Source organism: Drosophila takahashii, chromosome X, assembly GCF_030179915.1.
Source record: "Drosophila takahashii strain IR98-3 E-12201 chromosome X, DtakHiC1v2, whole genome shotgun sequence".
Classification (NCBI taxonomy): domain Eukaryota; kingdom Metazoa; phylum Arthropoda; class Insecta; order Diptera; family Drosophilidae; genus Drosophila; species Drosophila takahashii.
In genome coordinates, this window is record NC_091683.1 from 16593011 (window position 1) to 16653958 (window position 60948).

The 60948-nt window shown below is 37.7% G+C and overlaps 2 protein-coding genes and 1 long non-coding RNA gene across 20 annotated transcripts; 1 reads left to right on the top strand and 2 right to left on the bottom strand.

Annotated features, from left to right (window-relative positions):
• Window positions 1-9992: 9992 nt before the first annotated feature.
• On the bottom strand, window positions 9993-38428 carry LOC108059197 (uncharacterized). 11 transcript variants are annotated; one of them, XR_006412339.2, is made up of 5 exons: window positions 37728-37897; window positions 35526-35677; window positions 11560-11800; window positions 11311-11500; window positions 9993-10343 (listed from the first exon to the last, which is right to left on the bottom strand). It is a non-coding gene; the product is annotated as an uncharacterized lncRNA (long non-coding RNA). The 11 variants fall into 11 exon arrangements; XR_006412340.2 differs by having other exon boundaries at window positions 11311-11497; window positions 37728-37896; XR_011419665.1 differs by lacking the exon at window positions 37728-37897 and adding an exon at window positions 38309-38428 and having other exon boundaries at window positions 11311-11800.
• On the top strand, window positions 22245-44990 carry ovo (transcriptional regulator ovo). 4 transcript variants are annotated; one of them, XM_070218664.1, is made up of 5 exons: window positions 22245-23414; window positions 38594-41364; window positions 41419-41835; window positions 42817-43512; window positions 43573-44990. In XM_070218664.1, the coding sequence occupies exons 1-5, from the start codon at window positions 23015-23017 to the stop codon at window positions 43756-43758; spliced, it is 4470 nt and encodes a 1489-aa protein (XP_070074765.1). In that variant the 5' UTR covers window positions 22245-23014; the 3' UTR covers window positions 43759-44990. The 4 variants fall into 4 exon arrangements, with proteins under 4 accessions (XP_070074765.1, XP_016999817.2, XP_016999816.2 ...); XM_017144328.3 differs by having other exon boundaries at window positions 38594-40099; window positions 40259-41835; XM_017144327.3 differs by having other exon boundaries at window positions 38594-41835.
• A 1301-nt stretch (window positions 44991-46291) lies between these two features.
• On the bottom strand, window positions 46292-60012 carry LOC108059217 (uncharacterized). Of its 5 annotated transcripts, none has more exons than XM_070218667.1 (6): window positions 59844-60012; window positions 56875-57535; window positions 56241-56310; window positions 54226-56175; window positions 52751-53706; window positions 46292-52289 (listed from the first exon to the last, which is right to left on the bottom strand). In XM_070218667.1, the coding sequence occupies exons 4-6, from the start codon at window positions 56124-56126 to the stop codon at window positions 51412-51414; spliced, it is 3735 nt and encodes a 1244-aa protein (XP_070074768.1). In that variant the 5' UTR covers window positions 56127-56175; window positions 56241-56310; window positions 56875-57535; window positions 59844-60012; the 3' UTR covers window positions 46292-51411. The 5 variants fall into 5 exon arrangements, with proteins under 5 accessions (XP_070074768.1, XP_070074771.1, XP_070074770.1 ...); XM_070218670.1 differs by having other exon boundaries at window positions 59967-60000; XM_070218669.1 differs by lacking the exon at window positions 59844-60012 and adding an exon at window positions 58129-58266.
• Between the last annotated feature and the right edge of the window lie 936 nt (window positions 60013-60948).

The window sequence follows — 60948 nt, forward strand, 5'->3', positions numbered from 1 at the left end:
CGAGGAATGTACCACTCGTTACCCGAACACCACAAGAACACCAGACTTTCAGAGTGGATCAGAGTCGAGTGCTCGACATTTATATGCGCATCACTTAGTCGAACTTCTTTTACCATGAGCGGAATTCATAAAAGGCAAATTCTCCTCACTATATGGCTATATATATATAAATATACGTATATACTGATGGGAAAAAGTCGCTGAATTAGTTGGAATATTCTCTGAGTAACTCTCGTGTCTATTACATAGGAAAATGCTTCGAAAATGCCTCTTAAATGCAACATTTTCATGCGGTAATTGCAAAGAACTACGCCAACAAAAACCAAAAAAACAACAACAAAAGAAAAACAAAACAAAAAACAACAAAAAAAAGAAGCAAAACAAAAGCGGAAGCTTTGGCAATGATCATGCAAACTGCTCATTCATAGGATAATTATTCCATGAGTTCATTGCGGTGGCGTCGGTGGGTGAGCAATTGTTTTTTGTGGTGGTTGGGCTGCTGACGGTGGTGTGGCACCTTCTTAGTGGGGTATATTCTCTCCCCATATACATAGTATATATATATATATATATTTTGCCAAGCCAATGTCGTGGGAGCTGACTCGACAGCCGACTCGGCTGTGATGCATTTTTAATGTTTTCATCGCATTAAGCGCATATCTAATTTAAGGCACTCGCTTTATAGGCTAGGCTGTTATACATCAGTCTCGTAAGTTCAATTTTCCAGCATTGTAATCACTCAGGAATTTACAGATGAATGTCGCCAGATAACCCAGCAAATTGTTTGGTTTCGAAGAAAATTTGAATGGAAGAGTTTTAAATTAAATTATTTAATTCTCTTAAATAAATTCCTATTATATTCGTTTAAAAACTGAAATTCCTCTAACGACCTTGTCCTGCTGCTCACCAAAATCGGCTCCAGAAATATATAGCACACCCACGTTTTGATGGGCATGTCTGACCAGTTTTTGCTATATACGCATTAAGATCTGTATAACTGAGCTGCTTGTATATATCCCCAAAAAATCAAAAATTCTTCGAGAATGACAATGACTGAACTGAGCTGAAGCTACACTGGACTGTCGACTGTTCCACTTGTATACATTAGCACTCACATATAATACATCACTTTTACACTGAAAAAAAAAGTTAAATACATTTTTTAAGTATTTAGAACTTAATTAACTTCTTACAAAATATTGAATAAAAGGTATTTTACAGATAACTTATGTTTCTAAGTTTACATCGCCATAATAGAGAATAGAGAATAAAGCTTTAGCCAAAAATACCCTTTTTTTCTTGATCCTGATCAAGAACACATGAATATATGTATTATAGGATACGAAACACCCTTTTCTACGTGTTACATTTTTTTCAATTACTAAGCGAGTAATTAAAATTGAATTTAAAATGTTCTTCTTCATAAACATTTTTTCAGTGTCGCAAACTTCGTGTTTTGCTTTAAAGACTTTTTTTTGTTTTTTTGGCGTTTACTTAACAAATTTGAACGCATCTTATATACACACGTATATTTGCCATCTTCTCCTTTCGCTTAAAACGGTAAAAAAGTAAATTTGATTCATACTCGTACGCAACAACAAAAAAAGCTTTTGCTTGTTGACTCGTTTTATTTTTATGATCCCTGTTTTCGTTGCTTTTTTTTGGGTTTTTTTTTTCGTTTCGCTCGTTGGAATTCTGCGAATTTTTATTGACAAATTTCATTAGAACTTGTACTTGGTCAGAAACCTGGCAAAGGGGCGAACTTGACTTGGCTAACTGTAGTCGAACGAAATGAAATGAACTGAAGTGAACCGAATTGTTTGTGTGCTGTTGGCTCGGTTTTTGTTTTTGGCTTTTTCAGGGAAACGAAAGACTTAGGCAACGAACTTGGAAATATTTACTACTTAAAAGAGAGTTAAAAACAATAATTAGTCAAGTCTACGAGTAACAAATATGAAATATATTATTTTACCTAATCCAACAAGTGTGAAAGTGAGTGTTGTTTTTATGTGAATTAGTAATTTTGGAAAACTTACAAATGGATAAAAGAGGTGTGTGAGATAAAGTAGCACGTTTTATTGAGAAACGCACAAAAGAATTTAAATACCAAATTACACATCAACTGACCAGAACAAACTCAGATTCATTGTGGGTTTGTGTACTTAGCACAAATTCTATGATTGCGAATTCTAACAAACACCAAATGCCACGCCTCCATCCCCTTTTCCCCTGGTTTTGTGCAGAGCAGCGTGACAAGAACAAACAATGAACAACAGCAAAAGTAGCAGCTAAAAAAACCAAAAAAATTGCTACAAAAAACATAAAAACAAAATACAACATTTTCGTTTCTTATTGAAATGGAAATAGATTTTTGCAACTAACATTGCTCAGCTTGTTGTAGTTGTCATGTCTATTGTGTGATTTGCAACAAAAAAAAACCGAATAAATGTTCAACAACTCGATCTATTTGTACCCTTAAATTTTTCAAGTTGAATTTATAAATAAATATTGAAAAAAAAAGTTGATTTACTGTAAATAATATAAATAATATGATAAGTAATATAAATATTATGTACAAATAATAATAAAGGCATTTACATATTTTTTTCGATACGAAATTAAATTAAATACAAATAATAAACTTAACCTAAAAAAAAATTATGATAATATAATAATTATCTTAATTAAGTTTCCTGCAGATGGTAATAAAAAGTGCATCTATTAAAATACATTTTGATAGGGTATCAGAACAAAGACAAACACTTTGCCTGCCATGATTGTTGTTGCTGCCTCAAGTGTTGAAGTTCGTGTGAATCGCTGTGTTGTTGTTCTTTTTGCAGTAACCAGCCAACAACATCATTATCATGCCACAAAGTCAGGGGCAACAAAAGCAACAACATCGAGAATCAGAATCTTTGCCCATTGTTTCGCTTTTTTTCTCCTTTTTTGTTATTACAATGAAAGCTCATTGTGGCAGCGAGAGGCATCTAAATCTGAATCTGAGTCCGAATCAGAGGAACCACAAGTTGGCAACAAGTGCTTTTCATTGGCAAACAACAACTGCAGTCCATTTTTGGCCGCAAAATGCTGCTCCATTAAAATGTTACAACGCTTAACTTTTTTTAGTAGCTGTTTGCATCGTTACCAGAACGAAACAAGCAGGGGAAGAACAGCTCTTTAATTTAGCCCATTAAAGGATCATAAGGATTTTGCAGAATAAGTATTTGTGGCTTTGGCAAATCATTAAGGGGTTTTAATATTATATTTATATTTATATTAACAATTTGGATAAAATTTAGAAAAAAGGGCTGCAGTTTGGTAATTTTAATTTAACGCCTAATGATTGCATCATAATATTATTTTTCTTTTTCTCTTTTAAAGAAGAGAGGTGGACGAGCTGCCAGTTAATTTCCAGCACGCTCAAATGCACTTGGAATCAATGAGGAAGTAATTAGATTAACTCTTCTTTTCTTCATTTAGTTTACAGTTCTAGATATTCCCCCTTTTTGCCGCCTTTATCCAATTTGCTCTCGGTTTATAAATCAAGTGTAAGTGACATTGAAATTTATTGGCCAGAATTTCTGCTTCTCTCCGCTCTTTCAACTCGTTTATTATTTGTCTATTTCCCTCTTCTTTTTTTTAGCGTCTTGCTCTGTTGCGTGAGAATTTCGCATGTTGTGCGGTAGTTTATATAACACACAGTACATATGGAGAGACCTATATGTATGCTTATTCTTAAACCATCTAATTAAAGCGCCGACCATCTGGCAAAGTTTTCTGTTTCAACTGTTTCAACTCGCACAAATCATAATCTTTCCTTGCGGTTTCTTTGGCTTCGGGTAGATCACACAGATCATAGAACTGATCTCTGAAAAGGAAGGGAAGTGGATTTTGATTATGCTAATTAATGTTTATTTTCTATGCGCCAGTGTTTCCGATCAATACTCGATCAAATTCCCAGCTCCTCTTCCATTTTCTCTCAGTAACTATTTCTTTCCAACAACTTCATCATTTCTGGATGACAAATCAGCAATTGCCAACATCTTTGTCCATTGCCCCCGCATCTTTATTTGTGGAATTTCGTAAGTTTTGTCAATCGAATTGTTTTAATTGCCTTGACATTGCCGTTTCGAGCCGTTAGGTGACTTAACTATACCGTTTTCATTTGGCATTTGCTCTTGTTTAAATACAAATAGAATCATCAAGTTAAATCAGCTTAAAGTATCTCGGCAAAAAACAGTTTGAAGACCAATTGAATAGGAAAAAGCGAACGAAGAACAACAAGTTACCGTTAGATAAGTATCTTGGCCCCCGAAATTATTTCCTTTGAAATTTTGTCATCGACATTTCGATTGGTTCGATTATTGGTTATTTTCTCGTTCATTAATTAAACATTTCACGTGTGAATTTCCTGCAGCAACAGGTACATCCGGGAAAAATATTTTGGTAGCCCACAAATCTGTATTCATATATGCACAAGGGGGTCTGCCTCTTTATATATTTATTTTGTTCGCTTGAATGTTTTGGGCATTGTTTAATTTCGAGATCTACGCTTTTCAGTGGGGGGCAATTAAAAAACTCTTTACGCAATTTGCAGAGATGTGTTTCTTTTTTGTATGTGTGGCATTTTTTGTTGAAAACGTTTCGCTTAATTTTAGTTTATGGCTGCCAATAACCGGCGTCAAGGCCAAGGCCAAAAAGGCCGGCGGACAGACAATCGTTCGCTTCGTTATTTTCTAAGCCGCTCCAACTACCAAATAAAAAAAAAATTCAACACACAAAAAACGAGGAAAATAAATGTAGTTGAGCCTACAATTTGTCTTGAAGTTGCCGTTTTGTGCGTGCCTCGCGTCCCGCACGAAACCGAAACTGAACCGAAACTGAAATTAAAATTGAATATCATCTAACGAGATCAGCGCGGAGCAATCTTTTGGATGCTAATTGCCGCTCGAGATACTAAAGAGTTCAGCGGTATTTAAATTGCCATCGGAAATGGCCACAGGAAGGTTTCATTCTCAATTAGGGCTACCGCAAATCAAAGTTGATTAGAAACCATAGGTTCCGGATTTGAGGTCTGTACAAAAAAATAAATACATTTTATACATCGATGGAATGATTGGGAATTTTATTGATCTTGAATTTGCTGTGTCACTAAACATTTAAATTTTATTGTAATCCCTATAAAACCTTTACCAATTGGAACATTAACTTACATTCTATTTTGGTATTTCTACTCGAACATTTTGTAACAATACGCTTACTTATACTTCTTAGATTTAATTACTTTAAATATTAAATATTTGTATTATTATTACTTTATTACTTTTTTCAAAAGGTTTTATAATTTTACAGCACGTATTAATATTCATCTTAAACAAAATCAGCTTTTAGATTCTAATGTTTAATTACTATTAACCCCTCCTGTCATATATTTTCCCAGCTATGTTATCCAATTAATGCTGAAACTAATCACCATCAATCAAATCAACGAGAACCGCCAGCATCTGTCTAGGAAATCGCAAATATTTAATTTACAAACGATTTAAGTTGCAATCAAATTATTTGCATACTTTGGCTAGTTAACTGTTTAACGCTTGCCATAAAATATGCTTCACATTTCGATTTACGGCCATAATTGATGCGGAATTTCGCAATCAAAGTGGAATTAAAATAAATGTTTGCTTTAAATTGATACGCAAACATACATACATACATACAAGCATATGACGAATGTAGTTTATTTTTTAATCAGTGAGTTAAACAATTTCTGGCCACATTTAAATCATTAGTCATTATGACTTTCGACTTGTTGCGTGTGAGCCAAGCCAAGCATCTCGGAAATCGCGCTAATTTATCTCTTATAAGTAAAGTTTTTCGTCTTGTCTCTTTTTCCTGTATTTTATTTGGATTTTTTGCTCTGCTGGGCCACATTTCTTTCTTCTCGCTGCCGATGCGCCGCAGAAACAACAACGCGAAAAATAATAATAATAATAACAACAATGGCGACTCATTCACTTAGTCAGCAGACACTGGCGACTTGGATTTTGACTCAGTCCAATGAACTGCAAAAATCTGCAGGCCGGCCAAAGGAAATAAGATAATAAATAAAAATAATCTGTGCAAAAAGCTTCGGTTAGAGGGACTGAAAAAGTGAGCTATCATGTTAAAATTAATTTTTAGAGCATTTTAATATAAATTCTATTTATTAAATATTTTATTTTAGTTTACTATGAGTTGTACTGGGGCTCACTGAAATACTTCAATCTATACACTATCTTTGATTTGATCTGTTTTCTATATTTCTTCAAAACTTTATAAATAAATTTCTTGGAGCCAGAATAAATTTCCGAAATGCAAAGTAAAACTAAATAAACATAGATTGCCGTCATAAACATAATGAACTGGATACGAACGATACAATTTTTGATTCGATTTTTAAATATTCCTGATGTTATTCGTTAGGCATTTCTAAAACGTGTTTCACAGACAACTCGCGATGTCATAAAACAAAATCAAATAAAAGTCCAAATCATTTACACACAAGTCGAACGATTCTCGGGATATAAAAATGCTAAATGCACCAAAATATTTTGATGGCTGCGTTTATATCGCGATTTCCAGATCAGCCGACCAAAATGTTTGGTTTGTAGCTCATCAATATAATTTAAACAGCCAGCTCGGGGCGATCCCCATTTAAGCTGCTTAAAATCGAACCGAAAACAACCGCCAAAAAATCTTCCAACTTAATCATTTGTTGCGTGGCTCCTAAGCGATTTTTGTGAATGAATGCAGACATCAAAATAACAATAATTTGCGCGAAAAATAAAATGTTGGAAATTATATGGGTATATTTATAAAAAACGTACACAAATCTTTGCCCCTAATCACAGTTCTCTCTCCCTCTCAATCTCCCTCTCCATTTACTCCATTTCTCGCCAAAAAGAGCAGCGCTATAAATAGAGCAGTCGAATGTGCTGAAGTGTTCGTCTATAAATAAATCAAGAAAGTAAATCATCCGCTCAAATGGAATAATACCGTCTAGAAAGAAGGAAAACAAAAGGGTGAAGACGTGTTAAAAATAACACACTCTCTCTCTGGTGGTCTTAAGTTAAAACTTGGTAATCACCTGGTATGGTTTTAAAAATACGCATTTTGTTCCTTTTTGATGCAAAAATAATCTGTTTATCATGATTAATTAATCGTTTGCGGTTGGGGTTTTCCCTTTTTCATTTGATTTGAATGCCTATAACTATAAACATAAAAATAGAGTTAAAAATTATTTATTGTTGGTTGATTAAAAATGAAATGCCTAAATATTTTACAGGTTTATATTGTTATTGTTATATCAATTTAGCAGCACCAAACAACTTTTAGAATTTTTTGTACTTTATGAAAATGAAATGATATCCTATTAATCGGAACTAATCTCACGGACCCATCGCTAACTCTTTATGGAGAGAGTGGGAGGAGGCGGGCCGAACATAACGAACTAATTGCTGTCGAGGCCAAAAACGATCTTTGGACTAATTGTTGTAGAAATTGCAAACGATCCAAACCATCACCCTCCCACCGCTTCAACTCCACATCTCCACTACATCTAGCACTCAATAGCCATCTCTTTTTGACCCAATGTGCGGTGTGTGGACTGTCAGTCAATTAGAGCAAAAGCGCTAGAGAGATCATTAGAGACAACAAAAAGGATAGAAAGCATTTTGAGTGGCAGTGATAGATTGTTGAATTGTTAAAGAATTGCTAGATTGGCCGGCCAGAATAGTTGGCCAGAATAGAGTAGAGAAGAACTGTATTGGCATTCGGCCATATGCCATTTCTGGCCATACTTATATCAAACAGGAGCAGCAGCCGCATCAGTTGGAGCGGTTAAGTGACTAATTTATGGCCTTTTATGTAAGCCAAAGCAATAATACTGATTCCACACTCGCGTTTCAGTTTGAGTCTAAGTCTGAGTCTGAGTATGAGTATGACTCTGAGTTTGACCACTTTCTGCAATGGTAGCAATTCATCTAATTGCCGGTGACGGTGCCGTTTGATGGACAGGCCGCTGGACTGTATAAAGAGAATTATACAACAATCAGAACAGCAATAAGCCAACCATACCGGGCAACGAACAGAACAGAATAGAACAGAGTTAGCGATGCATTGGCCATCCAGAGGTCTTATCAACAAACCAAGCACACCTGTTGGTCGGGGAAAACCCTAGGGATCTTCCAACCACCACCCCCATTCAAGATAGGAATCACCCACAAAAAAAAGCGAATACAGTACACAATACCGTTTGCCATAACCTCGAAACAGAATCATCGAGACTTTTTGAGTCTAGTTTTTAAAAATGAAAAAGATTTTAACACTCTAATTTTTCTCCCAGTGCACTCCTTCATCTTCTGTTCTGTTCAAAAATGCAGCCTGTTCATTAGATAAGCTTCATTTCTCCGGGACATTTATTGCCTTTCATCAGCCAGCTCTTTTAATGACTACTACAACTAATCTTGGTTTGTTTATCAAACTGAGAACCGTGAAGTCTTGCCCATTCTTCTTACCCACACTCCTACTTCATCAGCTTTGACTCGAAAAGATAGCATATAATAGCCTATTTATTAATATATTCCTCAACTTGTTGATTAATCAAAGAACTTTAAAATTGAGCTTATCATGAAAAAAGGAATTAAATATTTATAGAGAGAAATTGTGAATGAAATAATAAAGTACATTTAGATCTCTAACAAGTTTAACCGAGTTAACCTAAGCTTCTTAAACAAGTTCAGAAAAGCATTCAAGACTTTAAACCTTTTCTTTTCCTAGGATAACAATCTCAAGACCTTTTTTTTATTTTCTCACACATGTTTTCCATATTGTCATCAATTGACGGAAATCAATCAAATAAGCTTTAACCATTCACTCGGATTCCCTGCCCGCGGAAGTGAAAACTTTTGAATGAAAACCATCAACGATCGAAACGTCTTTAAGTCGCTCCATTATTATATTTCAGTTTTATAGTTTAAAGTGCTGAGTGGAGCTTAAATCACAGTCTAATGAGACGCGACGACAGCTTGGGAAGCCCAGGGGAAAACTTAAAGCCCGAAACCAAAACTTTTCACACACATCCGAAAGCCGAATCTACATAAATCAATAAAAGATATAACTAAAAAAAAAAGGAAGATTTTTAAAGAACCAATCAAAGTGACATTAGGAACCCGCTAGTGTCATAAAAACAAACAAAAACCCGAAAGCTGAGAAAGGAAATTTTCTTTCCTGCTTGTAGTTGCTTGGAAAATCATTCTAGGGTCTTATCTTCGCTCCAAAGCCAAAAAAAGGTGTTAGAACAGGTGCATCATCATCGAAAGATGATGGGAATGCATAGCCAAAAGCATATATCTATTTTATATACAACGAAATCGGTTTATATTTATTTTTATTGCGCATACGCAGTGTGTCTCTTCTGGTCTCTTTAGTTTATGATGAGAGCGTAGCCAGCCACAACGGAAGTCATTTGTCCGAGTCTCCGAGTCAACAAAACATACACATAAGCACAGAAAAAAAACAGAAACCGAGCTTAGAATCGGTTTTGTAGAAAAAGAACAAGTAGTAGTCGAATAAGAAACTTAACAAAAAAAATACAAGAGCCCCACAGAGCTCAGTACTCGGTACAGTACTTTAGGATTACGTCACTGTCACAGTGCAAGGCAAAAATGAGTAGAGAAAACGTTGAGCACAGGCAAATATCCTATAATATTTTGCATATTATATGAAAAACATTATTTTTACCAGAAATCTTTATAGGTATGAATCGCTTAGCGCTTTATATTTACCCCATTCAACGCAAAGCGATTTCTGTCGCACCACTCTCTAATATAGTTTTCAAGGTCTAAGTAACGCATTTATAATTGGAATTATCTTGGTTGCTCATTGATACATTTTTAGAGATACCAAACGATATTATAGTATACAACTAAGAGGTTTAGGAATACCAAACGAAGTAGGGGACTGTCATATTCCGTTTCTTTTTCGCTAAACTCTCAATGAAAATCTGGGAATCACATACCCTGGCCAATTATCGTTAGGGTAATGGATGCTGTCTGTCACATTTTGCCGGCAATGCCGCGGATGATGAGGAAGATGATGAAGAGCGGCCAGTAGTTCCCATGGTCGAATCGTTATATATAAAGTACAGCTAGTCCGATCTGCTGAGCCATGCCAGCTGACCAGAGTGCAAGAAGAAGAACAACTCAATCAAGCGAGTGCGAAACTTCAAGTTCATCGTGATGTGGATGGGAACCGAGCGTGTCCATTACACTTGTCCCTCTGCCCAAGTCAATGCACCGGGAGAACTGAAATAAATAAATTAAATAAATCAATTTAGGCTTCATAAATAAATTTAATAAATTTAATAAATTATTTTAAGGCGCATAAATACATTCTTTTCTATTTTTAAATCAATAAATAAACTTTCTATAGCTCGATAATAATAAAATTGAAGTCTATTGTGACATTTCTGATACAGACTTTGAACATATTACATTTTGACAATTAAATAAAATTATTTTATGATATGATAAATAGATAAATATGCAGAATAGCAGCTTAAGCTCTAACATAATTTTAAAATATTTCCCCAGCTTTTTCTCGGTGTATTTCTACGAATGCCTGTGAGATTCTGCGGCCATGACAAGCGCGGGCCCAATGCTAATGCCGATGTTAATGCTATTATTATTGTTGCTATTTGCGCTACTGTTGCCCGAAGGCGTTAAGAACTACAAAATAGCGACAAAGTGTAAGCTTAACCGAAGAGGAAGCCGGTGAAAAACAAAATCCGAACAACAATCGCACCAGGCTGAAAAGTTACATTGGGAAATCCGATTACCTGACCGTTCCGCGGAACCTCAAGATCGCTTTTTGGAGTCAATGGTTTGTGGAATTGGATAATGCAGGGATTACATTATCGTTGGATCTTAACTCTTTTGGTTGGGGTGAGAACTCACAGCATTTTAGTGTAATTTTGTTAGGGTTTTTTTCTTTTAAATAAGATATAAAAGGAAATATTAAATGTTTATAAAGAAAATATTACTTTAAAATACAAAAAATATTAAAAATATTTCCTTCCCCTTCCAAAGCTTTAATTTCAGTTCAGCTTGTCCAGAATTTCATTTCCTTCGCTGACAAATAAAACAAATACTTATCAAAGCAGGTGAAATGCACAAATCCCTTCCCACCGACATCCAATTTTATGACCCCCTGGCATTTTCGGAAGTTCTTTCTTTCATTCCCAATACACTTTTTAGTGCGCTTTGTTCGTACTCATTTCCATTTCCATTTTCGGGTATCGGCATCGGTTCGCCTTTGTTGGGCATTTGCCTTCTTTTATTTTTAATAAGAGTGACATTCGCTTATCAGAGTGGGGCTTCGTGTAATATTTATGTGGCATTTTGTCACCGCGACACCATTCGTGGTGACCTTTCTCTCGATCGGTCGGTCGGTCGGTCAACTACTTGAAAGAAAATTTAAATTTTAGCATAAATTTATGGGATGGCAGGCAGTCGGACAGACATTCTTAGCGACATCATCATCATTGCTTTTATTATCATCAAGGCGGTATTTGTTTTGTGAGTGCATCTATACATTTTCGATGCGATATTTGGTAGTTTATGTATCAACGATGACGGCTTCTGCTTCGACTTGAGAACGGTACTTTTTCCAGCACCCTACAACTTCCATCGAATTTTTATGAGCTCTTTCGAATTTTCACAGATGAATTTTCCTTTATATTTTCATATTTTAATGGTATTTTCTGCAAAGATTTTTAATAAAAAAAAATAAAATATTAATTTATAAAAATAAATATTAATTTATTAAATATAAAAAGCAAATAAATTCACTTTAAACATTAAAAAAAAAAAAAAAAATTTAATGTGTAAAAAAGAAACCCAAAATAATAAAATGTAGCTACTTATTTATTCGACCAATTCCAACAGAAGAACGTCCAACGTCTGACAAACCAGAATTAAAACCCATCCACATTTGATTGTCCACCTCCCACCAAACTAAAGAAAAAGGGGCGTTTGGACATTTCTATTTATTCCTTTTGGCCAGCAGCCCATTCATTGATTTTGTTGAACCCTTCTTTCACTCAACGAGTGAGTGGAGCTTGTCCAGTAAATTAGCATTAACATTCATTTGGTTTTCAGACCGATTCGTTTGTTTGTTTGTATTGCGTGAGCTTAGTGGCCAAAAGGTTTTTTTAAGCCAAGAGCTCAAGAGCTGATTTCAATGCAATGCTAAAGACGAACGCATTTATCATCGATAGCCGGGCATTGATATGCTAAACTGCAGTTGACTTTTCCTGGTATTCCAATAGTCACTGTGCCAACTTAAATACGAGCCTGTATGTATATACGTATATATCGTAGATCAGTTTACCTATCCCCATTTCTTTGGGGCTTTGGTTTTCGGTTTTAGGTTTGGGTTTGCTTTTTTATCAATCAAGTTCCCTGCGGTGCGGCGTGTTGACGTCTCTCTTATTACAACAGCATGATTATGGCGTATTAGCCCTATTAAATGTCGCATGACATCGATGTTGACTCAAGGTGTTAGGGCGTGTCATAATACTGGATGAAGCGGGTTGCGAGAAGCTGGGAAATTGGGGTTTTTGTGATGGGCTTAGCTAAACTCTGCTCTTCGTAAAGTCCCACAAATTGTGAATTCCTTTTAAAGCTGCACACTAATAGCCAGGAATTTCTTTGATGATTTCTAAAAACAAGAAACAAATATTTCTGTAATGAAAAATTTAGTCAAAGCTTTAGAAATAAAACAAAGTAAGCAAAGGAATTAAAATCGGATTTTTAAATGATTTTTAAATGATCTTGAGAATCTTGTATTTTCAAAAGTTAGTATTCAAAAAAATAAACAATATAAGAAAAAACAAAAAATATTTGTAAAGTTTCCTACATAACTATTTTCAAATTGTTTTTTTTTTTAATAATTATGAATCTACATATTTTCTAATAATTTATTATATAATTTAAAAAAATGGTATACCATTTTTAAATATTAAAGTAAAAAATCTGTTATTATAATAAAATGGGTATTTTATATTTTCAAGGTAAAAAACGCCGTAAATGAGTAACTTCATGTCGAAACCTCTTACAATTCTGCTACCCATTTACCACAAAGCAACAGGAAGCTGGCAGGAAATTTGCGATTAGTCAAATTAACGGTCGCATGGCACAATTAAGCTTAGCCAAATCAAACACAACAAGATAATGGAAGCCAGATTCAATTATCCAAATTGCTATCGTTTCACATGGATTTCGATAGGTATCAACAAAAGGAACCGAATCTCGCTCTTGTAATGCTCTCAAAGTCAAACTTAATTTCGGATCACCTTGGGGGCCACACAAAAAAAAAACAAGAAAAAGGGTGGTACCCCATGGTAAATATTCTGGAAGTGCTACCTGATCATTGCATAATTGCTGCCAATGAACAACAGTCGACGAAAATTACATAAGAAAGAAATAAAAGGTTAAGAAAGAGAGTGGGAAATGTCTGTAGAAGTATGATGTAAAGCGGCGAGAAACAACAACTCCATCATCAGACAATGTTCCAAAGAAAAAGGAAAAGAAAAAGAAAAACAGACAAGCTACGGTAATGACAACAACAACTGAGCGCAAAAAATGTTCAACTGCGGTAAATAGCCAAAAAAAAAACCAACCAAAAAAATAGATAAAAAAATATTATAAAGGTAAAAATAAACAACGCTGGCAAGTCAAGTTGCCTCTTGTTGTACGTGTTTTTGCACTGGTGTCTGCGTCTAAGTCTAAGCTCCGCTGTCTGTGTGCGTGCGTATCGGTGTGAGTACGTGCAGACACCCAAAAACCCGCCCCATCCGACTCGACAAAGGCGGAAAAATCAAAAGGTGCACCAAAGCTCAGCCACAACAACCTGTCCAATGTCCTAACTGAAAATCCCAATAGAATAATCATAAAAAATAAAATTATCAGTAAATTAATAATAATAATAAATATTATAATTAATAAACAATAAAAAAATAAATAATAAAAATATCGAATAAGTAAATAAGTAATGCAGATAAATAATAATAATAAATAATAATAATAAATAATAATCTAATGAATAAAGAAATAAATAATAATAATAAATAATTTAAAAAAATATTTTCATAATATTCAGAATGCATAAAAATAACAATCAATTTTTAAAATCGTGCGCTAATAAAGAAAAATAAATAGGATGACATTTTAAAATCTCTATAAACCCTGCACAACTATTTATTTTCGTTGCAATGCAAATATATTAATTTTTTGGTTGCTAGATTACAATAAAATATGTTTAAAAGGATAACAAAAGTTGTAGTTATTTTTATCTGAGTTTTTATGATTGAAGCTCAGCTCAGCCAATAAATATGAAACTAAATTTTTGCCTTAGGTTCTTGTGAAAACCAAAATACCGAAGCAATGTACCGCACACCTTGGTTATGACCAAAAGCCAAAAAAAAAATCAAGCCACTTATTACCACAAGGTACCAAGCAAAGCAGACAGCCAGCTTGTTCTCGCTGCTGCTGCTGTTTGCTGTTGTTGTACTTGTCGTGTTCGACTGCGAAACACAAAAAAAAAAAAGCGCCAACAAAAAGTACAGACATCGGAGAAGAAAAAACCAAAAAAAAAAAACGAACTGACAGCCAAACGAGGGAGTCAAAAGACCGAAAACCAACAAAAAAAAAATGCCAGACTCCAGCCAACAAAACTTCGGCTTCGGCTCTTTGCACGTGATACATTCATCATGAACTTGAATTTGAATTTTAAGTTTAATGGTTAATCCATTGTTGTTGTTGTTGTGCAGGCAACAATTTGCGAGCACTTGTTACCATTATTGTTTTTGTTTTTGCTGCCGCTGCGCTGCTTTTGTTATTTCTCGTTTTTGTGTCTGGGTCTCTTTATTTTTTCTCCGATTTTTGGTTTTGGGCAGAGGTAAAAAAAAAAGCCGACAATTGCAGTCGTTACTTTTGTTGTTGTCACTTGCACTTGTTGCGTTTTTGTCTTGTTATTGTCTTCATCATCATCATGGGCATTATTGTATAACGCTGAGGATTCCCCCGCTGAGCGCACCAAAAACAAAGCACAACAACACAAATACTAATCCCAGCTGAGCCGCAAGGTTTTCCAATGCCACGCCCCCGGCAGCCCGAAGTACGCCCATCTATGCGTAACCTGCGAAAAATGCGAAAATCTGTTGACAGGACATCTATTGTCCAAACCGTTTTTGTTTTGTGGGCGGCAACCGAGAAAACGAAGGAAAAAATGCAAATCCTTTCCGTAGAAACAAGTGGTCAAATAGGGAGATAAGATAAAGATATTTTCTTATACAATAATTGAAATATTTGCATATTACAATATCTTTTTTTGAAATCAAAAGTCTAAGTTTCCAGTTTTTTAAATGAATTTTTCATATCATTTGCTCAATGTTATAAGAAGCCAAAGGATTTACAAGTTCGTTTCCTAAGTCTTTTATTTTTGATTATTCTGGTTCTTTTTTAATCATGCAAAAAAAAAAACAATAAAACAACTAAAATGTAAATAACCTTACTTAATCATGGTCATTTTTTTAAAACCGAAATAAATCGAAACTTTAAGTGGAAAAGAACGCCACCAATAAAATGATATTAATAATGTGGCCACAAAAACTCAGACTTTCATTTACTTCAGCAAAAAAAATCGTTTCCAAATAAAGCATATAAAATACAGATTCATGATAAATATCGATATACACTTAAGAGTATACATATTTGTTAATTTTATAGACAGCGTGTACGCACATAAATATAACTCATTCTGAAAACAATCTCATTATTATTGCAATCAGGTTTTCTTGATGCTCAGTTTTTTATTCTGTTGTTTTTTTGTTTGCGTTTTTGAAAATTAGTCAAAAAACGTGCGCATGACGCTTCATTGGGGGCGAATTTTTCTGGGGGTGGGGCGCCCTGCGCGAGTGCGTGCGCTCTCTTAAATGAATTATGAATAAAGTAATCAGTAGGTTTTTTTTCGAGCCGCTGACGTGAGGGCCACGTTGGCAACTAATTTCGACCTTGCATACAATTTTAATTAAGATTTTTTTTTTGTTTCTGTTCATGTGAACATGGTTATACACTGATTTTTTATATATATCACCTACCATAAACGAAGAGGCAGCAGCAGAAACAGAAGGGTGTCGACAGCCCCGCCGATGACAATGATAATTTGTAAGCTAAAGTTAATTTTGTATTACGTTTTACGTGGTGGCTTCAACTTGAACCATAAAAAGTGTTCAGGCAAATCCGTGAAAATTATCAAGTTCAACTTGGGAATCGGTCTGCTGATTAGGAACATTTTTAAGAATATTTCTCACCAATTAGGTAATTTATGTTGCAAATGTATTTCCAAATTATTTGTTTCTCAGTGTCAAAGATCCTAATCATCAGCACGCACAACGGAAATATTGAAACAAATATGGATTGTCATACCTTTCTGAACTCGTTATTAAATTTCCAATTGATTGGCATTCAAAACTGGACATTTTATTTTAAAAAAATTAAAATTGACGAAAATTTTAATTTTTTAAATCACACGGAAGGTGTTATGGGTTTACTTATTATTTTGTTATCTGTTCAAAACAGTATGTATTTTTGGTGTATTACCATTTTTAGCCAAGTTATAGCAAAAAAACCAAAATAAAAATTCATATTTTTGTCAAAAACCGAAATTCCGAATTTCCGAAATTTGCAAATCGCGGAAAGTCCGATGCTAACTCCCCAGCGAGCACAAGTGTGTTGAAATGCTAAATTGTTGAGTTATTTATATAGCCAACTATGCCCTTGAGTTCGCAAAAATCCTCACAGTTATAAATATTTAAAAAAAATGGTTTGGTTTCTTGCCATTATTTAATTATCTAATATTTCTTGCTTTAAGATCTGACAGAGTAGAGTTTTTGTTTGGTATTACCTATAAACTAAATTACCTGCGAATAAATAGCTACATAGAACGAAATAAGGGAACAATACATGGAAAATATGGGATATCCATCTGAAGCCCATGTATTTTTCCCAGGGCGCCTAAATCTTCTCCTTGCAAACACCATATTCTCTGGTTTTTCTTCTTTATTTCTCCTCCCTCTATATGCTCCGTTTTCTTTACCTCTTTTTACTTTTCCTTCTCTTCGCATCGATCGCCGTTGCATATTTTCAATTTTTTGCATTTTCAACATAAATTAGCCGTCTCCCAGTGACCCCCAACACAAGTTCTTCTCCTTCTTACCATCTCGCCTGCGTCTTTTCGCTCTTCTTGGCCAGAAATAGACATCGGTTAGGCCAAGAAGAGCAAAATTCCTGGCATCAGAAAGGAACGTGGACAAAACAGGCATTGGAAAAAAAGTGAAGCGTTAATAAAACGGCACAAAAGGAACACACAACAGCAAGCAAAAAAAAAACACAACGGGTTAATAGGGGCGCAAGACGGCGGATGGGGAAAGAGGGGCGTGGCAGGGACCAAGCGGAGTCTGCAGAAGATGTAACCAAAGTCCAGGCCCAAGATCATCATTATCATCGTCATGATGATGCAAAAGAACCCAAAGAAGCTCGGAAGCAAAGAGTGATGAGAGAAGATGTGGAAGATTCAAAAGAAACGAGGGGCAGAAGAACTCGGATTCGCCTTCGGTTTCTGCATTCGGTAAGATCGAAGAAGAACCGTTCCAATGGGCATATAGAATAGGTATTACCCTTTAGTTAAAAGCTTAAAAAGTTCCTAATAAGTTCTCCAGAAATGATAAAGCCTTGAAAATTTAGGGTCTAATGTACGCAGTTCCTTGAAAATATAAATAAATACTTTCCAAAAGTCTCATTAAAATGTTAAGAAATGTACCTTAATTAAAGTTTAAATAAAGTTTTGGAGTCTAAAACTTATTTTGTAATTTATTAGATACCTTAAATTATTTAGGGGTACAAATTTAAGGTATTTATGTATAAGAGACTTGAATAGACATTAAAGGCAATTTCACCTTTAAATTAATTTTAGAAATGCATGTTTGGTCTCCTTTCTATAAAAAGATGTCTAAAAATTGTACAACAGTTAGGATAAGAATTCCAAACAATAAATATCACAGAATCGGGTGTTCAACAGAAATCTTTTTCTAATCAAATTCGTCATGTTTCTTACATAATAATGATATTTAGTGGATATTCAAAAATCGAGCAATGCACAAAGAACCGACAGGCTATCCGGACCATGTATCCATATATGTGGGGTTTTGGGCGTTGGGATTGGTACTGCAAGAACTTCTTCTTCTTCTCTAGAAGCTTCTTCCTCTTTTTCATGTGCTTCCTCCGCTTTGGTCGCGTCTTCAATTGCTGTTGTTATTGTTGTCGTTGTTGTTGTTGTCGTTGTTGTTGTTGTCAGGCGTGTGCGGTGCGCGTTGAATCCGCTATAACAGTGTTAGTACGTTAGTAGGTATACAAACAGGTAAAACAGGTATTCCCAGCCGCTCTGCCCATGCTCATCATCATCATCATGATCATCGTAATGATTATGTTCTTCTGCTGCTGCCGCTGCTGCTGCTGCCTTTTCTCTTCCTCTTCTACCACCACAATGGGCTGGCTGGCTATCGGCTTCTTACTTCACTTGAAGCATTATTTTAGCGAGTCGCCGTCGATGACGACAATTGAGCAAATAAAGATAAAAACAAAAAAGTACAACAAAATATTAAAAGAACACAGCAAACAAAAATTGCTTTAAACGGTAGTTAAAACTATTTTTTTATCCAAGTAAATTTTTCAGTTTAATTTTTTAAATCCTAATTAAATTAAACTATAAATTTACATACATTTTTTATATTTTTCGTATAAATTGACAAGTTTTCAGGACCAAAGATGTTTTAAAAATAACATTATAATATTCAATTTTTAAACAATATTAAATTGATATTGCCCAAAAAATTTTAATATATATTGAAGTAGGACTAATTAAAAATGAGGCGTAACGATTTAAATAAAATGTAATATTAAAATTAAAATAAAAAACAAGTAAAGCCAAGTAATGCGATTACTATAAATATTTATTCACAACCACTACGAAAGTCTACTTAGTAATTTTTCCCAGTCTTTAAAAGCAAGAACAAAAAGCCAAGAAAAGAGTGAGTGAGATCGAGCGAAGTAAGCGCATTGAGGCCCAAAGGAACACATTCTTAAACACAGCAATTACCCAGCGAAATGGGTGTTGGTGGGCAAAGAGGTGGAGTCGGGATGGGGGGAGGAGAAGGGGGAGGGGACAGAAGATGCAGACAGTAAAAACGAGAAAATTCTGCTGGCTCTGTGGGCCCTCTTCTACGCCCATCCAACGACCCTCCCCCAACGCACCCCCTTAACAAACCCCTCCCAACTAACTAACCAAGAACCAAAGCCAAAGTCAAGGCATTAACAGACCAGTGAGCACAGCACTCACACACTTGCCATGTGCAATTCTACACATACTTCTATATATACAGAAAAGATATATATGGATGGTCTTGGTCTATAGTATAGACTCTATACCTTCGGTGGCCTAGGTCTGGGCCAACAACAATAACCAGCTCGCTTCTCATTGGGTTCGCAATCAAGAACTTGAGATTCGCTTTTGGTTAGAGATCTTTATCCACTATCTGTACTTCGGGATTATGGGGGTTTTTAATTAAATAAATAAGAAAAACAAAATCCCTTGTTAAAATGTAGTGTTTTAAATTGTATAAATATTTGAAAAAATTATATATAATTTATATAACTTCACCATTTGATTTAAGTATGTCCATCCACTTATTTAATTCTTTGTAATTTCTTTCAAATTTGTATAAAATAGTGAGAACTTAATTTTATCAAGTAATTTGTTTTCTTAATTTATTAAATTAAAGCCCCTAATGAAATGAAATTCGTTTTCATAGTTAAAAGCATGAAAGAATAGCCAAAATTGAACTTATTCAATATGTTTTCAATACAAATAATTGTTAAAAAGCAGATAATATATTATTTAAGGGTCCAAAATCTGTGTATATTTCGGTTCTGGGCCAGAACACTTGCAATTTGGCCAGCGAGCGGCTTTTTGAGTGAGAGTGAAGTTGGCGCAGGAACAATGCAGCACCAGCAAAAAAACAACAACAACGCAGGGAGATGTTCTTTTGAATGCTCCACCGATCGCAAAGAAGAAGAACCATAGGAAAACCTCTGATAACGCCAACATCACGACATTAACATTGCCGCTGCCTCAACGGCAAAGTCACAGTCAAAGCCAAAGTTACCAACAGGTTTTCAGAGCCTGCCTCTTCGGCCTGTGATTCTCCAGTACGCTCTTTCTCAAATTCTCTCACGATACACATCGATACAGAGTGAGAAAATGTTTGAAACATTTAGTTAGTCTCCCTAGCATTTTTAAATATATACCAACGTTATAAAATATTTTATAAAATAAATTCCAGTTGATAACTCTCCCGGATTTTAAAATAAAAATTTCTAATTATAATATTTAAAATGTTTTCTTCTGAAAATTTGATCTTTCTTCAACATTTTCTTCGTGTGTACCTCTCTCACCTGCGAAAGAGGCTTCGTTTTCAGTTTCGGCTATGAGCTCGTCTTCGTTTTTACCTTCGGCACTTTGCTCTCTTTCTCTCTCTCACCTTTTCGCCGCACACCAGCTCAAAGTTAGCTGTAAATTTGTTACGTCGCCGCAGAAGAGAATATGCGTGCGTCAGTGTGGTCGTGAGTGTGTGTGCCACACAGGTGTGCGCCGCTCTGAATTCGCCGTCGCTTACATCACTTGCTCTGGATGTGTTTGTGTGTGAAATAACGTTAGTTATCCGTTGGCAGCGCACCTGTGCGGGCTAAAAAGAGATGGAGCTCGGCCTGCCTCTCTCGATCCATCTATCTATCTCTCTCTTTCGCTCTGAATCTTATTTGCCATTCTAAGCGCATTCTAAGCGATCTTCGGCGCTCTCTCACACACACATTCAGATGGAGGAATCGGAAGAGATAGAGGGCAGGTGAATGAGACACCGGGAGAGCAAGACGCACACCTGAGAGCGAGAAATGCCTGCGTTGCCAACTATTTTGCCGTTTAATTTCGCTTATATGGGTACTTTTTTTCCATTTTACTTGCCGCTGATGCTTCTTCTTATCCGGCTCGTTATTTCTTCTTATTGTATTCACCGCGGTTCTCTTTTCTTCAATATACACTCACACAGGGATAATAATGATGAAATTTTTGAAGGGCCATGGAAACAAACTATTGGAATCATCATCGTTTTCAACCACATAAAAATCTAAAAAGATTTTTAATATTTTCTCTCCTTGCAATTTCAAAGGGAAAATCAAAAGACTTAGGACACGAACTTGCCAAAAGATTTGAATTAACCGAAAGTTTTTTGAATGAATTATTTTATAAAAAATATATATTTAAAATTTGTATTATTAATACGCTAAATATTTTAGTATTTGAACATTAATGGTTTGCCCTTGATAATCAAAATCTAAATTTGGAACTCTGATTTTATATAGAATTTATTTAAGCAAATACTGGTTCGAAAAGATATAGGTATGTTTGAAAATTTATGTTTTTTTAAGTTATAAACAATATATATTAAATTATTTAAATTGCTTAACTAAAAAATTCACAAAATTAACTAATAATAGTTTTTCTAAATCTTGATTTAATTTACCGATCAACCCAAGCTCTAAGTACAACAAGTACAGCTCTCCGGATCGAGTAAAAACCATCTCAACCGGCAAATGGCCAAGGCGAAGAATCTTAATCATGATCATCGTGATCATCATTATGATCACTACCTTGACTCTGAGGCGAGAAAGAGAGGGACAGAGAGAGAGTGCGCGAGAAACTGCATGAGAAACGTTATGTGAGCGAAATGAGGCAAAGGCAAAGGCAAAGGCAACAGCAACAGCAACGCACACAAAACACTCTCACTCTCTCTCACACAGGTGCGCTCGCCAGGCCGTTTCGCCGTTTTTTTCTCACCTGAGCAGCGGCGAATATCTCGTTATTTTCTGACTCATACGAAAGCGAAGTTTCGCTCTCTCTCTCTCTCTCTCTCTGTTGCTCTCGACTTACGGTGTTTTAAATTCGCCGTCTAACTGAGTTTGTTGTAGCGGCGAGATCGATCGGTTGACTTTGGTTTGGCCTAACTGACTACCTCGAATACAGTAAGTGGCGAGCCGGCGTTGTGAATGCACGTGTTTTCGCTTCAACTCACCTGGGCGAAATCCAAAAACCAAAGCAAACTATAAAACACACAATATACAATATCTTAATACGAAAACACTGTGTTGTGCATCATACAAAATATGATATACTGAAATACATCAAAACAAAAAGATACAAATTTTTTTCAAGTAATTTTTTTACAAGTGCGCAGAACAAAAAAAAACCAAGAACCAAAAAGTGTTTGAGAATTCAAAATAACTGGAGAAAAACATATATTTTCTCAACACGAATTTTTTGACAAATTATAAAAAAAAAACAACGTTTTTTCGAAGAAGAATTTTAAAAACTCAAAAAACCCTGCTGAAAGGCACATTTTTTCCAAGTGTTTCAAGGAAAACAGAACATCAGACAACAGAAAATTAAAAAAGGAAATTACCAAAATAAAATACAACATTTCCAATTGACTATTTTGAACTTGAAGAACAGAAAAACTTGCAAAAGACATGAAGAGGGCCAAACAAAAGTTGACTTGAGCTCGGCTCATGACAAAATCAAAACTGAAATTAAACAATTTTTTTTTTTGAACGCAGTGGACGAGCGGCGAACAAACATACACACACAATTGGATTAGTGTTTTGTTTATTTCGGACCCACTGTGACTGTCCCTCGTCCACCAATTGCAACACAAATAAAATCGTCGCGTGTCGCCGTCGCGTTTCGTTTCGTATCGTTTCAATCGCTTATCGTTAATCGCAAATCGTCAATCATCCGATAATCCATCATGCCGAAGATTTTCCTGATCAAAAATCGCCTGCATCAGCAGCAACAGCGTTTGCTTGAATCGCAAAACTTGCTGCAGCACAAAAGCCAGGATGACGAGCGCCTGGTGCCGCCCCTCAGTCCGAGTGGGAGTGGCAGCGCCAACTCGCCCACGCCCACGCCAACGCCCACCGCCCAACCACCGCCGGAACCGCAAGGTCAGGGGCAACAGGTGCTCGGACAGGTGCCCGATGCGGATCAACAGCCGCTGAGCCTGACCCGCAAAAGATTCCACCACCGTCGCCACTATTTCGGGCAATCGCGCCACAGCCTCGATCATCTCCATCAGAATGCGAACCTTAATCAAGCACAAAATCCTGCGGAATTGGAAGTCGAGCGCGCCACTGGCCAAGTTCAAAATGGTAAGTTAAGATTCTCTAAAGAAAAAAATCAGAAATTAGAAAAATCCTAGACTTTTGAAAGAAATTTCTTGTTGAGTTTTCGAGACCAAATCTTAATACCTTTGGGTTTGTAGATAATATATAGCTCTTGCTGGCACTTCAAAAAAAGTGGAATATTCAATCCCAATAAATCTAATAAATATGAAATCATTGTCAGATTCAGTATATATTTATATTTCCAACATACTAAAAGACATCTGAATTCTCGTTGTCTTTCGTTTAAATCGTTTGGAATTCTCTTTAAAAAAACCTAAGAACAAAGCAAAGAATTTTAATTTACTTAAATAAATAATTGCTACAAATCTGTCAGTCAGTTCTTTTTTCGCCGTTGGCATATTGGCAAGCGTATCTATTGCCTGGAAATCTTTTCAGATTTCAAGCTTCACTTTTGGGCAGCTTTTTGTTATTCTTTTTCGCCCACACCATGACGAACTCGTCCCCAGTGTATCTTTGTATCTTTGTATTTGTATCTGAACTGTCTATCTTCCATTCTCCTAAGCGGAGCTATGGGTTTACTTCGACATCAATCACTTTCATTGAATTTCGTAAGCATTTTTATTTCGTTTCATTTACTTTTTGGCCAAAAGCCCAACCAAAGTTCTCCAGTCTCAGTTCTGTATTCTGTTTTCAGTTTTCATTTTATTTTTTTGCTTTTTTCTGGTTGTCTGTTCTGTTTTTTTGTTATATAATCGCAGCCCAGCATGCTTATTAAGTCATTTCGTTTTTCGATTTAGGCGCTGGTCCTAGGTTAAAGGTTTTAAATTTTCATAAATGATTAGGCGAAGAGAACTTTCTTCGATTCTCGGGCGGGTTTTATTAATTAAGTTCGTTTCGATTTTATTTGAAAGTGAATTTTGTTCTTCGTTCTTTCGGCGTTTTTTTGCTCGAGTCTTTTGTTTCTAAGCCTTCTTAACTGCCCTTTGTCTGGCCTTAATTATATCTATATTTATTTTCAACCATAGCGAGCTATAGCTTCACTTCAACAGAATCGTCTCTCACACGCAGCCTCATAATTTTACCCCTTACACGGGCATTATATTTCATGGTTATAGCTTATATATATATATATACATATTATTTCCACGGAGAGCGTAGAGTGCTATATACATTTATTAAATTAAATAACACGTTGCGTTCTCGGTTCCTCCCGTTTTATCGCCGCCCAAGTTACCTTCGTCTTCTCTATCGCCTATCCACTTAAAAATGTATTATGAACGCTTCCGCTGTATAATTTTTTATGATTTCTGCGGATATTGTAATGGAAGCTATTTGAAGGGAAATCGTTTCACAACCTTATGTACTCCAAGGAAAATTGCAAAGGTGGTTAAAAATAAACTGCCAAGGAGAAGTAAGACTTTGTTAATAGATATTTTCATTAAGTAATTATTGCAGCATTTTAAATTCCTTAAGATTTGCTTTTAAACCAATCCTCTGCTCTTAATAAATGTTACCTTACCCTTTTCCCATTCTCATGCTGCTCTGATTTCACAAAGCCCTCTGGTCACACTGGCTGTTCACTTTTTGTTCATTTACCGCTTACGGTTCGTGTTTTTCTTGCCTTTAGTGGGCTGTGCCCATGGCCAAGAACTTCACACACTTGAGCGCACACTCATACACCAAAACCCAAGCAAGAACGAAAGAAAAAAAAATTATATAACTAGGAAAGTACAAAGTAATAAAAGACGGCTAAGAAAAAAAAAATCTGCTCTCGACCAGGCAAAAGTACAAGTTTTGCCAGAAGATGAAGAGCCGAAGAGCCAAACCCCAAAGCAGCGAAAAGAGTGTGGAGCAGAAAAATAACTCTTTTTTTCTGCTTTTTGTTTGGCTTTGCAGCCTAGACTTGCGCTAAAGTTCCAACTACACACAATGACTAAGAAGATCATCATGATCATGATCATGGGAGCCAAGTTCAGTTGGGGAGGTGGAAAAGGAAAAGAAAAAAAAAGGAAAAGGAGGATGGGGATGAGGACGTTGGGTGGGGTGCATTGTAGGCACGTCGTCTGCCATTTGGCCTAAGCAAAGTCAAGGCAACTGGCCATAATAAAACTTGTAGAACCAGTCGAAATGAAGACTGGGGAGAAGAAACCCACCAGAAGAGCCAGCAGAAAAAAGCCTGGCAAAAGAACAGAGCTTGTGAAATGCTAAAGGGCCTTGGAGGATGAACATTGCAAAAGAACGAGGCAAAGATGCCCGAGAAAACCAAACTGAAGACTGAACTTCATGCATATATGGGCATGAATTCCTCCTAGTTTTTTTCTTTCGTAGCCCTACACAGCTGGAAGTTATGAGCATAACTTCCTGTTACATTTTTCTCTATCTCCAGCCAGCGATCTCTTTATGCCGCCAATTTCTCCTTTTGGGCCCGCTAGTAAAAGTCAATAAATAACCGAAAGGAAATTCATTGATCGACCGATCGAGTGATAAAGAAATTTCCAAAAAATAAAAAGAAGAGCGATCCATGCAAATTCTGCAGCTGTTAGAACTGCAAGTTCAATTGCAAGCACACACAGCTTACACGCAGATGTTGCAATCCTCGAGCGGAAGTTAGCGAAAGGTTCCCTTGAAGACCTCGCGACCCTTCTCCAGAGACAAGTTCAGCGAACCCTCACAAACAACACTCACCGTGTCTCAGAAAAATAAAAAAAACCGAATAAAAAAAACACAGACGACGACGAGTCAAAAGCAAAAGTCAAGTGGTAAATGAGGTAAATGGTAAATGCAAAAAGAGAAAGAAAACAAACCCAAAACCCATTACTTCATAGTGCCGCTGAGATTTTCTTTGGAAATCAAATCAATTCTATTGTTTATTCAATTAAGCGCCCGATCCCCCAGTCGTTTCACTCTCAGATCTTCAACTAATTGGAAGTTAAGATGGGCATCTCCACTTGATTGAACATATGTAAATGGATTATAGATACCTTTCTGCATTGATTAATCAAATCAAGCCTCATATTGGTAACCCTTCTCATTGGAGAACGAAAACTTTGAGTGCTGTCGAAATGTTCTAAATGGAAAAAATATTTCCGAATCCATGGGTGTATAATAAAAGTACATTTATAATAAAAAAAAAACAAATAAATAACATAATTTAATTTTAGGAAGACAATTTATAAAGCCACTTGGAGAATACCAAATTCTAACATGAAATTCCCTATTGGCAAAAATTTTAAGATCAATATTAATCTTATAAATCAGTTATTTCCATATTTGAGAACAGAATTAAGAAAATTGCATCGATTTCTTGGCTTATTTTAATTTCCCAAATCTATTTAGCCAGCCCAAGTTCGCTGCCTAAATCATTTGTAATCGAAAGACTGAGGCAGCGAACTTGATTTCTCCAATAGGCAGCAAAAATGCGTTATTTTTGGCTTCGCTTGTTTTTTTTCCTTCCTTTTTCCCTTGTATATTTTTTGGCATTAGTTTTACCTGCCGAAAGGCTGATAAAACAATGCAACTATGTATGGGTGTGTGTTTTTGTGGATCTACCTGTGCCGAGGGTTTTTTTTTAATCTCGCAACCAAAAACGATATTTGACAATCGGAAAGAGGAGAGAGAGAGAAAAGCGAAAAAGGGCAACCAGAGAATCGGAGAATCCGAATCCTGCACACCTCGATAACATTCAAAGCCGAGATTTATTTGTGCAGTGAATCAACAAACAAGAACACACGGCACAAAGGAAACGGGAGAGAGAGAAAGAGAGAGACTGAAAAAAACAGGTCTCAAGTGCTGCCAACCGAGAAGAAGAAGCACCAGCGGCAGAAGAAGAAGAGAGCCAGAAGAACGTAGAATATACATTTGAAAAAAAAGGAAGCAAGTTTTTTTTTGTTCGCCTTCGCTGGGTGTTTTTCTTTTTTTTCCGTTGCCTCTTTTTGGTATGCAGTTGAAGAAGAACAAGATGAATAAGAAGGAGCGATGTGGAAGAACAACAAAAGAACGAAGAAAGAACGAAAGAAAGATATATATATATATTCTTGATCATGAGCAATGATCAGCGCAATGATGATGATGATGGTGCGTGTATTTTCTTTGTCTTTGGCCCTGTCTCCCTCTCCCTCTAGCATACATATATCTATCCCCCTTTGTTCTTCTGGCATGAAAATGCATTATTTCTCCATGGGCTGCAACTATTTCTAATTGAATTACCTTTTGATATGGATAGGCAATGATAAGATCAATGGAAGTAGTCAAAGAGGAGTAGAGAAAAACACCTAACGAAAAAATAAACAATAAGAATGATTTTAAGGATAGATACAACCCATTAAACACATTTACATGCAAGTAATAAATGTGTAGAAATACAAATCGTATAATACAAAATCCAAAAATATATTTTCAAATACTTACATTGAATATAATAATAATAATATTAACATAAATACTTGAAATATTTTTAATTCATACGATTTACTTTTAATAGCTTGCCTTTTTCCATAAATAAATCGGATCGGCAGAAACGCAGACAAAACAAATAAATTGACAAAAATATTTGCAATTTTTGTCTCAGCTTTTTCATTAATTTCTGACTGTTTCTGCAATCGCACAAGTGTCAATAACTTGTAAATCGCTTGGGCTGCGAATTTCTTATAATTTTCGAAAAAATTATTATTATCAACTTTTATGCAGCCGAAACGGGGAAACTTGTTTCGTTTGATATATTTTTGTGTATTTTTAATTCATTTTTTTTCTCGATTTTTTCTTTATTGTTTTAAACACGTTTTTATAACATTTGTAATCAAAGCAGCAAAAAGCACAGGCCACAATTAATATAGAACTCGTTTTCATTCTCGTTTGATGTTAACAACAGCAAAAACAACAAAAAGTTAACTGTTTTTTTGTGAAATATTTGCGTTTTTGTTGGCAGAAGATCGACGAAAAAAAAAACACGTTTCGGCCGGGCCAAAAACCACAAAAGGCGCGAGAGGCAGCGAAACGGTTTTTATTTGCTCTAACCGAAAATAAACATGTGCAAAAAAAATGTATAAATGATGAGGTGAGTTTGGGGGTGTAATTCCATAAGTATAGATAGATAGAAATGTATTCCAATGGCAAATCATTTTCAAGTGTGCGAATTTATCTAACATAATTACCAATTAGATCAGGCTTAAATTGTTTACATTCTGTAGTAATGGGCTTTGAGTGCTTGACTTTAAGCAACAAACCCTTGTAGGAAAAACATGATTTATCTATTGATTGTATGCAAATTGGTTTCCGCCTTAAGGTTTTGCCTTAGTTTTAATTGAGTTTGGCATAAATTAAGAAATTCCAAAGACCTTTGAAGGGAACAATTCAGTTAGAAATAATTTACTACGGTTTTAAAATGATTTAAATGCTTATTTTTGAAGCAAAATCTATTCAATTATTTCTTTATTTAAATCTAACAAAGTAATACTATCGAATACCCTTAATTTCCATTTCCCCGAAAATGCGAAATGCGGTGACCACATTTTGCAGCCATTAAAATTGACACACAAATTTCAATTTTATGCAAATCTCTCCAGGTAAAGCTACAAACAAAAAACTTGTAAAAAAAAAAACGAAACGGAATGGCCGAGAAATTTCACAAATCCATAGGTTTTAAGCATAATTGAATAATGGGGGGCCATTTGGTGATACTTTCTGCTTGCGGCAGATGAGCTGCGTAAATTGCACAATTTCCGATTGAGACAAAGGTTTTGTGTTTTGGCCTCTGATGAAATTTCTTTTAAACGACAAAAAATCGAAACTTCGATAAAATTTCACATATCTGCCAAAAAAGCAGAAGATCTATATATGTACGTCCGCATTAAATATACATGGGTGTATGTATATAAAGGCAACTGAGTGTGAGCTTGATCAGTTTGTCAATGGCTGCGTTTGTCAAGCCGAAAGCTGGGGAAAAAAACCAGTTCAGAGGTGCAGCCTCAGCCTCCAATGCAATGTGCTTAACGCATATGGTATATCGCGGATCGCGGATCGGGGATCGGGAGTCGGGGGGTTCCGACTATATAGTACGAGTTGTCAATGCTTTAGTTAGTCGTGCGAGGAAAAGAGAGACAATCGCAGCTAAATGCAGTTTCATGCAGTCATTCATTCATTCATTTAGTCAGTCACAAGTCAACCCTGACCTGAAAAGAGTTATGTATCTGTATATATTTTTATGTATATATGTTTGTATGTAATGCACGCCTGCATGTCTGTTTGTATGCAGATGTTTGTTTTGTATGCAACTTTTCCGTTGAGATACCATATGCGATGATCTCGCTCTTTTCTCTCGCTTCCACTCTGCAAATGCATCTTTATCGCACCCACATATTATCGACTTCGAGTGGGTAGCAATGTAAATTAAAATGTACCTGTTGCTTGTAGACTTTGCTATGACAATTTCTATGTACAATACTTTAATAAAAATGTTATATATTTTTATAATTCTTTTAATTACTTGCAGATAAAATATATATTAATTTTTTGAATTTTATTTAAAAAACCGCAACCTAATTTTCAGCTTACTACCATTTAAGGAATTATTTACATTTAAATAAATTTTCCATCACGCACACACACGTGCATTTATTGACAAATGTCAAATATTTCAATATCAATATCAAGTTCGTTGCCTAAGTCTTTTGTTTGCCGATGGACTGCAAGTGAAAATTACCAACAAACACAAATCGAATAATACTAACAGTAATAATAATAATAATAATCAGACAGCAAACCATGCGCAGTGGCAACAACAACAACAACAACAAGCAACTATAAATAAAAGCCAAGTAATAAATGCTATGCACACACACACACATACATACAACAGTGGGACACACATGAAATTGAATAAAAAAAAAACGAAATAAAGAAAAAAAATCTACCGGTTTTCAAGGTTAGGCCGCTTTAACTGTATTAACACCGGGTCCGTAATCACAGCAGCAGTTACGTCATAATGAACAGAGCGGCATTTACAACAACAACAGCGATCATTTTTTTTTTCTTGTTTTGGTTGCGGCTTTGGCTCATTTCATTTTTCAGACCCAAAATAAAATTTATACGCATAATTTCATATTTGTAACAAAATCCGAAAAATGGAAAAAATGGGGGAGAAGATGCAGAGAAGTGTTGTAAGTGGGTGTTTGCTTAACATAATCTCTCGTTGTTGTTTTCCCCCTCAACTTGTTTCGGTTTCGTTTTTTTTTTCTGTATGCAAATGTGGGTCACCCAACTCCTGGAAAACAACAAAAAAAAAGAGTTTTGTTATATGTTTACAGTTAAAACAAGCCAGAGCGCTTCTCTTGGCTTTTCACTCTCCGTTCGCATTTAGCAATATATATTGGGATATTGAGATATTGAGAGCAAGCGTTAAGCAAGTCGTCGGTGCTCATCATCATTATTGATTTTTTTTTGTTCATGCTTTTGTTTAGTTGCCTTTGCTAAAATTTCAACGTGCTCGTTGCCGTTGACAGATGATGATATTATGTTGTAATCGGGGGCCTATATAACGGTATGGCAAGGTTAACCAGATGCGGTTGAACAAAAAAAAATGCAGCAGAAGGTGGAAACGAACACAAAGGGAAAATGTAATTGTAAAGGGAAATGTACAGAAGCCTTTGGAAAATCGAAGGTTTAAAGTATAACGAACTTTTGAAATTGGGTTGTTAAAAATGCAAGTATATTTATGAAGAATAGAATAAAAATAAAAAAAAAATAAATATATAAAACTATTTATTGAAACAATCAATAAGTTACAAAATGAAAATAATGAGGTCAACCAGCCAGAAGTTAAGAATAAACTTAATAAAGTACGCCTGAAAAAACAGGCTTAAAAGGAAATAACATCGCTTAATTAAGCTGAATATAATATATATATGCAAGTAAAGTGATCCCGAAACTAGTTTCTTAAAAGGTTCATCACTTGTCTCATTAACAAGTGCCTGCAATTAATTAAAAGCCACCTGTTTCGAAGGCTAAGGCGAACCCCTGAAAGAATTAGTTACCTGACTGATTCCTCAGTGTATTTTACGCTGCCTGTATTGCATTTGATGAGTTTCCGTTAGGTTTTTTGTTTCGTTTTTCCAATCATTACACTCATACGCCGCAAATGAGTTTGTCAACTAAATGTTCGTTGTTGCCATTTTTTCAGTTTTTGCTCTGCTGTGAAACTGGCCAATACAAATATAAATATTGATATAGACAAAACTCACACGAACAACGAACGAACACTTGCCAATTGAGAAGCGTTTTTAGAATGAATATATTATATGCGTTGACCTAAATCTAGTGTCTCATTTGTCTGTGTGTCAGTTGCACAAAGAAGCATGCTAAATAGCTACTAAAACCATACAATTGCAGTTGGGCGAATTGAACAATTGTTTGACTGATTGACTGACCGAGGGACTAAATGGACTGACTAACTGACAAAAAACGAAACAAAAAACAGCATCGAAGGCTGCAAATGTGCATGTGCTAATTGTTACGGCCAATAGAGCCCACATATGACATATGCCCTACTATTTATGAATATCTTATGTTTAAATTCCAAGACTTTTAATAAAATTGTATAAAATATTTGAAAAAATTAAAAAATAATATTCCAAGTCATACAATTTGAAAATTATTTTTAAAACCGCACCTGCCCATTTTTTTCCAGCTCAGTTACCCAAAGATTTGTCAAAAACTATGCACGTAAATATAAGCATTTATACACATAGAACCGAAAAGCGATTTTCCGTTCACAGTTCGTGCCTGCCTCATTAACATTTTCCAGTGACAACAAAAACAACGGGGTGCAGCCTCCTCTATTTTTTTGTTTTATTTTTTTTTTTTTGCCGCTTTGGCTTACAAATCATTTAACGCAATTGCGTTAAAACTTTGCCCCATTCAAATTCACAAGCAACAAAAACAAAAGAAGATAGCTAGCTGGTGTGCAAACTACAACTGTATTTGTTTTTTTGCATCTTCGTTTTTTCCTTTTTCGTTATTATTGTTAAACAGTTTGTTGCACTTTTGTTTAGTGCGTCCTCGATTTGTTTGTAAAGTTGGCTTAAATGTTGAGTTAGGGATGCTTTCGATATAGATATCGATATACAATATAGTTAAATTATATTTTCTTTAATTCTAATCAAATGATCAATCTAAACTTTTTGTATTTTCTGGCCAGAATAATCGAAAAATCGATGGACAGCCATCTGTTTGTGCAGCATATTTGGCATTTGTCAATGTCACATTTAGTTCAAGTCTAAGCGACGACATAACAGCACAAATTGCAATGTAAACGAGTCAAATGAAAGAGAGCAAGGTTAGCATTGACATTAATACCAAAAAAAAACAAAAACAAAAAAGCTAACAACAAATTAAAAAATACATAAAAGCTGCATTAGAACAGCAACAACAACAACAAGCAGTGCCTACTGGCAGCGAATAAATAAAAGCAACTGTAATTAGCAGCTGCACAAAACGTAGCACATGTCAGCATAGCTTGTTTGTAACTGTGTAGGCTACACGAAGAAAAATTACTATCAAATGTTCTGGGTGTCGGAAAAGGAATAAAAATATTATAGTGTAACAAGGAAATTTGAATATCAACATGGATTTATTTACAATATCAATTAGAAAATAACTAGAAGGTATAATCAACATGGATTTATTTACAATACCCATAAGAAAATCTTTTGTTTTAAGAACCCAATTTAATCCTTTTTTTCGTTCTGTGCATAAATGTTGCTGCTCGCACACACAAACACACTTAGCACGCGGACCATATCCATGTGGTTTGCAATTTAAGACGCTTCAAGTCGGAGGCCCTGAGTGGTTGCCAACGTTGATGATGACGAACAGCGATATCTCACACACTAAAACATTAAATGCTTAACCAACATTTAGCAGCGGCCATAATTCGTTGCAATTTCGACCTTGAAAACGAAGCAGCAGCAGCAGGAGAACCACTAAAGCAATTCTTTGGGGGTTTTTCAAGGTGTTATAAAGAAAAACTGTTTAAAATACAAGGAAATCTGATTATATAACAAATATTTAGGTAATTTTCGTCTCACTTTTGCAAGAGAATTATTTATCAAAACAAAAGACTTGGAAAACAAACTTAAATTAATGTTTTAAAATACTAAAAACAAAAGACTTGGGTGCCAAACTGGTAAAACCCCAAACAAAAAAATAAAAAACACAAAAAGAACCCGAAACCATCGCCCAAGCAAGCGCATAAAAAATGTAATTAAGTTAAACGAAATTATTTTGTTAACGCGTCGGCAATTTATAATTCATATACTTAATACATATGTGGAGCGAACACAACAGGTCATGTTTATTAAGGCATATATAACAAAAACAAGCGGCAATCGCGATGGGCAGATTTTCGAGGATCGATAAAACTTAATTGCATGGCACTTAATGCATTTTAAGTTTTGCGGCCAGCGGAATGAAATGAGTGGGTAACCCGAGACGGAAGGGCCTAATAAAGACCTTGGAAGCCAAAGGCCCTTAGAAATCGAACTATCAACGGCAGCAGCTGAAGCGGAAGAAACCCAAGAAAATAAACCTAAATAAAAAAAAACCAAATTGGGCGTTAGAGACAAATTCATTTGGGGAGCGAGAAAAGGAGCCCATAAATTTATAGACTGTCCCGAGGGTCTCCGATCTTGATCTTGATACAGGCAAAAAGTTAAGAGAGTAAAAAAAAGAATGAAAAAAAAAACAATATCCGATCGGATCGGATCGTGTTGCAAATGGGTTGGCACAACACTTGGGTCCTTTTGGCATTAGAATTGCTAAACGCTGCCAGGATCCGCAGTTAAAAAAGTAAGGAAAAGGGTTCGCTGTTTAGGCTTTTACACTACACTACATAATTTGTAAGGGAAACGCGCGGACATTAGGTCATTTGGTCAGCGGGGGAAAAAAAAGGAAGGATCGCAATCGGGATCGGTGAAAGGACCTGGGCCACAAAAAGCACCTGTTAGAAGCTCAAACTTCCTCTTCCTTCAAACGGATGCATTCATCAATTTGGCAGGATCACAGGAAGCTCCTTCCTGCCGTTCCTTTACTTTTTTTCTTCACCCTTTTCTTGACAAGGGTTCTGCATCTGCTATTCTATTCTTTTCCCTTTTTTTATATTTTTTTTTTTTAGTTTTTTGCTGGACATTTGAAAAGGAACAGAACAGAAAACACGCACTTGTCAGTTAAGCAGCGAATTGATTAGCTGTCTGTCGGCTAATCGATGACACTTCCAGCCACTCCATCTCATTTGGAAGCCAACGCATTCTTTTTTCGCATTTGTCAACGTTTTCCGTTTAGTTTCATGCTCTATTAAATTCCGTTCGACATTTGCAATCGTTTCGGTTTTTATTTTTTAGGTTGGCTTTGCGAAAGCAAAAGTTCGGATGGGTGGCTGCTGGGGTGGATCGATGGGTATTTAAAGTGGGTCGCCAGCCGGAGATTGGCCAAAGGTTCATGGGTCAACGGAGGGCTGACATTGCCCCATTGCTAGTTAATTGTAAAATACCTATGGGTATTTGTCAAGTTTTAAACTATTCATATCAATATTATGTGAGTTTTTATCATATTGATATGAAATCGTATCATTTTGATATGAAAAATTGATATTTTGTTCTCTGTGTACTAAAAACACAAACTAAAACTTAAATCTCATAACAATATCTCTTCCCAAATAATCTTCAATTTAAATACACAATTAATTACATTTTTATCAGAGATTTACCGGTTGTATTATCTCTTTTTTGCAGCATAACCCATAGCAATTATCTGGCAGATTCGATCATTACTAAATATTTGAACAATAGCTAATCAAGAGAACAGCACCTGGTGCATGTTGTTAGTATTGAGGTCAATATATGATGCAGCACAATGATCAGCGTTATTAGTATGAATAAAATAGTGAATCCAAGATGTTGGGTCTCTGGATCTGCTCATTGTTTAGCCAGCTATATATACATATAGTTAGATATATATTATATACACAATATATGGGCAGAGCTGCTTGGAAAACGTTGCCGCCTCTGTCAACGTGTTTGGCATTTGCAATTAGACACACAGAACCAATCGACAAAAAATACAACAAGACCAAGAAAAAAAGGTTACCTTACAGGGGGAGGCAGGTGGGTGCGGGTGTGTGAGTGCCGTCATCGAATTGTCGTGCATGCCAGGAATTCAATATGCGATAAGCTCAGAATGCGTTTGGAATTTGACTAACATCGCCATCTCTCTTTCTCTCACATCATCCATCTCTTTCTCTGCGGGAAAAATATAAAGTTTTATTAAAGTAAACAATTAAATAAAATTTAAAAGTATTTATAAACCAACCAGTTATAAAAGGTTATATCTTTATAAGGGAAGTACAAGTTAGGTGTCACCGGCATAAAAATTAAAAATATGCTAATACATACTTCCAAAAAATACCAGAACCAGAAGCTCACAACTAGGAACTAAATACTTACAATGTCTACATATTACATAGAAACATCGCCACCCACTCAACGGGCTCTACTTCATTTAAATCACCTGGAAATTCCCTCAGAATACTGAAAGCCTGGGTTCATCTACCCAATTAGCAGGCGGCAAACCCGTAAAATCAAAATCCATACGTACGTAGTGGGCGCGAAAAATACAAAACAAAAAATGTACTATATTACGAATTCTAGACGACAACTTCAACGGTTCGGATCGAAAAGCTCTGCTTTGTCGGCATTGTCATGCACAATTTACATATCTATAGTATAGTATAGTACACGGACAAAAAAACAAGAGAAATTGGAAAAAAATTTAAATAATATAAAGAAAAAGAGAGAACGATTTTTTTTTAAATAAAAATTACAACATATATTTTTAAATCCACACAATACTATTTATAGGAATAGAAAATATGAAATTATTATAGATATGTTTTATGTTCAAAATTGATCAATTATTAATATATAAAAAAAATTTTTAAAGTGTACACGTACACACAAAGTTATTTCACTTTTTATTTGAACTCGTACTTTTTCTACGCTTTGCCTATTTGTTTTATCTTTTTTTCTCAGTTTTTATTCCTTTTTTTTTGTCAATTTTTGTTGTGTGTTTTTACGACGCATTTCGCGCTAGACGAAATCGGTGGAAGCCGCCGATTTCAGTGGGGCATAAAATTTAAATTGAAAAGTTCAAGCTCGGATGCGAAAGGGAGGGCGCGAGTATGTAAATCGATTTACGGTAAAGGATAAAACGTCCAATGAACTCTGCCGTGTTGGCGAGAGCGAGACGGAGACAGAGTTCTAGGCGATCAGCAATTGTTGCCCTCACTGTTTAGCTGGAAAAAATTCTAATTGTTTTAGTGTTTTTCCTTTTTTTTATTTTCTCACTTTGTTTTAATTGCTGTTGGCTCGAGGTCAATGTTTGTGCTTTGTTGTTTTATTTTTTTTTTTATTGTACAATACAACTTCAATTGAAATTCATTTCCTCATGGCAGCAACACACAAAAATGATACAAAAAAAAAAACAATAACAAATGACGCCTTTTTCGCATTTCATTTTCAACTTGAAAAACTCAAGCTCAAACATGTTTTCTATGTGTGCTTGTGTAATTATAAACATTTTACAATTCGCCTTGACCTTAACACAATAAAATAAATTACAACTATGGCAATGCAAACGCACGCACACACACACACCGAATACCGATCGACTGAAACTTGTAACATGCATGTAAAACCCATGTAAAATGTAAAGGGTGGGCGTGTAGAATGTGGGCGTGGCCCGTCTATTAACCCATTTGAAACATAAATGGCATGCCAAGCATTTCGCAGGGGGTGGGGAAAAATGCGTTAAATCGGCAAGGCAATCGATCAATTATTTTCTAGTTAACAGTGGTACAAAAATGTAATATCTTTTTAATTTTTTAATATTTAAAGTTTTAAAAATATGGACTTAAAAACAAATAAAAAACCCAATTGTTTAGACAATTTAAAAAGTTATGTATGAATGTAAATACTTACATACATATGTAATATTATGCATGTTTAGCTGCATGTGTGCACATTTGACAGTTAGAATTTATGAGACGCCGACTGCGCAGCGACTGCAAAACTTGGCCATGACCAACAGAGCGAGATAGCGAATGCGTGATTGGCATTTGTAATTGCACTTACACAGGTGCATACATACAAACATACGTTTGCAATTACACACTCGCAAAAGGGCCAAGAAAAACAGCAACAACACACACACACACCCACGCCATCGAACACACATTGGCAAAAAGCCTTGATCTTGATCGAAACAACTACAGTAACAAACTTACAAACTTACATATTACTTTGCAGTGTTGTTGCTGGCTCGCCTGCTTTTGGCTTTGGCTTTATTGCACTTGTTTTGATTTAAAGCCAAGACGGCTTTTAGTAGCTAACCTTGTCTTTGCCCGTTTTGTCTTTGCACTTGCACTTGCAATGGGCGATTGATAAATAATAAAGAAGAACAAAAAGCGCAACGCCCTCGAAACGGATAGTTCGAAAAAGCATCGACAGAGGGCGCTTTCCTCTATAGTGCAAATCACAGGAGAAAAGGAAGATGAAGAACTTGAGGAAGAACACGAGTAACACTGAAAAAAAAGCTTTATGCATTTCAATTCTTTGAGTTTCAAATTTGAAGTTTTTTTAACTCATTTTTTTGATCCATCTGTAATTCATTTCTTGTTCTTATATTTAGAAATTTTTAATTATTTGCTTTTAGTAATGGCTAATAATCAATTCTTTTTGAGTCCTTAACTTTACCTTCCAATTTGTCCAATTGGAAACCAATTAGTAATAAAACTCAAATTGCATAATTTTTTGATCCTCAGTCAGTCCAGTTGCATTTACAGTTACTCACCTTATACACCCACGCATACTTACATACACACGATTACACTTTTTGACGAATGTGGGAGAAAGGAAAAATCTCGATTCCGATAGAAATTCCATTCCTTTTCACAGTTAAACGGCGATCGTCCAGGGCGAACGTGTAAATCGAAAAAAAGTTTCCTAATTGCTCTCATTTTCGGGGATTTTCCGTTGTTTCCTTAGCTCGCTCTCGAAAGTTCCATAGTTCCGTAGAGTTGTAATTTTCCTTTTTAGTTTGCCAGGTAGTTTTCAATGCACATTCTTATTAATCCTTATTTTTCTCCTTTCTTTTTACAGAAAACTTTGCGGCCGAATTACTGCAGCGTTTAACCCCAAACGCCAACACCACCACCACTGTAGCTGCACAAAATAATATTGTTAGGCCAATAGTTAATGATTTGGTTAATAATAGCAAAGCCACCACCTCCGTTTTAGCCACAAAAGACTGCGCAATTGAAAACTCCCCAATTAGCATACCAAAAAAAGATCAGCGAGAAGAGGAAGAAGAAGAGCAGCGGGCAGCAGCAGCAGCAGCAGAAGAAGAAGAAGAGCAGGCTCAAAAGAGAGAGCAAGCGGAGGTAGAGAGAGAGGCGGAGGTAGAAGAGAGAGAGAGCAAAGAGGAAGAGGACGAGGAGGACGACGAAGTGGATGTGGGCGTAGAGGCGCCACGCCCACGCTTCTACAATACCGGCGTGGTTTTAACCCAGGCTCAGCGCAAGGAATATCCGCAGGATCCCGAGCCCCGTGACCTTTCGCTCGCCCAATCCTCGCCAGCTTCCCCGCCGCCGCCGCCGCCAAATCCCTGTCACTCCGATTCCGATACCGATACCGATTCCGATTCGGATGGCGGCTGCAAGCTAATCGTCGACGAGAAGCCCCCATTGCCGGCGATCAAGCCGCTTTCCCTGCGCCTGCGCAGCACTCCGCCGCCAGCGGATCAGCGTCCCAGTCCGCCGCCTCCGCGCGACCCGGCGCCCGCCGTCCGCTGCTCGGTGATCCAGCGGGCACCGCAGGCCAGCAGCCGGCTGGCCGGATTCCTCCTGCCGCCGCTCGATCAGCTCGGTCCCGAGCAGCAGGAGCCCATCGATTACCACGTCCCGAAGCGGCGGAGTCCCTCCGTCGACTCCGATGAGGAGCTGAACGCCCGCCGGCTGGAGAGAGCACGCCAGGTGCGCGAGGCGCGTCGCAGGAGCACCATTTTGGCCGCTCGCGTCCTCTTGGCCCAGTCGCAGAGGCTCAATCCGCGCTTGGTGCGCTCGCTGCCGGGAATTCTAGCCGCCGCTGCGGGTCACGGACGCAATAGTAGCAGCTCCAGCGGTGCCGCCGGCCAGGGCTTCCAATCCTCCGGATTTGGCAGCCAGAACAGCGGCAGTGGTTCGTCTAGTTCGTCCAATCAGAACGCCGGGAGCGGTGCTGGATCACCGGGATCGGGGGCCGGAGGAGGTGGTGGCATGGGCGGCGGTCGCGACGGCCGAGGGAACTACGGACCCAATTCACCGCCCACGGGGGCACTGCCTCCGTTCTACGAGAGCCTCAAGAGCGGCCAGCAGAGCACGGCGAGCAATAATACGGGTCAGAATAGCTCGCATTTCAACGGGAATCCAGCGAATTTTCTGCAAAACGCAGCAGCGGCTGCTTACATAATGTCAGCAGGAGGAGGAGGTGGTGGAGGATCTTCCGGAGGAGGTGGCTCCGGAGGAGGAGGAGCTGCCGGCGGAGGAGGAGGCGGCTCCAGTGGTGGTGGTAACGGCAATGGCTACATCAATTGTGGCGGCGTTGCTGGTCCAAACAATAATCTCGACGGTAATAACCTATTGAACTTCGCCAGTGTTTCTAACTATAACGACTCCAATTCCAAATTCCATAATCACCATCATCATCATCATCATCATCACAACAACAATAATAATGGTGGTCAACCATCCATGATGGGTCATCCCTTTTACGGCGGCAATCCCTCAGCCTATGGAATCATACTGAAGGATGAGCCGGACATTGAGTACGACGAGGCCAAGATCGACATAGGAACCTTTGCGCAGAACATCATCCAGGCGACGATGGGCAGCTCGGGTCAGTTCAATGCCAGCGCCTATGAAGATGCCATCATGTCGGATTTGGCCAGCTCCGGTCAGTGTCCCAATGGCGCCGTCGATCCGCTGCAGTTTACAGCGACTTTGATGCTGAGTTCGCAGACGGATCATCTGCTGGAGCAGCTGTCCGATGCCGTGGATCTCAGCTCCTTCCTGCAGCGCAGCTGTGTGGACGACGAGGAGTCCGCGAGTCCAAGGCAGGACTTTGAGCTGGTGTCCACGCCCTCGCTGACGCCGGACTCGGTGACGCCGGTGGAGCAGCACAATGCCAACACCTCGCAGTTGGATGCCCTGCACGAGAACCTCTTGACGCAGCTGACCCACAATATGGCCAGGAACAGCAGCAATCAGCAGCAGCAGCAGCAGCATCAGCAGCAGCAACAGCAGCAGCAGCATAATATGCAGCAGCAACATAATATGCAGCAGCAACATAGCGTGCAACAGCCGCCACCGCCCTCGTATCAGCATGCCACGCGCGGCTTGATGATGCAACAGCAGCCGCAGCACGGCGGCTACCAGCAGCAGCAGCAGGCCATCAGCAGCAGCTACCAGCAGCAACAGTCGCACCACCAGCAGCAGCAGCAGCAACATGCCGCTGCCTACCAGCAGCAGCACAATATGTATGCCCAGCAGCAGCAGCAGCAGCAGCAACATCACCAGCAGCAACAGCATCACTTCCACCACCAGCAACAGCAGCAGCAACAGCAGCCGCATCACTCGCATCATCATGGCCATGGTCATGACAACAGCAACATGTCGCTGCCCTCGCCAACTGCGGCTGCTGCGGCGGCTGCTGCTGCTGCTGCGGCTGCTGCAGCGGCCGCTCACCTACAGCGACCGATGAGCAGCAGCAGCAGCTCCGGCGGCACCAACAGCAGCAACAGCAGCGGCGGCAGCAGCAATAGTCCGCTCCTAGATGCAAATGCTGCCGCGGCAGCAGCGGCCGCCCTGCTGGACACCAAGCCGCTCATCCAAAGCGTAAGTAATCCCCTTGATCCGTCGAATAATGCCCAATCACAGCAGACAAAGCAGGGGAAGCAAATCACCCTGATGAAGACCACCACGTACACGGAGTTCGTGGAGATGGTGTCGATGGATGTGCTGGTCAAGCCGGAGCCTTTGGTGGAGACCAAACCGGAGGTGACTGAGGTGACTTTGGAGGAGGAGACAGTGGTACCGGTGGCAATACCACCGCCTCCGCCGCCGCCAGCAGCAGCAGCAACTTCGGGCAGAAAGCTGCGCGGAAGGGCCAAGGCGGTGGCCTATGGCTCCACCATGATCACGCTGATCTCCACGCTGAAATCCTCGGCGGAGGTGCCGGCCACCAAGACGGTGCATCGCACCACCTTGCGATCGCTGGCCTCGGCGGCGGCGGCCACGGCAGCGGGACTGCTGGCGCCGTCGCCCACCGTTTCCGTTTTGAATGAGAGCAAAGTCCTGCAGCGGCGCGTAAGTGCGGAGGAGCAGGCGGAAATGGGACAGTGGGGGTCTCCAACAGATTAGCCATTGAAATCTCTTTGATGTAGGGAGATATTATAGGGGTTTATTCGAATTTGAAAGCCGAATTTGATGTAAATATCATTTGCAAGGCTCTAGAAAATCAGTAAAATGATTAATATTTATAATGGAAAGAGCCTTAAATTTAAGGCGTTAAATGCGGAAAGTCCTTTGATTTTGTGGATTGATGTTCTTAAGAACTATAAAGGATTTCGTTTGGAAATAATTTCTATAGGGTTTAAAAATATAAAATAAAATAAAATACAAAATTAGTTAAAGTCTAGATTACCCACCCAAAACTTCAATTCGATCGGACCAATAGTTTAGGAAATATGATCATTGAAAGTTAGTCACCTTTTTATTTATACATATTCAGCATCCTAAAATCTCGTGCTTAAAGTAATGATTTAGAAATTGTTTTTTAATAACCTTAAAAATTAAAAAACCAAAAAAATAAGTCGAAATTGTTTTTCTTCGAAATTTCATCGTTCAAGAACGAGATTTTAAGATACACTAACAAGAAAAAATGTACTTTGTAATTTTAGGATGATTTGGTAGCCAGTTAAAAAGTTTAAATAGGGTGTTTTTTTTTTTTGAGGGCCAGTTGAAATTATATTTGTTGATATTTCTTCAATATATATTTTTTTAATTACTTATCAATTGTGTATATTAATATTTTTCGAGATAATGAAAAAACCCTATGTAACCCTTTTGAATTTCCCTCCGTTGAAAAGTTTTCAGTGCTAATTTGTTGGATCCAGGACCTGCACTCGACTTTTAACGCCGTTTCTTCCCAGGAACAAACCCGATTACTTGTTTCAAAGCCCGTTGTTTGTGTTTGTCTGTGATTGTCATATATTTTTTTAAAACCCAAAAAAAACCAAATCTTAATATGCACTTATATTAATAAATACATTGCGATTTATTCAACAGTTGGGCCTGCCGCCAGATCTGCAGCTGGAGTTTGTGAACGGCGGCCATGGCATTAAGAACCCGCTGGCCGTGGAGAATGCCCATGGTGGCCATCACCGAATACGCAACATGGATTGCATTGATGATCTCAGCAAGCATGGCCACCACTCGCAGCAGCAGCAGCAACAGCAGCAGCAGCAGGGCTCGCCACAGCAGCAGCAGCAACAGCAGAGCATGCAGCAATCGGTGCAACAGCAGTCGGTGCAGCAATCCCTCCAGCAGCAGCAACAGCAACAGCAGCAGCAGCAGCACCATCAGCACCACAGCAACAGCAGCGCCAGCAGCAATGCCAGCAGTCACGGCTCCGCCGAAGCCCTTTGCATGGGCTCAACCAGCGGCGGAGTTAACGAGGACTCCTCCTCGGGCAACAACAAGTTCGTGTGCCGCGTCTGCATGAAGACCTTCTCGCTGCAGCGACTGCTCAATCGGCACATGAAGTGCCACTCGGACATCAAGCGATATCTGTGCACGTTCTGCGGCAAGGGATTCAACGACACCTTCGACCTCAAGCGGCACACGCGCACCCACACGGGCGTGCGGCCGTACAAGTGCAATCTGTGCGAGAAGAGCTTCACGCAGCGCTGCTCTTTGGAGTCGCACTGCCAGAAGGTGCACAGCGTTCAGCACCAGTACGCCTACAAGGAGCGCAGGGCCAAGGTGAGAATGGGATTAGGGAAATCCAAAAAGATTCCTTTAACTAAAACCTTTGTTTTACAGATGTACGTCTGCGAGGAGTGCGGCCACACCACCTGCGAACCGGAGGTGCACTATCTGCATTTGAAGAACAACCATCCCTTCTCGCCGGCGCTGCTCAAGTTCTACGACAAGCGGCACTTCAAGTTCACCAACTCGCAGTTCGCCAACAATCTGCTTGGCCAGCTGCCCATGCCGGTCCATAATTAGTAAATGGATGGGATTGAATTTAGATATAGGAACTTAGGCAACAACCAACATTGTGACTTTGAAGTTTTTTGAAAACTGAAAACTGCCCCCCCGCGGAGGAAACGGAATTTTTGGAGATTATGCTTATTATGTATATTTTTGCCTAGCCCTAAGTTTAATTAGTTATAGCTGTAGAATCACGCTACTCCACTACTCACTTTGCTGTGCAAATCTGTCTCACTTGAAACTTTTGAGCCTTTTGTTTATAGTTAATCTTGAATTTTCCATTTAATGCAATTATTTTTTTTTCGGTTTACCGCTTCTTAGTCAAAAAATTATCGTAGAGCTAAGAAATGTTTTGAAGAAGCTTTGAGCAACACACAAAAATTATGGATTATCAATCGTTTATAGGTATATTACAAGAAAATATATATAAAAAAGATATAGCTGTAAGATGTTAAGAGCTAACAACCGAACAAGCTGCAAACGTTTGCATTTATTTGTCTTCAACAAAAGCAAAAACAAAAAACGGAATAGATCGCGTAGAAAAATGAGCAAGGATTAACATATTTACACACCACCAACGCATAAATATTTATTACTTAATCACAAACCACATTGCAAAGAGGCAAAACATTCGAATAAATTAGGCTAGGATACATAAAACATAAAACAAAACGTAAACTAAAGCTGTTCATAAATGAAGTCAAAGCCCCAACAATATCCAACATGTTTTGGAAGAATCGTTGCGATAAGATAATTCTTTGAATGTATATCTTGCATTAAACTTAGCTTTTAGGCAATACCACCAATTGTACTGATCTTAAATGAACAAACACTAAGAAAAACATACATTTTATATATATAAACCGATATCCGATGGTATATTCGATAAGCCTTAGTCCTAAGGTAAAATTACTCTTGAATCTGGATTCGAATTTGAGTTTGAATTTGATAACAATTGAGGGAAACTATGATTTCCCATGCGTAACATTAAACTGCATTATTATTTCTGTTTTAGCTTAACGCTTTTTTTTTCTTTTAATTTGTTGTAAGCAACAACGGGTTTTTTGTGCAATCGCTTGGTGTTGGTTAAATGGAATTAAGGATGATGACATGACAAATCGGATTTAAGAATCGTACTTTAAGGTTTATGCTGTGGGGGCTGTGCATTGTGGCGCCACGCCCACCGCCCGCTGTACAGCCCCCAAAGAAGAAGGAGTAGAATACGGCGGATATCGAAACTTGGCAAAGGAAGAGTCCTTGTTTTAATCTCCTCCCTCAATTAACTTAGTGCTTAACTAGAAAACTTTCACTCACACATGAATACACACATATATAAATATCAGTTCAGCACACACACACACAACACACCTAAATATTACCTTAAATTTAGTTAGTTAGCTTAGGGAAAATTTGAACTTGAAGAAATACGGATACGGAAAAATTGATCACACAAAATTTAACACTTCCATGAAAAATTCCAAATTTTTTTTATCACCATTATCATTAACGAATTTTGTATGAAACGAACAAGAAAAACAAAATTACAAAAAAAAAAAACAAATATATTTAATATATAACAAAATTTGAACGGAACGCAAATTTGTTTAGTTGATAATGAAACAGTTTTTTTTTAAACTATCAATTATGTATACTATATATAAAGATTATGAGAAGCGAATTAATTAATAAATATTAAATATGACAAAATAAAAAATACCTTGTTGGAATGTCTTTTTGAAAATGGGTGGGTGGGTATAAGTATATTTTCTATGATTTCTAGCAAATTTTAGTCCATTTCCATTCCAAAAGTCCAAGTAATGGAACACACTTGATCGTTTATTTTCAAATATTTTGTATTTTATTTATTTCGCTAGTTTCTTTATGTTTTGTCCTTCATTTTTTGTGTTCAGTGTTTTTTTAGAGGTTTTAATTTCGTTTTTTACAATTTTTTTCTTTGGATTTTGTTCCATTTTTCGTGTTGATTTTATTGTTGAATTTTTGTGTTTTTTTTTTGTTTGCTTTCATTTTATATTTTTTACATTAATTACTGAAATACACACACAGACACGGAATTACAATAAAATCTAGATTGTTTTTGGTTTCTTTTCGGTTTTATGCGTTTCTTTTTTAATTATTCTCTGTTATTATCATGAATTTGAATATATGTGTTTGTTGTTCTTTATTTAATTTTCTTCGAGTAGTTTTTAATGGCTTTGCTTCGGCTACTTCGTTTCTATTAGTTAAACTAAATTCTTTAAAATTTCCACTATTAATAAAAGAAAACGGGAAAACAGGGAAAGTAACTTCTCGTGAAATGTGACTTATGTTTTGCAAGATGTATGCATCTTTCCTTAATATGTTGAGCAAATTGCGCCAATTTTTAAGTTTTTAATTTCCGTTTCCTTGCATCATACAACTCCGTCTCCCACTCTCTTTACATTTATATACGCATATAGATATCTATATACAAATAGTTGTATACTTTATATCTGATATGAACCACCCCGTCTGGGAATAAAAGTGAAACGTAAATAAATCAAAACACAAATTTTACTCTGACAAAATATATATTTTCATTTTTTGTTGGCGTTAAATTAAGAAATAATAAAGATCCAGTAAGTGTTTACTATTAAGGTGAGAAATTATAATGGTTAATAAAATTATGCACTAAGGTTAAATCATTTAAACATACTTGTTCCTTTTTTTTTGTAATATTTGATTTGTATGCTTTATACACAAAAACTAAGAGTAATAAAAAAATATAGATATTTTCAAATACATACAACGCGCGTTCTTCCCACGCAACCAGTGTGCTGACATAAGAGCCCATGATCAAATTATTCTTTATTTAAAGTTGTAACCGATGGTTATGGATCTTTTTTCAAGTATTAAAAATCTAGGACAAGGATTTATGTCAGGACACCGAAAACAGAACAAGAAACATAATGATAAACGGACTTTAAACACACCTCTTTCTTAAAATCTCTTCCGTTTACACACATTGATTTAGTAATTCGTAATGATCTTTATGTATATAATATATATATATGATTTCTTGTTATGTTCTTTTTTATTGTGGTTTCGCTTACATCGAGTCTAACACTAAAAACAGACACATTTCGTTTAATTTTGCGCTTGCACTTCATCGTCGTTATGTAAACATTAAGTTTGGTTTTCCCATATGTGTTAAAAATGCTTCTAAAAATTGTTTACCATATTTTGTTAATTCTGTTTTATTGTACACGCTACACACATAATTTCTGGTTTATATTTTTATTTTTTGCTTTTAGTTTGCATTTTCAAAAATTTGTTTTTTTCCATTTCACATTCATTTAGCTTAGCTTTCTATAGTTTTTTTTTTATTTTTACGGTGTTTTTTTTGTGGGGGAGGGAAAAGGGAGGGGCGGTTTACATAATACTGAAAATACGACTAGACATTCATAGTGTATAAATACGATTTGTTTAATTTACTTTACCGTTTCTGTTTATAGATAATTTATTTAAATATATTTATTTACCTTTATTTATATATAATATATATATTTTCGTGGGCTTTATGTTGTTGTTCAGATTGAAATTGTTCGGTTTTTTTTCTCAATATTTCTCGAAAATGCTTTAAAAAGTCGGGTTTTCTTCTACTCCTTAGATCCTTTAACAAATTCGTAACTTAAAAAGTTGGCTTTTCTGCATATATATTTTTGTGCATAACAAATTGATTTCCCTTTAAAAATAATTATACTTTTGCTTAGTTACAAATTGTTTTATTAATTTTAATTTGTTTCCGTTTTTCTCTTGTGTTAATATGATTATGTGTTGTTTTTTATTTTGGTTTCAATAATTTAGACTTTGCAAAGTTACACACAGGGGACACACAGAAATTAGTTTTTATTAAATTTCTTCAATTATTTGATTTTTAGGTACTTTTATGTTTTAAAAAAAAGAAGACAACTAAACCACATTTAATTTGTGTGAATGTGTTTTTAATTGGACTGTTCTTGGCTTCACAATTATTTTATCCATTTTCGATCCTAATGTAAGGTGTTTTTGTGTGTACACTATAAAGTTTACAATATTACTTTATTAAATATTTTTTATTGCAGAAAATTTGGCGCCCAAGCCTTTTGACCGGCCTGGTTTACACTTAAAAAAATATTTCACTTTGCTTTCTATCTTTCGCTTCACCCGTTTCCTCTTCGATCTTATTTAAAGTTACGTTTTTTTTTTGTTTTTTCCATTTTTTTTTAATATAATACAAAAAATTTGTTTGTTGTTGTGTGCGCAGTCGTTGAGATTAAATTTTTAAAAATTTAGTTGGTTGTTGTTGTGGTGCAAAGTTGTTGGGTTCTTGTTAATCATCGTTTTTATCCTTTTGTTGTTTGGTATATAAAATAGTATTTCTTGGAGTTTGGTTTTTGGATTTATTAAATCTTACAATATTTATTTCATTCTGCAAATGTACAAAAATTCGCGTTTTTCCTTGATTCTTATTTTTCGGTGTAACTAAAAATGATTTCGGGTTAAGTTCTTGTTATTCCACTTAATTGCTCTCAGTGTATTAAGAAGGGGAAGGGGCGTGAGAAAAGGCGTGAGGGGCAGTGAACGATGAGTTTCTCCGAGAGGTTTTTGCCACCTGTTTTGTCTCGTTTTTATTGCTTTCCAAAATTCGGAGTTTTCCCGAATAAAAGAGTGGAAAGTGGGGAGGGGTTTATCGAATTCATCAACTGGTTACCGATTTAATAAACTCTGGAAATTTGTACATCGTTCGAATCGAAATTTCAACTGTTTTCGATTGCTTGCTAAAATTCGGCGCTTTTCCGAAAAGTGGATGAAAAGGGGGCGGGCCAAAGTTTAATCACCTGGTTATCGAATTCATCAACTGTTTATCGATTTCTTCAATCTGGAAATTTGTACATCGTTCAAATCGAACTTTTAACTCGTGCGGAAGACAAATCCGTAAATAATGTTGTTTTTTTTTCTTCGATTTGGAAAACAAAAACATTTTCTCTTTGCGCGTTTTTCCTTTGAGCTTTTCCATGTGTCTATGTGTGAGTGTTTTGTGTGTTTTTTATGATTAACGGCTCTTGTTATTATAGTTATTTTCTTTTAGTAACAAACAAAATGGCAAGCAACAACAGTTATTAATATTAAGCACAAAGAAGCAAAATAAAAACTCTCAATAGAAACGAAAAATCGGTTAAATATGCTTTTCCTTCCATGCTACACACAGAAAAAGAAGTGAACTCTTTCAGCTACGTTTTACAATTGTTGGCTAACTTGTTTGTTATACATTTATAATTTAATTAATTTAATAGAGTTTTATTCATTATATTTTGTTAACATTAAATGCTTTTGATAGAAGTTTTTGTTATGTCGATTTTTGTTCTCCTCCTTTATTGTATCCGAATCCCCATCCAGATATATATCTATATATATATATATTTGATGGCTATATATATTTGTTTTAGATAATTTTTAATTTTCGAAAAACGAAAAGAATACACAAACAATTGTTGATGTAAATGCAAATGAAAAGTTGTCAAGTGTTAATGCTAAAGATCAAGTAATTGTACAGCGGCTATATATATATATATTATATATTCGTATGCTTATGCAGTTTCGTATGTTAGGGTAAAGCTAAAGCTAAAGCATGCTCTTTCAGCTTAGAGACTACATAGAAATCAGGCTTACACTTAGCTACAGATTATCTATAGTATATAGTAATGCAAATCATAATCGTACATCGTTTGGGTGTTTTATGTATTCGTGTAATTGGGGGTACTTAGCAACTAATTAAGGAAACCACAAGGTGTTTGAGCGAAGGTGAGAGAGAGGTCGAATTTCAGTGATGGGGGAGATTGCACATTGGAACTGCTAATAAAAGTAATAAAAAAAAATACCTTATCCTTTTACAAACTAACTATGCAAAAATTATATATGGATTCTCGAATTATATGGAACAAATACTGCGCTTTAGGTAAGTGAAAACAAGGTGTTAATCAAAAAATAAAAGGCAATAAGCTAAATTAAAGCAGTTTTCACTTATTTCTTCTTTTCTGATTAGATTTTTGGAGCCAATACTGTAGGATCCTCAAGTGACAGAGAGATATGCTTGGTACATATAGCTTTCCATATACAATCAGCACATTGATTGTCTAGTCCATTAAATTATAATACAATTTCTCGAGTTATCTTTGTTATTACACAGGAACTGAATTTTCTTTCGTTTTGAATGCAAAAACTAAAGCCGAGAGATCAAATGCGAAACTATACAACTAAAATTAGGGTTCGTAATAGAAAATACAATGTGCTGAGCCATACGGAAAGTTAAAACAGAGATTTGTGTATATATTATTAAGGTAAGTGATTTGTAAAAATAAAAACTTAAAATAAACAATTCGTGTTTCACATCAAGTTACAAGTTCATTTGAGATTTTCTTCTTTTTTTTACACTAAAAGTGGGTCGAAATTTGTATACACTTCTTATAAACAGATCAGAGTGAGACAGGGAGTGAGACAGAGAGGACACGAGAGCAACAGAGACAAAGACACACAGAGTGAGAGAGAGCGAGAGACAAGATAAACAACTACAACAAAGGGAAACGGGGGTGAAAATTACACACTGGGAACGGAAGCAAGTTGAAATCAAAAATTACATTTTACACATTGATTTAGACTTAAGATCACGTTATAAGATCATCACGAGCGCAACAGAGATAGCAAATTATCTATATGGTGGACATATAGGATAAGTATGTTAACTATATATATAAGCAATATATATATATGTATATTAGGGTGGCTCGACCTGATTGCGTTGCAAAAAAAAAGAAAAACATTAAGGAAGAGTCTTCTATGGATAATTCTAAATAATTTGGCCTTTAAAACTTTAGTTGTAATATTGATTTTAAGCTTAACTTTCTATTTCCTCTTAACCAAAGATAAACCCAATTTTTTTCCTTTCGCTTGGGTAGGTCAAATTTAAATCTTAGATCTATAATTTTTACAATCAAATTGGTGAAAGTTTTAAACTGGGTTGAAAAAAAACACATATTTTTCCTTTGAATAATACCAGATATTTTAAAACCAGCTGATAAATCACTCAAAACTAATACTCCTAGAAGTTTCTAAAGTTCTTAAAGCCCATATAGTACAAATTGTTGTGCTTACTACACAATTGAATTTTGTTTTTTGCATAAATTATGCATTTCCCTGCGACTTTTTCTGTTTCTGTTTCTAGCAGCTCAATAGTTATTAGCTCTAAAGTTTTGTTACAGCGAAATTAATTAGAATTGTTCATAAATTTGTTTTTGCACCCTACGCAAATCGATTCACCCTATTGGATGTGTTTTGTATGTGGTGTGTGTTTGGTGTTGTGTGTGTGGTAAATGTGGGGAGATCGGGGGGACATGTATAATATATACGTGGTGCAGCCTTGAATCAGGGTTAACCGAATCCTCAGCTCCACATGGCTGCATCGTGGACGCGTCGCAGGACATGGCGTTGCTGATCCTGCTCCTGTTTCTCCTCCACTTCCCGCTCTTCCACTTCTTGCTGCTGCTGCTGGTGATCCTCCTCCTGCTCCTCCTCCTTCTCCTCGCCAACCACCTGCTTCACCAGTTTCCAATGACAATGACGTTGATGATCCACCACAACGGCGGCTGCCTGCACTCAATTGTAAATGAAATTGGCCGCATCGCACAGAGCATCGCTGTCGTCATCGAACTTGCCGTTCATGGCATAGGAACTGGCACCCGTGCCGTAGACCCATTCCTTTTTGATAAAGTCCCCATCGGTGGTCGACGACGACGTTGTATTGTGCAGTCCACCCAGCGAACTATGATCCAGCCGAAAGTCATCGTCGTCATCGGGATAAAGCTGCACCGGTATGCTGTCCGGTATCGAGTGCGGTTCAAATAGATTGCCATACGGCGGCAGCGAATGATTCAGATCCACATGATGATCAACCAAATCGCTATCAAAGTTCGATATACGGAATTTCGAACTTGGCGGCGATTGTGGGGAATGCAGGGCTGCCGAATCCTCGAACATCACCTCCTCCTTGATGAACATATCGTTGGAGTTGTCGCCAGAGCCCGAGGAATACAGATTCGGTTCCACTTTGATGATGGCCGCTGTGGCCAGGGACGGTGATGATTTCTCATCGTCATCATCGTCATCGAAGTGATGATTGTGATGGTTGTGATGATGGTGATGCTGTTGCTGCTGCGTTTGCTGATGCTGCTGCTGCTGCTGCTGTTGATGATCTTCATCCTCGTCTTCATCGTCATCCATGTCCGCCAGATGACGACGTCGGTGGTGATTTCGGTGGTTGTTGCGCTGCGTAACCCGCTGCTGCTGTTGCTGGGCTTGTTGCTGCTGCTGCTGCTGCTGGTGGTTCCTCGTGCTGCGTATAATCGTGGAGCCTCCGAGAGCAGCCGCCGCCGAGGAAGCTATGGATAGGGGCACACCGGTGGCCTTGGACACCAGCACCGTGGATGAGGAGCAAGAGGTCGAGGACGACGATGGCGATTGGGCGGGCGAAATAACTGCAAGATAATCAAGGTAAGCATTTGAGTAAATAAATATATAATAAAAATAAATATATTAATGGGGATGCTACAATTAATCTACATATATGTATTTAAATTTAATATATTTAATATATTTATTAAAATTTAATATAAATATATATATTTTTTTAAATTTAACCACATAATTTGTTGAAACAACAATAAATTGTAGGAAAGCGAAGTATGAATACCCTTGCAGATTTTACGAATGAAAATTTGACTAGAATATCGTGAATATAAATTTATATATTTATATATTATTAGAATATTTTATATATTGTTTAACAATATCTCATATACTTATAACAATTTTTATTATATTTTATATAGTTTATAGCTCTGCAAGGTTAAAATACCTCAGTAAAAATACACACAGTGACAAATTTATAGAGGAAGCCCATTTTTGGAACCCCTCAAAGTATTAGAAATCCACTCACCACCTGTCTGCTGCACCACACTGGTCAGCGCTGCGCCGCCGTTGTTGCTCCCGGTCGAATGATGAATGATCGGCGTCTTTCGTATCAACTGCGAGCCATTGCTGACGTTGCCGGCGACAATGTTGCTGCTACTGTTGCTGCTGCTGCTTGTGGAGGTGTTGCCGCTGCCGTTGCTGGTGCCTGCACCGCTCTGGATGACCTGTGCATGCAGCACGGGCGTTGGATCGGACGTCTGCTGCTGCTGCTGCTGGGATCCCTGCTGCATGTAGTTCTTGATGACAATCGTTCGTGTTGGCGCCGAGACGAGATATTGCTGCTGCTGCTGCGATTGCTGCTGCTGCTGATGCGACATCTGGTGCTGCGAGGCTGGCGAGGATGAGGTGGAGGAGTGCTGGTTCAGGTGTAGCGAGGCATTCGAGGACTCCGATGAGTCCTCGCCGGTGGTCAAGCGATTGGTGGTTGCGTTCACAATGTGCGAGGAGGAGTTCATACCGCCGCCGCTGCCGTCCTCCTCATCCCCACTCAGTCCCGACTGTTCGTCCAGTTCCATTTGGTGATGGTTAAGGTGGTGCTGTTGCTGCTGCATTTGCTGCTGCTGCTGATTGCTACTTGTGCCGGGTCTCTCCAGTTCATGCGGCGGTTCCAACTTCACAATCGTTGTGGTTGCCGCCGCCGCTGTTGCGCTATTGCTGCTGGAATTGCTGCTGCTCGAGTTGCTGCTGTTGCTCGAATTGCTGCTATTGCTGGCCTTCGATAGGGCTGCTCCTGCTCCACCTGCAGCCGCTGCTCCGCCTGGCTGATCCCTCAGATGGACCTGCATGTGCGTCTGCAGCGAGGACTGCGTGTGCAGCTTCTTCTTGCAGATCTTGCACTCGAAGGGGAAGTCGCCCGTGTGCGTTCTGGCGTGGATCTTCAGGTTGTAGCGCTGTCCGAAGCCCTTGCCGCATACGTCGCATCTGAAATGGTGCGAATATAATGTATTTTAGTGTTTTTGTGTTGAAATGTGTAATACAAAAATTAAATACTTAGAAAAATGGCTTATAAAAGTACAACCAACAAAAAGAACAATACATTTTAGTAGCACATTCACAGATAATCGTAGTATTATAGTAAATACATCAAAATATAATATAACATAAAAAATGAAATTAAAAAAAAGGGTTTATTAAGGTCAAATCAAGACATTTTAGTAGCAATTTTATAGATAAACCTAATATTATAATATTTACATCAAAATATGATGGATCTTTCAAGGAAAACCATGCAATTTCATAGTAAATTCAATAAATAATAATAAAACAAATAAAAAAATAAATAAATAAATAAAAAAAAATATAAAAAAATAAACAAAATTAAAAATAATAATAATAGTAATTAAGACACTACGAAAAATTGATGATAGCTACTACAATTGATGATAGCTACAATTGATAAATGATAAATATCAATGATAATACAGCATATTTCCCACTTACTTGTGCAGCTTGACCCCCGAATGGAGCTTCGAGTGCCCCCGCAGCGATGCCAAGGCGCTGAACACCTTGCCGCAGATCTCGCAGGTCAGATTCACATTCTCGTTGTGGATCTTCTTGTGCACCTTGAAGTACTCGAAGCTCATGAACTCCTTGTGGCACACCTCGCACTTGTACTTGTGCCGCTCCGACTGCTGACCCGTATGCACTCGCATGTGCTTGATGAAATTCGGCCGGAAGCGGACGACTCGGCCGCAAATCTGGCACTCGTACGGCTTGCAGCGCAGGCAGTGCTTCTCGTAGTTCTTCAAGGACTTCAACACCATGTTGCAGATGGCGCACTTCATGTTGTTGGCATGGCCGCTACGATGGATGTCGAAGAGTTCCTTGGAATCGAACTTTTCCACACACTCGACGCACTGGTAACTGGTGGTCACAGTCGCCGCCGTCGCCGCTGCCGGTGGGTTATTGTTGCTGTTGCTGTTTGTGGAGTTTGTGGAATTGCTGTTGCTGGTGGTGGAAGAGCTGGATGCTGAATGCTTCACTGGATGGGTTGGCTGTTGCTGTTGCTGTTGCGCCTGCTGCTGTTGCTGCTGTCTCTGCTGTTCTTGTTGCTGCTGTTGCTGCTGCCTTTGCTGCTCCTGCTGCTGCTGCCTTTGTTGCTGCGCCTGCTGCTCTTGCTGCTGCCTCTGTTGCTCCAAGGCCAATGCTAATTGCTGCTCTGCCGCCGCCGGTGTTTGTTGCTGCTGTGTCTGCAATATCAATTGAGTGGCCGGCAACGCCTGTTGCACCACATTCAGCACCGTCATGGGACTCCGGCTGATAACCGCCGCCGCCGGCATTCTCACATAGGTTGTGCCGGCCGTGAGGCCACCGACTGCGTTGCTTATGTAAACAGGTCGCCGCTGCAGCTGGACAAGGGCCGCCTCGGTCACGGGAACGGACAATCGGTGGGTGGTGGTGCTCACAATGCTACCGGCGGGCAGTTGAACCAATTGCTGTGATCCTGCGGCGCCAGCAGAGCTACTTGTCGCTCCTCCCGTTTGCGTGGCTGCACTTATTTGGTACTCCAGCTGCTGCTGGTGCTCCTCCTCATCGTCCTCATCCTCTTCCTCCTCCTCCTCGTCGGGCATCTCCTCATCCTCCTCTAGCTCCAGCTTGACCTGAGTGGACAAATGCTGCGTGGTTGTTTCGGGCTCCTCGTCCGCCTCGGCTGCCTGAGCCTCCTCTTCGATATCCTGAAGATTCTCATCGTTCAGCTCGGGATCCTCCTCCTCCTCGTCCTCCTCCTTGATATCGCTGGCGGCCAAAACGGATGAGTTGCCCGTAGCCTGGATGATAATGCGGCGACCGTTCAATAGATGATGCTGCTGTTGCTGCTGCTGCTGGATGAGCAACTGTTGCTGGTTGTCCAGGTGATTGTTAGTGTTGCTACTGCTGCTGTTGTTGCTGCTGCTGTTGTTGCTGAAGGAAGCGCTGTTGTTTGTGGATGTGCCTGCTGTTGCAGTGGTTGCAACAGCTGCCGCTGCTGCTGCTGTCGGTGGGTGGTTGTTGCTGCTGCTTTCCAGCTTCAGATGATGATGCGGATGATGGTGTTGCTGCTGCTGCTGCTGATGGAGATGCTGCTGCTGCTGCTGCTGATGCGAATGCGAGTGGGGAAGATGATGCGAGTGCGAATGCGAATGATGGTGATGCACATGCGAATGCTGGTGAGGATCGTCGTCCTGCTCCATGGGAGCATCCTGCAGTATAAATTCGATCTGTTGCGATAGGGCGCTATCGTTAATGGCCATCAGTCCGTCCATATCCTTAACGCCGGCAGCGGCGCCGACGGCCGGGAAGAGCGATGGCAGCGCCGCCGACGTCCCGCTGCCGCCGTCGACGTTTGCTGCGCTGCTGGCCATGGCAGCGATATATTATATTATATATATTTTACCAATTTCCGATTTATATCTGCAAGTGTAGGTGAAATATGTTAGAATTATCTTAGATCTTATTTAATAGCTCTATAAACTCACCTCCTTATGAGCTGCTCACTATGCGGCGGCTGCTTTGCGTCTTCTTTAGCTATATTTTATATATAGTTATCTGAAAAATAGAAAAAAAAAATACATTTAATTAAAAATTAAAGTTTAGTATAAGTCCTAATTTAATTCATAAATTATAAATATGTCAATTGCCTTGTTCTTACCAATTTAAGAAATTTAGGGCCGTTTTCTCATCCGCTTGTTAAATTTATTGACGTTTTCTCGTCCGTTTGTTAAATTTAAAGTACGGTTAAAACTATTAAATCGTATGGGAAATCGTAGTTTAAATCATGCTTTAAATTTAACAGGCGGACGAGAAAACAGCCTTTAAAGTACGGTTCAAACCAAGAAATTGTACGAGAAATCAGAATTTAAAGCTTACTTTAAATTTAACAGGCGGTCGAGAAAACGGCCCTTAAACGGTAAGAAATTTCCTAACTTTTTCAAAATTAAATTCGAAAAAAAGTTGTCTGATTAGTTGTAGCAAATTGTATGAGAAATCGGAGTTTAAACCTTCCTTTAAATTTAACAGACGGACAAGAAAAAGGGCTTTAAAACGGTACGAAATCTCCCAATTTTTTCGGAATTTAATTCAAAAAAACGTTTTCTGATTTTTGTTACTTACATTTTTTTGCGTTTAGCCAAAGATAATTATTTTTGAATCTTGTTTTTTAGGCGGCTGTGGTTTCTTCTTCTTTAGTTTTTAATTATTTTTCATTTCTAAGCGCTTCTTCTTCTATTAAATATTTAGCTGTGCTTCTTCTTTAGTTATTATTTCTGTTATTTTCTTATTCTCTTCCGCCGCTTTTGGATATTCTTCTTTCGCTTGCCGCTCTTCCTTCGCTTCTATTATTATTATTATTTTTTTAGATTGGAAAACACACGCACTTTTTTATGTTTTGTTTTGTTTTTCTTTCGCTCAACGCCTCGCTTTTTGCCTTTCTCTTATGTTCACATTTGGTTTTTTGGGCTGCACAAAAATTTTCCATTTCCTTGTCATGCGGTTTTTTGTGCTTTCCATGCGGCGACGCTGGCGTCGACGTCGCTGCTGGCTGCGCTGCTCCTGGCTATCGTTTTTGTTGTTTTAGTTTTTGTTGCTTCCTTGCTTGATTTCCACATTTTCATTTAAAAAATTTCCCTTTTTGTTTTTCGTCTCACACACACACACGCACACATGTACAGCTGCCGTTACAGTTAATTTTGCTCCTTCCTTCCTTCCTCCTTCCTTTTTGTTATTATTATTGATTTGCTCTCATCTCTGGCGATTTGTGCAATTTGATTACTAACTGTAAGGGAAATTGAGAAAAAAAATCAGGTAAATTACACACGTTCTTGTTGTTGTTAACAATTAAATGCGTTTTACGAAATCCGATTTTCCACCCACACACACGCACACATGGGCGCGCGCCTTTGGAAATAAAAACAAAAAATTAATTTTAGCTTTTCCCCCCACACAAACACACACACGGGTTTTTCACTTTTGCTCCATTTTCTTTCGTTTTTTTTTTGGGGAAGTCTCTTCTCTCTCTTTCGCTCACATTTTTTGACCTTTTCGTTCGTTCTCCCTTCTTTCCTTGTCCTTTGCGCCGCTGTTTCTCGTTCGCTTCTCTAGTTTTCCGCTGCTTTTCAACTTGTTAATAACTTAATTTTATTTATTTGCTCGTTTCTTTGCAATTTCTTTTTCGGTTTTTCGCAAGGCAGCAACAACAACGAACGACGCGACAATTAGCGGCTGCGCTGCTTCTTCTTCTTGCTCTCCTTCTCTGGCTGTTCTTCCTCTGCTTCTTCTTGCTCCTCTGCCGACTTTGCTCCCCCGCGTTATTAATTTTCCTATGGCTTTCCCTTTGCCATTGTTGTTGCACTGCCGTTTTCCACGCACCCGCTTTGCTTTTCCCGTTCGTAAGCTCGTTTTTTCTTTTTTGCGCTGTTCTCCACTGTTCAATAATAACAAAAAAATATTTGCTTGTGTGTGAATTTTGCCTCCTGCGCGCTTGTGTATGTGTGTGTGTGTTTGAGCAGGGTTGCATTCGGCGGGCAGTGTTGGTTAACGAACGAACGAGGGGCGCGCAATTTGGCACAATATTCAAAAGTTAATGGGTTTTCGGTTGTGTCGTCGCACAAAACAACCTTATTTTATTCCCGTTTCTTAATGCTCCCCTTCCAATTTCAATTTAGCTCTTGTCGAACTCCTTTTGCCTTTCTTACCCTTGCTTCACACCCACACACACAACTGTATTTGTGTTCTTGCGACCAGCGCAAAACAAAAAAATATACAGCAGCGGTTACTAGTTTAATACAATAATATAACATGCAAAATTCGTGTTCCAAATAATCGAAATATTTCTTATTATTTTATTGTGAGCGATTTCAGAAAATAATCTGAAGAAAATTGATTACTTGATTAACAGGTGTAAAAGTTAACAAGTGAATTGGCCACCTTCACATATAGATATACTATTATTTTGTACAGCACTGTGCTTAAAGGACTGCCAGAACTTGGAGCCCAAAAACGGAGCACAAAAAGGGGATGGTGCCGGAGGGGGGGGAGCTGACCTAACAAGCGGAAATAGGCACAAAAGAAACACTCCGAAAGGCGGCGTGTGCGAGAAGGATGGCATATAGCCGAAAGGCGGGGGAGCGACAGAGAGGGCGCTAGCCTCAGTGGTTGAGCGTCATGCAATGCACAGTGGGGCGAAATGTGGAGCCCTTAAGTAATGAAGTAAATAAAAGAATATTAGTGGAATTAAAAAAATGTTAATTTATCATGAAAATTATAAATTGCAATTGGGTTAAAAAAAATAAATCACATTAAAACAAGTCATAAAAACATGACGACTATATTCTACAATAAAAGAACAAATTCAATTATTGCCTAGACATTCCACTTAGTTGCCCCACTGTGCGATGGGGCTCGCAGCGGGGGGTGGGGAAAGGGAGGAGGCGAAGCCGTTTTATTTCGACAGTTTTTGAATTGCTCTCTCTCTCTCTCTCTCTTGTTTCTCCCTTTTTTCGTGCGCTGCTCCTGGAATGAAGAAGAGGAAGACGAGATGGGGAAGAAGAAAACATCATCACCTTGGAAGAAAATTTTCAGTGGGAAAAGTAATTCGCTTCGTTTTTTCCTTTTTGGGGGGGGTGGTGGGTGGTTTAATGCTCAGTGATTTTTCGCCGGGCGGCGGGCGGAGGGTGGCGACCGTTTTTTTGGGGGTTGAAAACACACGCACACACTCGCACACTCCCACAAAAAAAAGGGCTAACAAGGGTTAAAAAATATCTGCACAATAAAATATTATAAAATAAAAAAAATAAAATCCCCACACAAAGGCAGCTGGAATGGAATCGAATCCTCTCTCCCACACAAACACACACACACTCAGCGAAAAGAGAACTAGTTCTTCTGATTTTCCTTTCCCCTTTTCTTAACTATTGGAAATATACACCCACATATAATATATATATTTAATTGTTTATATTTATTAACTGGCGCCGCTCTTTTGCCTCCTCCTCCTCACATTTTATTCGCACTTCACGCGCACTCACACACACGCATTCTCGCACACGCACACTTCTCTGGCTTTCCCATCGGTTTTTACTCACACTTAACATCACATTTTCGTTTATTAGCGTGCGTATGTGCAGTTGTTTAGTTTACCACTGCGTTTACTGCGTTTTATTTAATTTTATTCTATCCTTTTTGTTTTGTTTTTTTACGAAACTAACCAAGTTTTTGGAGATACATCGATAGGGCATATCGATATATGGCCGATTTCGCTGGGATTTTGCAGCTATTCGGTATTTAAATGTTTTCGGTATTTAAATACTACAGAAGGTTATTGGGGTGACCTAGCGAAGTCACACTCCCGGCATAGCGGAGACACGCTCCTGGCATAGCGCGAAAACGCACCTAAAGTAGGTGTTTTCGAACACTTTAATTTCGTGTTAATAAACACGAAATTTTATAGAGACAAAATTTAAAGTGTGATTCTTTTTTCCAAATTAAATATATACTTCCTGAAAATACACACTTCAACAGCGAATTCCAACATGTTACTAATGGAAATACGACGCTTAATATATATAACTAATAATATAATTCATGCTTTTATTCCTTTCAGCTGATACAATGTGCGCTTTAAATAGGTATTCATTTTCTTATTTTGCTAATAAACTTAAATTAAGTTTAAAACTTATTAATAAATATTCAAAATAAGTCAAATAAAAACCGATAGCTATTAAAAGTTCGATATTTGGTGTAGCCCTGGTCATTTTTCGGTAAATTATCTGACTGGTTTTTTTAGGAGCAAATATCGACTGTTTGAGATTTTTTAGGGGCATAATATTAAAATTTCTTACTCTGTGGCAACTGTCAGAGCTAGAAGGTCGAAATTTCTTCTTGCAGATTCAGGTTTTCCTGCGCAGAGCAAATTTTTTTATGTTTATATTTTCCATATTTTCAAAATTGTTTTTATTATTATTATTTATTAAAGACCCATCACTGTTGTCCTTATATCGCATGCTTTCTCGCTTTTTGAATGCGAAAATGCAAAATGTAACAATCTTGGCAAGTCCAATATTTATTGGATTAATCGTTCCTTAAGTTACATAATTTAAAATCTGTCCTTTGTGTCCATTTCCACGCCCATTATGCGTTTGAATTCACGATTGCGGAACGCGCGACGGTCGGCCGGCGGATTTCCCTGCG

Coding starts and splice junctions, on each gene's coding strand:
- ovo (XM_017144327.3), top strand. CDS start 23,015: ATGCCGAAGATTTTCCTGATCAAAAATCGCCTGCATCAGCAGCAACAG. Junction 23,415..38,593: donor CACTGGCCAAGTTCAAAATG/GTAAGTTAAGAT, acceptor TTCTTTTTACAG/AAAACTTTGCGGCCGAATTA. Junction 43,513..43,572: donor ACAAGGAGCGCAGGGCCAAG/GTGAGAATGGGA, acceptor TTTGTTTTACAG/ATGTACGTCTGCGAGGAGTG.
- LOC108059217 (XM_070218667.1), bottom strand. CDS start 56,126: ATGGCCAGCAGCGCAGCAAACGTCGACGGCGGCAGCGGGACGTCGGCG. Junction 53,707..54,225: donor TCGGGGGTCAAGCTGCACAA/GTAAGTGGGAAA, acceptor GCACCATTTCAG/ATGCGACGTATGCGGCAAGG. Junction 52,290..52,750: donor TGTGGTGCAGCAGACAGGTG/GTGAGTGGATTT, acceptor ATTATCTTGCAG/TTATTTCGCCCGCCCAATCG.